General features: G+C 39.4%; 1 protein-coding gene and 1 long non-coding RNA gene across 4 annotated transcripts; both read left to right on the top strand.

Moving 5' to 3' along the window:
* Positions 1 to 15,577: 15,577 nt before the first annotated feature.
* On the top strand, positions 15,578 to 51,969 carry SDHAF3 (succinate dehydrogenase complex assembly factor 3). Of its 3 annotated transcripts, none has more exons than XM_027684698.1 (3): positions 15,578 to 15,764; positions 47,428 to 48,044; positions 51,011 to 51,969. In XM_027684698.1, the coding sequence occupies exons 1-2, from the start codon at positions 15,597 to 15,599 to the stop codon at positions 47,629 to 47,631; spliced, it is 372 nt and encodes a 123-aa protein (XP_027540499.1). In that variant the 5' UTR covers positions 15,578 to 15,596; the 3' UTR covers positions 47,632 to 48,044; positions 51,011 to 51,969. The 3 variants fall into 3 exon arrangements, 1 of the variants encoding a protein (XP_027540499.1); XR_003534465.1 differs by lacking the exons at positions 15,578 to 15,764; positions 51,011 to 51,969 and adding exons at positions 15,867 to 16,004; positions 35,990 to 36,114 and having other exon boundaries at positions 47,428 to 47,538; XR_003534466.1 differs by lacking the exons at positions 15,578 to 15,764; positions 51,011 to 51,969 and adding exons at positions 33,418 to 33,477; positions 35,990 to 36,114 and having other exon boundaries at positions 47,428 to 47,538.
* Positions 51,970 to 58,239: 6,270 nt separating this feature from the next.
* LOC113968354 lies at positions 58,240 to 59,471 on the top strand. The gene is made up of 3 exons (XR_003534486.1): positions 58,240 to 58,314; positions 58,659 to 58,798; positions 59,415 to 59,471. It is a non-coding gene; the product is annotated as an uncharacterized LOC113968354 (long non-coding RNA).
* Positions 59,472 to 72,089: the final 12,618 nt, after the last annotated feature.

Consider the following 72,089-nt stretch of genomic DNA (forward strand, 5'->3'; position numbering starts at 1 on the left):
AGACTTGCTGGAGTCCAGATTAAAGTCAGCAATTTGGGCTCCCACATTCACCTCACCAGTGTACATGCCACTGTCTCCACTTCTGTGTGGATATCCTCAGGCAGATAGTAAAATAGGGCTCTATTTTTTTCTCTATATCTCGCGTATGTTTGACACCTTCACGCTGCAATGACGTTGTAGGTTGCCTGGAAATAATGTGCACTGAAAGTAGAAAAATTCATTATGTGCTTTTAGTCAGCAAAATCCTCAGATAAATGTGCCAGCAAGCCCTGGCTGCATGGGACGGGGAGCAGGAGTGAGAGGAATCAGATGAGGAAGCAGTGAGCTGGGAATACAGCTATTCGAGACAGTGCCACAGGTTTCTTATTTGATATTTATGGATCAGCTGATGTAGATCAAAAAAGTTACCTGGGGGAAAGTTCTAAATTATCTTATTCGAATGGGAAATCCCAGGTAAATGTGAAAGTCTGGAGGCACAGCACTGGGAGCTCAGCAGCCTGAGACCAGTCTCAGTTGCATAATGCAGAGTTTCCTTCACATGCTTTGGAGAGCGAGGAATCATGGCATGTATGGCACGAGTGTGGAATGGTGTGTAGGAAATGGGTATGTCACCTATAGCCTGACCCATGAATATTATTAGGCTTATGTTTTGCCACGACATGTTTTTTTACAAGAGGTGACATTGGAATGTTAATAAAGAAGTTCTGCACTGTGGGTGGCTCCTGTAATTGGAGGTGAGTTTATCTGTAAGACAGCAGGTGACACAGCTGTGATCCTTAAACATGTCCCATATACCGTTCAGCCCAGAGGACACTGCTGTAGTACCTGTGGGCCATCACTGGACATCTTTCTGCTCATCCAAGTGCAAGGATTTGGTGGCCTAGACAGTCCAAGGGGTCATCAGTTACAAGGTCTCTGTATGTATATCATATACCTCATATCCAAACTTGGAAACAGCCACAGTTCCCATCCACAGTTGTGGATGTCCCATCATTGGCAGTGTTCAAGTTCAAGTCAGATGGGGCTTTGAGCAAACTTGGTCTAGTGAAAGATGCCCCAGCCCACAGCAGGGGGTTGTATGTGATGATCTTTAAAGCTCTTTCTCAACCCAAACCAGTCACCAGACTGTGATTCCTCCCTGCGCAAAAGTCTCCCAGTCCAGAAAGGGTTTTAGATGTTTCCACGAGCAAGCAAGAGGACAAGCCACTCTCCTCATAGCTCCCGAAGGCATTGCAAGGGAAGAACATTGTTTATCTTGCGCCATCTCAGGTTATTGCTGAGCCTGAGCAGAGACTCATGAAATGAAGCTTGTCCTTTCAAATCCAAGTCTGCGCCTTTCAGCTGCCTCACCCCAAGACAGATGTTCTGTGCCCAGCCTCCAGAAAACCTGATTCATGGCTTCATCCACAGCCATTGCCAACAAGCAAAAGATTTCCATTGACTTCACTCAGTTTTGTGACTGGCCCCTGGGACTCAGAATACATTGCAAAAGGCCAGTTCTCTGCTGAATCTGTCAAGGGTCTCCTGTGTTGTTAGAGCCAGCAGAGCCTCACTGGTTGCTGCCAGCAGGGAATTTGGCCCTGTGTGCCATTTCCAGCATGGATGTTGCAAGCTGACTGCATCCTCTGTTCATCTTGTGCCTCATCTTTAGCTTGGGAAATGAGCTGTAATTGGGAATGTAGTTTTATAGATATCAGAGCCTGTTTACATTCATTAGGTTTATGAAGTTATGGTTAAAAATAAAACTTAAAATGATGTCTCTTGAGTTTTTGCTGATAAAAAATATGTCAGACTTTCTGGAAAACCCTACCACTGGGACTGCTGCCAAAAGTTTGCTTCTCTATTCCTACCATATTTTGACTTCAAATGGAACTTTCTAGTTACATCACAAATATTATATCATTCAAGTTAGGAAGCTATTAACATAGTCCAGAATAAAATAGCTGAAAAATAACAAACTACAGCCTCTTTTCATTACACTCTGAAGGTCTAAAAAGTTCTGAAATATAAATTCTCAGTCCTGTCTGAGTACTGAAGAACAGCTGACCTCACAGCAAAACAGGCTGGTTGCTTAAAGAAGCTGGTTAGTCCATGAAACATTATTTCTGTCTTCTTCTTCTGTTGGCATCTTTTGTAATAGTTTATTAACAATGATTTGTATCCTGTTGAGTAAGCTGTGTTTGTATAACACCATTGGCACTATATTAGCTGAAACCAAGGGTATTCTGGCTAGTTAGTCACAGCTATCAAATGCTTGGAACTTAATTTTCACTCTCTTCTGGCTAAGCATTTTTAACAAATATTTTGCTGCAGGGTAGAAAACGTCCTAAATAGTCAACAGCATTGTTTGTAGGACTGGACAGGGATTTGCAGCCAGATGAATATGTTCGGTGTGCTTTTGTGGTGGAAACACAATGACATCTACTGGCTGATGCAGCTGGCTGTCAGAGTGTCTGCTGGAGGATTGTATGCAGAAAACAGCCCAGATTCGGCTCTGCGAGGAAAGGGAATGACATCCTTCTGAGAGGCAGGATGATAAATCAGAGCATCCGCAGATATCTCAAGGAATACAACAGAGATTGAAAAAACCCCCAAAAATATAAGGTATTTCACTTTTGTACCACTTGTTTATTGTTAGTTGAAAAACAAACGAATCACAAAACATTGGTCAAATCCTCTGATGGTGCAAAGTTTCTCTGTTGTCTTCGGTAGTGGCTGTCAGTTGAAAAAAGAGTTAAAGCAAGTTACACTGGGTGTAACCAGTTGAAACTCACAAAAAAGTTCCAAAATGCACAAATGCACCTCCTCTGCTCTTGAAAAAAGAGAGATGTGTAAGGAGGGCTTTCTCATATCCTAAAATGACACAGTCCTGATTTCTGCACTGCACTGCTATTAGTGCATTTTTCACTTGATGCAATCTCTAGAAGTCTTGTGCAGAAAATTATACCTAATCAACCCCAAATGCACAGTGCTACAGCAGTAAGGTATTTCTCTTGCAAATAGTGTTATTAAAAATAAATAAAGAAGGCAATCAAAACATGTCTGTTTCTGAAACTGTGAATGCTAAGGATAGCAAAGAGGATAAATTTCCTACCAGCTCACATTTCTTATGTTCAAAGTGTATAATTTTGAAATCCCTTGTCTTCCATCTGCTCTGCTCCTATAATTTTTAGTCGTGTTGTCTCAACAAGATGATGCAGTTCAGCAGAACAGCACCTCTGAAAATCATCATACTTGCTTTCTACAATGGCTAGACTGTGCAATTTACTCAGTGAGCAGCACTGGGTTGGAAATGTTATACAGCTAGAGTATAAGCGTAGCATCCAGGAGAGGAACATACTGTGTGGAAAAGAAGGCTTTGGCTTCAGTTCATGGAAGCAAATCAATCCAGAACTAAGGCATACAGCATGGACTAGATCCAGTCCACAGTTGTACAGGCTTCTAGGTGGTGACAAAAAAATCTAGGCTGTCCAAAATAGTGAATATTGTGCATGGAAGCAAGAGCAGCAAGTATGAGAAGTGCATTGACATAAAGCTCTGCATTAAAGTTCTGCAGTCACCCTAATCCATGGAAACTTGAGTACTGTTCCATATTGGATGTAGCAGGAGTCAAGAATGTGCTTGCACTGGAGCAGGATCTTGTATAACATAAGCAAATGCTCCAAAGCTCTGTATAGTTTTGTATGTCACTGCCTCACTTAGATTTCAACCCCTTACAGAGAAGAAGAGGGAATGTGATGAAGAGATTTGACCCTAATGTCCCAACTCCACTGCTCAACAATAGGCTTTTCACAGTGCTGTTTGCAAGGAAGAAAAGGGGAGAGGGAGGAGACAGAAGGAGAGAAGGCAAAACACAGAAAATTAAAAAATGGTAAGGTGTTACTTGTTCAGTCTGTGATAATAAAGATTTAAAAATTGTCTTCCTCATAGCAACTAAACACAAATCTGTGGTAAAAGTGATCTGACAAAATATTGCAGAAAGTTCTTACTAGACCACATACAGAAGATGTATCCTTCTGTCCATCAGATTTAGACAATCCCTGCAGGGGATGCAGGGATGCTAGCAATGGGATGACTGTGGGCAGAATTTCTCTCCTCGGATAATTTCAGAGTGTCAGAATTGGTGTTTGATTCCTGACTGGCAGCATTCAGAATGCAGGACAAGACAGGAATGTGTGTATCTGCAAAGCTTGTTTGGATATGTCATACTGGATTTGGTTCTGAATGGCTACATTGTATTGAGACAAAAAAAAAAATTAAGCAAGAGCAAGAAAATGTCTTCCATATTTTTTGGATATGTGTAACTTTTTTAAACAGAGCTCTTATGGGATGTGAATTGTCATGTTAACCATAGTGACATCCAATAATGAGTAAAATAGAAATTAGATGCAGATTTCGGGATGCTGTTCTATGTTACCAGACCATCCATGACTTTTGCAAGTGGTCATGTATGTTAGTGGTTTTCACACTGCAGTAACCAACTGAGATGCAGCCTGAAAACAGTAAGTCTGTGTCCCTGTTGAGTGCTAATAAAAACTTTCTGCCTTTTATGATAGCGAGTGCACGTCTATACGTCAATGAGTGCATTCCAGAATAATTCTGGGAAATAATCAAACATTCTGTGGAGTTCCCCTAGTTATTCACTTCTGTAGTTTGACTTTTACTTACATTTTCCATGAACTTAGTTACATAGAATTATTAAGAAAAAATATTTGGTGTGAGTTGTTTTTTTTTTTTATCCAACCCCCAAAAATCTGCTGAATCTCTTGACCAGCAAGAAGACTTTCAGTGGTAACTTTCACTCCCCTTCCAAAAAGCATTACACTGCCTGGGTTATTTGTTTAAAGAGATACTGTGATGTCAAACTGGGACCTAAACTTAGTAATTTTAAACATAATTTTTTTAACAACCCGAAGACTTGTGGAGATATTTCTATGTTTATTATTTTCAGTGGATTCAGGGGATTTTGTTGTATCCTTATTACAAATAAACATATTTCACTCAGCCAATGCACCCCAGACAGTGTAGCCTCATGCTTGTGCATGGAAGTCAGGGAGAGAAAATGATGAGAAATTCATTACTTGAACCTGAAATAAATCAACTCATTTTGTTTGCTCAAGTTGGAAGAATAGGGAAATATAGAGAAGTAGTTAAATACTTGAAAAATATTCATAAAGTCTTAGAAAATAAAGATGAGAGTATTAAGGATCCTGGTTAAAAACACAGATGGAAGAACATTTGCCCTCAGGTGTGCTAGATCGCTGCTATTTCTAGTTAAACTAGGTGGGGAGGAGCCCTTTACATAATTTTCTGCATTCTTGTCTTCAATACAGAGGTCAGTTTTCATACTGGATGCAAAAATATACATCTTCACATACCTATGCAGAGATGAACCAGAGAGCTTTGTATGCTTGGAGCTGCAGTCTCCACCTGGACACACTTCAGGAGTGAGCTGCATCATTCACCTTTGTATCTTTACTTTGAGACGTCATGGAAGAACCTGCTTTTTTGGAGAACAGAGCCTGTGCCATCCTTAGGACGCTTAATTCAGACTCTAGAAGCAGTGAATACTCTGTTTCCAAAGCCTTAGAGCATCATCTGTCAAGCCTAAAGACAGAACTCCTCTGGGACATGCAAAACTGGACCCAGGAACTCCCCAAGAGAGGGAGGTGAGGGTGCTGAGGGAGGTGAGGGTGCTGATGTTTAGGCTGCTATCATGTTGCCCTGACCTCTTGCTGGCCCTAGCTAAATCTCTTAATTTTCTTTAGCAAGGAGACACTTACCCACTGAGGAAGGGATGATTACTAGGTAGTGAAGAGCAAACTGTGGAATGGCTAAACAACACAGCCATGCTAATTATGCTTGGGAGTTTTACTCCTCATCTCCTGTTAAACATGGTTTTTCATCCTGTGGCAACACTCAGCTGCCTTCCTCTGGTCCTGCACTGGCACTGTGCTGAGATTTGACTTACTACCATCTGGAGATGAGATGGATAGAATACAAAACTTCTTTTTTGCTCAATGATCAAACACAAAGAGTTGTCATTTACCACTTCCCAACCTTCTCCACCCTGAAAAGACCAACCAGAGAATGGAACAGGATGTATATAAAATATCCTTAAACTTCTGAGCATCTCCTGGTAGTTTGCGTTCATATGACTCTTGAATGTTTCAGCGTATCTGTAGTTCTCTTTGATTCTTTTGATATTATATGGGTGGTTACTGGCAGAATTATACAAATACAGTTTTCACAGCTCAGCAATCCTTGGATCCAGATTTGGAGCTCAATGTGGGTGGCATAGGAGTACATGCCAACAAGAAGGCTAGGACAGTGTTGTTACTTTCAGAAACTAAATGACTCAGTGCAGAGCCTTTGCAAGTGGCAATTAAAGAGACAGAAGAATGTTTTGTAACTTCTGAAGTGTAAGAAGGAAACCTCTTTTTTTTGTAATGCTCTTTTATTTTTGCTCTTTAATGAATGTTTTAATCTTGCCTTAAGACATATTTCTCTTACAGAATGTCAGCTAGAGAGAATTGGTATCTTTCAAGTCTTTTGCTGCTAGGGGCATTTCCAGCTTTGCTGTGGGAACACCTTTCAGTTCATTTTAGGGTTAAGGCTTCAGATCTCAATAGTTGCATCTTCCTTTTGTTGAGAGAACCTCTACACTGTATATAGGAAGAGTTTACCAAACTCCCCATAGATTTAACATTGATATTGTACAGGTAACTTATCATGTGATAAGGTCGAGGTATTGTCCAAAAAGTTTCAAATAAAAGCTGTCACACTGACACAGTGTAGAATAATACAAAGTTGTGCAAACCTCAAAGACATTATCAGCTATTGGATAAAGCGCTGAATGGACAGGAAAGTCCTTAAGTTGTTGTACCATCTCTGCCACTGTCTTACTGAATGCTAGGTTTGCAGGACATCTCTGCCTCTCAAGTTTCCCATCTGTTGAATGGGGATGTGGTACTGACAGGCAGTCTTGATGTACCTGAAGGCACATCAGCTGAAGAACTGAGCTTAGGATCAGGCTGTAATATACACATAGTTCACGGGATTCATACCCTCAGATTTCTCTGAGCTGTTAATAAAAAAAACCCCAAACCACAACCCCCCCCCCCCAAAAAAAACCCCACAACCCCCCCCCAAACCCACAAGAATAAAAAATGGCTATATGGAGTTCCACAGGGAGGGAGGAATTACTCCAAATTTACACTGTGAAATGCCCCACAATCCATGTCACAACTAAGTTTTCAAGACAGCCATCATACCCCAGTGGATTTCAGAGCATATAAAATGCAGTCCTCCTGGGAAAGTTGAAAAGAAGTTTTATCTGAAGGGTATTATCTGAAGACCTGCTAGACCAACTGACTTCAGTCCTGCATGTATAATGTTGCCTCTGGCTCTGGTAAGGTGCAACAATTTTCAAAACATGTCGGAGATGCCTGTGGATTTGAGAACACTTTGAAATCCAGGTCTTAAATGAAAAGTTTTGCTCCCAGGGCATAACTTTGAAAACAGAATGCAGGAAGACAGTAAATGAGTCCCAGTAAAGCCCTCTGGAAGCTGTGAAGAGTGCAATTTTGATATATGAAGCTTAACAACAGAAGGGGTACAATTCTTGTTCTTTCAAAAAATTTCTGAAGTATTGATTCCCTGAAGTACAGCCCATGGTATGCTTGTGGTCCTCCATGCATAAAAAAATAACCCTTGAACTCAGTAAGACTAGTTAGATATTAATGCTGGGATATTTCGTAAAGGTGGCCTTCATTTTTGATATCCATTTCTTAAACAACCTAACATTTGAAATCCAGACTGTATCCTAGACCTGGATGGGATTCTCCAATTTCTCAAGATGTCAAAGCAATTATATGAATTTTAGAGCTCACAGAAGAATTATCTGTCCTACAGAATTTTGTTTTCACCATAGGCTCCAGAAGTACATCGCTGCACCATTAGTTTGCTTTCAAGACTCATTTCAAGGATTTTTAAATATACATTATTTTTTATACCCTATTAATGAATATAAAATGTTATAATTCCTATATGATGGGAAAAAAATAACAAAATAGGAGACTAAACAATGCTAAGGCACTTTTAGTTGCTATCTCCCATCAGTGAAAAGTCTCCAACTTTTTTCTTTTGAAGAGATTGTGACCATCCTAATATCTAACACATTAGACTGAAACAGTTGAAATTTTTTCTCTACATATTGCTTTGTGCTTTCTATAGCACCTGGAGCTGCAATTCCTCTATAGCTTACAAAAACAAATTATCTTTCAACATCTCAGTTTAAAATCAAATCTCAAAGAAGTAAAAAACCAAATGCCACTTTCACAAATCAGCAAGGAGTTTGTGATCACTAACTTACTTGTTTTTCAGTTGAAAAATTATTCCTGTGGCACCTTGCAAATAACTTTTGTTTTGGTTTAGGAGAAGTGCAAAGCCATAATTCACAAAGCAACAGCAATAAGCTCATTATTATAAACCATATTTCACAGAGGTGGTCATTTCAATAGTAAGACATGTTGCATGTCTTTTGATCACTACTGATCCTGCCTTCAGGTGGTTTGGGGAGGGGGCGGAGGGAGGAATTGATGAACACTGATAGTGATGTTGGATAAAAAGGGTTTAGGGAACCTCAAGTATTTATTTTAAAGATGCCTTTTTTTTCATGTGGTATCCTATAGCTCCATCCTGAATATCAACCATTAACATGTGATAGTATATCAAGAAACCACAAAGGAAAATCCTATCAAGAAATGTAATCCCAAATATTACCACATCCAGTGAATAATAAACCTTGGATGAGTAGCCATCCAGATACACCTCCAACCTGCAGTGTGGTGCTGAATTTCAGGGCAGGGAACACAACAAACAGACACACAATTTCAGAGCTACACAGTTTCATGTCGGATTTGTTTTCCTGATTGATTACATCATCAGAAACTGGATAGAGACAAGAGATGCCTATCCAGTGCTTCACATCAAAGGTGACGCCAAGTGTTTTAATGTGAGGCCAGTTAAGTATTCCAGAACTTGGCCTGCATGTTAAACTGTGCTGGACAGACTGGATGCATTCAGAGGGCTATTAAAAGCCTAGAGGCCTGAGATGGGACATGTACTTTGCTGATAGCACATTATTTATGCCAAAATAATGAATGATGTTGGATTATGCATGTTTCATTTTAAACAGCAGACAACAATCTGGATTTGTGAAGCACTAACAGCCTTGAGCCTGAAAATCTGTAGCCTCTGAGGATGGTAAAAAGAGAAATCCAAACACTTTCAAAGGCTGTCAAAATTCATGTTTGCCTTCAAATTTTGTGGTTCAGCCCTGCTTTTTGCTCTGAAGTGTGCCTGGGTGCTTGCAGCTCTCTCAGTGGGAGGGTATGGGCTCCCAGATTGGTATGATCCAGAGGGCTCATGCTTTATTTGCAATATATAGTCTGACATCTATATATCTTAAAAAAGGAGAAAGGATATCCAATTGATCTGTGATTACTTGGTGGATGGAGGGAGAAAGAGAAAGCATAGTCTTCTTTCCAGTCTCCTTTGCCTCAGTACTATGGCCAAAACTGAAGCAGCCACACAGAGAGATGAGGAAACTTAAAAAACTTAATTAGGGAAGAAAGCAAACAAAATAATACTATGGTGTGTTTACTTAGAGCTGCAATGCTGCCAGAGAAACCACACAGCTTGCATTTGTAAGCTATGCTTTTAATATAAAACACATTTAATTAAAACAGGAGACATGACAATAAGCTTTCTTCTAACTTCATTTAAACACATGTTTATGCTGTGCTTTAAATTCCCCTTGGGTTAATGTGAAGCTGGACTAAAAGCTTAGAAGTGATGTAGCCTAGCTGGTTTTATTCCCTTAGTTTAGACTTTGGGGCTTGATGGCACATCATGTGGAGCTTCCAGGAGCCATGCACGCCATTGTTTGGAAGGGGATCACTTGTGTTCTGCTCCTGATGCTCCAAGGCTGGGCTATGCTTTTGCATTCACACATATATGGTCTTTTCTGCAGCTTTTCAAAATACTAATTTACTTAGTTTGGGCATCTTCTCCCTTGTTCTGTTTCTCCCCTCTGTTAAAAGCATCAACATAACAATTTCTGTGCTCTTTTTGTGTTGTTCTGGAAGGAATTTTAATGGATTTGTGGAAGCATCTTTGCATGAGTTTAAGCTTTACAATTACTTACTAAGTAGACCAAGAACACAAAGCTTTACCCAATATACTCTTTATATTATATTTGAAATAACAAAATGTATGCTTTCAAACTGTATTTATTTCATCAGCAACATTCTGCTGTTAATCAACTTACTGTGTGAATTAACAGCAGAATACTGCATCTTTACAGAATTTTAAAGCAGTTGAACAGAACAGCACATGTGGCAGATTAATCAAGTGAACTAGTACTGTATTTACCAAAAGGATTGTTCATAAAAGGAGAAGACACATGATTCTAAATACTGACATTCTCAAATTACGTTTGAATTTTCAAAAGTAGAAAAACTGTTTTGTAATATAGGCAATCTTTTGGGTGTTTTCTTTGAATGTTGAAAACACTAATAGCTTAAGGACAAAAAAAGATTTCTAGTTCACAGTCTGATTTGGCACCATCTATAAAGGAAGGTGTAGGATTTTCCCCCTAAAACCATCTTGCCTGCCATTACATTGAGTTTTGATGCTCTTTAATCATTCTACCCAAAATTTTAATTTTGGATCAGTTCACTGAGTTGAACTTTTACAAAATTTCTGCTGAATAATAGATGTTTCTGAAATGAGATTAGAGAAAACTCGTACAGGTTCATACAATCCTCTCTTTCTTTCAGAACACTTCCGTGCGACATGCTGGTGCCTGTATGCTTTGAAATCTGGCACTGGACTACGGACAAGAGATGAAAGTGGGGAGATGGTGACTGAGAGGGTCCCCGCATGAGCCTGCCACTCCTCTGGGGTGATGTTGCTTACACTTGACTCCCTGCAAAGCTCTGCTCACACATATTCAATCAGAAACTTGATAAAGTTGGTAGCTAAACTCTCTGAAGATTTCTAACACACTTGGCATCTTTCAAGTCTGAAAGAGGCAAGCAGAACTTTCTCAGAAACTGTAAAAAAAATTTGGTTTGGATGATACAGATTTCGTGCTTCTGATGAAAGAACAAAAGTCCTGCAATGAATGAGCAGCTCAAGGAGAAGCTGAACCAAAGCAGAACTTCTTTTAATGTCCAAAATCTATCAGTGCACCAAGCATGCAATTGACTGAAGTCCAGAAACAGTTGTCTGTCTCTTCCTTCCAAAATTGTCATGTACTGTATTTATTTCATAAGAAATACACTCTATTATTTGGTTTCATCTTACTATGAGATGCATACATGAGTACCTGAAGCCATCCTGATGAGTTACACAAAACAGCATTTATTATGGCATCTTTTTTTCCTCACAGAAATTGAGCTTTTGAAAGAAAACCATCTGTCCTGCTCTCACTATTTTACCCTGCTAACTGTGTGAAGAATGCTGGTTTTACCTGGACCAGACACAAACAGGCAATTGCCTCTGCAGCCAACAGCAAACATGACTGGTATCTTCATCAGCCTATGAAAGAGCTGGTCCCTTTTTAACAGCATCTATGTATAGTAGTTTGCATGTCCAACTTTCAGGTGGGTTTTGAAGCAGCCTATCCCATGCTAGGACTGATTTTTTTTTTCTATTGAATCAAGGACAAAGCTCTACTCTACTTTGACAGAGGCAGAAGCACCCTGCGAATCTCTAATTATCCATGGCTTTTTCTAAGTCATTTATGAAACTATTAATTTTGCAGTTGTTTCCCACAAAGCAGGGATAATTCCATGTCTTTTTAGTTTACAAGGCACACTGGAAGATGCCGCAGAATGTTTAGTAGGCAATTTGTGCTGTCATAACAGATCTTTGGCTTGGTTTTTGAATCAGAAAAGTCTGCCTTGGTATGGAATAGTATGCAAAAAGAAACTGTCTTGAATCTATTCAAATACGTAGAGAGTTTATTAAAAACTCCATAATTCTGAAGTAAGGGATGCAATTTTGTTGTGATCTGCACAGTGCAAAAACAGGAAATATAATATGGGACAGAGCTATATGCTCTTTTTTTTTTAATAGCAGGAAATTGGACTGTATTTTAATATTTACCCACAGTTTAGAGAAGAAGATTGCATATTCTGGTTTTTTAAAATATGACAATACAATTTAGTTTCATCAGGACTACCAACAGATCTAGAAAGAAATATCACATCATTGCATTCTATATTTAATCATTTATTTTGATTCACAAAAAGAACGTCTCTCAGGATGCTCTTGATAATTAAAAAAATTACAGCAATTACAGCTCAATAAATACTTCAGCTTCATCTTCTTTAGTCAACACATTACTGATAAAAGGAAAAAATAAACAGGGAAGTGTTCCTCCAGTCTTTCTACATTTGGAATTAGGACTGTAGCAAACAACATGGCCACTCCGGCAGATTCACAGGGTCAAAAGCTCAGAAGGATGGATAAATAACTAGAGCACTTTGCATCCATTCTTTACCACAAATTTCTCACATATCCTTGGGAAAAGGCTGAGATGCTACCTCACAGAGTCCTAGCCATGTAAATAAAGATTTAGTATATTGCCTGAGTCACTCTGCCTGCCTTTATGCTGCCCTATGGCAGAGCAGATACTGCTTCCCCAGATCCAAAGGCATTACGGAGATCCAACGGCACAGAGACACTTCAGTATCTTTGTAGCTTTCACACCAGTTTCAGCACAACTGACACTGAGCCAGTGTGCTAAAGCTGAGTTGGATACAGAAGTATTCTTTATGGGCTACTAAATCACATATACCACATCCTTCTATCGACATCTGAAAGGAAGTAGGGATTAATTTCCTCCACTTGCCCAAAAAGGGGTGGGATAAATCCCTCTTCTGAGGTGCTGCTTTCTTTGGTGCAAGCTAAGAAGTTTTCCCAGGCTGTCGAGCACTGGGAGCAGCAGCACGGATGGCACAGTGCCCTGCACAGAAGCAGTGCTGCCTGGAAGCAGAGGCAGGCAGCTGCAAGTAACAAGCTAAGGAGTTATATTCATGAATGTTAGCTAAAACTGTGTCTGGAGTCAAGCTGTGGCACAGATATTTTGTGTACTGATGATTGAGAGGTCATTATATGAAAATAATACCTCTAATATCATGTTATGTCTTAACGAGTTCTGATGGTGAGTCCTTTTGTGCCCATACACAAGGGATGTGACGTTCAACTGCATCTGCTGCCTCTCCACATTCCCTGATAGTGCAGAGACCTTCAAGGACTTTGGGATATAAAAATTGTTAATAGACAAAGACTGACAACTTAGACTGTTATCAGCAGCTTGATAAGCGTACAATTCTATCTTCTGCTCCATGGGGAATTTACTGGCAAATTCCTCACTTCTCCAGCAGCGTCTAGGGAAGGTGCAAGGAGGAAGCTCAAGAGCTGCAGCTGAAGCAGCCTGGAGGTGCACAGATGCTGAAGGAATTCTCCTCTTCTCCTGGGCAGGAACCACCTGCCCCAGAGGATGGGTGTGGTGGATAGACCTTGGCTGGGTGTCAGGTGGCCACTAATCTGCTCTATCATTCCCCTTCCCAGCCAGACAGGGGAGAGAGAATAAGATGGAAAACGACTTGTAGGTTGAGATAAGGCAATTCACTAAAGCAAAAGTGAAAGTTTGTGTGTGCACAAGCAATGAGGAAAAAAAAGCTTTACTGTCTACTTCCTATCAGCAAGTGGTCTTCAGCCACTTCCCAGGAAGCAGGGCTTCAGCACACATAGCAGTTGCTCTGGAAGGCGAACACTAGGTGACTGCTACGTCAAGGAGGAATTCCTTCCTCCTCCTTTCCTTAGCTTTTATATCTGAGCTGATGTCATATGGTGTGAAATATGGGTCAGCTGGCATAGCTGTGTTCCCTCCCAAGATCTTGCCCACCCCCAGCCTACTGATGGGTGGAATGTTGGAGAGAGTGCTGGTGCTGTGCCAGCACTGCTCAGCAGTAGCCAAAACACTGATATGTTATCACCACGTTTCTAGCTACCAGTGCAAAGCACAGCACTGTGGGGACTGCTACGGGGAGATGAACGCCATCTCAGCCAGACCCAATACAAAAATGGCTTTTGGTCTCTCTGGACAGAAAGAAAAGGTGTAGAAACAGTCACAGATCTGACTGAGTTGATATTTGAGCCTCAAAGTGAGTGCCCAGCAGAGGGCTTAAGCAGGCCACTAAAGGAAAGGACTCTTAAAAAACACACAGGGTGGATATAGCAAGGAGAAAGCTCTAAACGTGCACCATGAGTATGGTGGTCAATATACAATAAAATATTTAAATAATTTCTGTAAATGAATGCACGTTGAGATGACTCAGTGGAATTGCAAATAAACTGATAAAGCAAATCAGTTTTTTAACCTCAATCTTTTTAAACTGTGAACATATTGAAGGGTACAGGGTAGACAAAATGCATTAAGTCCAGAAATTCTTCCTGAAATAAATGTCTGTAGAAAATACAGTTTGAAAATATAGCAAGACCAATAAATTTGAGGATCAGGCGTCCTCTGCCAGGGCCCAGCTGCTCACTCTGAAAGCATCACAGGCATGAAGAAGACTGGAAATTGACAGTGATAGAAAGTGAAACTATAACAATTTTGTTTTACTTCAGTAACTTAGTGTTACTAGGAACTTTAGTTTTCCATCACTAAAGTGCTTAAAAGAATAAATAAACATCAAGAAATTGTAGCCAGCAAAATAGTCTGTACTTTGCCCTTTCCTCTCTTGCTCTCACTTAAAGACTTGGGCTTTTGATGAGGCAGTACATTTTTATGACATTTCCTAGTATCCAGGGAAAGCTTAATGCTACCTGGGCCTATAGAAATATTTCCTTTCTGTTTTGAAGCACCAGTCATTTGACTGGATGGAAGGAGCTTAACACATACCCGTGATGAGGCAGGAATTTTGCCACTGCGGCCACTGCCTGACTCTGCTTCTTCCAAAATATCTACGATTGTTGATTTTGATGAAGATTTTTTTCACGTGGGCGAGTTGGATGTGATGTTAAGCTGCTGAAAAAACCTCATGGAGAGCTGGGGTGTTGGAGTTCGGGCTGTAAGAGGGAGGAAAGAGAAAGGAGGAGCTTGGTAGTGACAACAAGTTGGCACAAAGTTGCGAGCAGGCCCACAGAGGCAGGAAGGTTTCTTTCTATGTCTTCTCTCGTCTCTCACCTATGCTTGGAAATGAAGATAAAACAAATTTAAGCACATGAAGCTTGTGCTCAGTGGACTAACTCACTTGTGCCACGTTCTATCCTGGTATAAAGGGCATAGTTTGTTCATATGGTGGTGAAGACAGTACTATTTGCAACTGCATTTCTTGGTAATGTTTTAAAAATTATCTGCAAAACGCAGGCTCTCAGCGTATCGGCAGCATTTTCTAACAGCGTTGTGTTCAGCCGGGCGCTCACAGAGGCGGCCCAGCGCCGCCCGGCCCCTCGCCCCGCCCCGGCGCGGCTGCTCCGGGGCCCGGCCGGGCCGCGCTGCCGCCGCCATCGCCATGGCCGCGCCGGGCGCCGCGCGGCGCCTCTACCGCCGCATCCTGCAGCTGCACCGGGCGCTGCCGCCCGCCCTGCGGGACCTGGGCGACCGCTACGTCAAGGAGGAGTTCCGTAGGCACAGGGCGGCCGGGCCCGCCGAGGCCCAGCGCTTCCTGCGGGAATGGGAGGCAAGTGCCCGCCGCCCCGCGGGGGAAGGACGGGGCACCCCCGGGCCGGGAGCGGCGGGGCCCGGCGGGGCGCAGGGAAGGCCCCACAAGGTCAGGGGCACCGGGCTGTGCAGAGGTTGGAATCGATGATCGCAAAGGTCTTTTCCAACCTGGTTGATTCTGTCTCCTCGGGCACGCTCCCTTGAAGGGCAAACTCCTTACAGAGCTACAGAATTCCTTGAATTCCACGTTTCTGGGCAGGTTATCTTTTACAGTTTGTATTTCCTTGCCTCGGATGCGTGTGATCACAGCTATGCACACACAAGTATCTGTAACAGAATGACAACAATTATATAATGAACTGTATATTAAAATACATACCTTTATTGTTTATAATAATATATTATATAGATGCATATATATTTATAACTACATACATAGCTAATTGTATAGTTATTATTAGCTAAATACATAGGTGTAAATAGCTTCCCCATGATCTTGTATTTTATTTCTGAGTGACATTTTTTCAGTGTTTCCTAACAAAACAAGTCTTATGTGAGCATTGCTTCTCTGCTGAATGCCCCTTCCCCTGAACTTAGTGCCTGGTTTCACCAAGGATGGAAAAGCAGATCACTCTGAAGTGATGAGGTTGTAACAAGTTTCACAAGCAGCAGAGGAGGGAGACCCATAAGGTGCTTTCCCCACATGCCTGAAGTCCAGCAGATGCTAGAGTATTAATAGACACCAAAAAACCCACACGGCAGACAAATGTATAGACACTTCACAGAGGAGAAACTTAGATAAAAACAAGAACTCAACTGCAAGAGATGGATCTGTAGACAAGCTTCCCATTAATTTTCATGCTCATTGAACTACTGGTTTGGGAGCATTTTTGAATCTCAAAACTGTTTTCCTTTCTGTGAAAAAAAAAATTATATTCTGCTTTGCCATAGAAGATGGTTAGCATAGGTAGCATCCATTGCCTCTCAGTTTACCAAGTGAAGGATAGTGAGGGGAGAACTGGCCCATCCCTTCTACCTGCTGTAGCTGAAATCTTGTGGAGTAAAGCAACTTGGGCCAGGGCATCAGGAACCAGCAGGGAGAATGCTGCCTGGTATTCTCTTCATAGGAGAGGAATAAGTGTATTTTAATTGCCTCTTGCCAACTGATAGATCCTCAAATCAGAGAAATTTGTATCTATCTCTCAAATGCCTGATGCTATTGTAGTTCTCAATTGCCGTTTACTTGATATTGCTGAAATGTTTCCGCATCGTTGCTTCCAGTTTTAACATGAGCTAAGAAGACAAGTTACAGGTTACTATTTTCAGTGCTAAAATCTTCCTTAAAATAATTTTAGAAAAGGAAGTAAGTGTTTACATTTAAATACCTTTAACCGTTTCTGTGAAGTAAACAGTGAAAATATTTCTCAGTTTTAAAATGTTTCAAAAGTAGATTATAGGGAAAACTGTGACAAAAATTAGACTACAAGGAACAGAAGTTGAATTTTGAAACCTGACATTTAGTGCTATTAGGTATGATATGTTCAAGGAAAGGAAACTAATTTAATAACTGTTTTGAGTGTATGAGTATAAAGAACTTTGCAAATATGTCTGTCTTTTAACAAGATGCTGGGAGATATTAGCACATAGTTAACATGTCTCTTCTCATCTTTAATTTTTGTTTTGTTCTGGGATTTTTTTCTCCCCCAAATGATAATCTGTTTCAAGGGTGGAATTTAAATCAGACTTTGACATTTTTGGTCTGTGAGACTTTCTTTGCATCTTATGCTATGCTGTGGTTCCCAGCCCCTTGAAGACTTGAAATGGATAATTGAGGAAGGTGGACTGTAGACAACTTGGATTAGGTAACTGTAGACTCTAATTAGGCTCTAATTCATATTGGAGTCCTCTGTCCTGGTTTTGGCTGGGATAGAGTTAATCTTCTCAGTAGTTTGTATATGCTGTGTTTTGGATTTAATATGAGAATAATGTTGATCATGCACTGTTTTAGTTGTTCCTCAGTAGTGCTTACTCTAAATCAAGGACTTTCCAGATTCCCGTGCTCTGCCAGTGAGGAGGTCCACAGGAAGCTGGGAGGGAGAATAGCCAGGACAGCTGACCTGAACTGTCCAGAGGGATATTCCATACCATGGAACATCATGTTCAGTATATAAACTGGGGGGAGTTGGCCGGGTGGGGCCATTTGCTGCTTGGGGATGGTTTGGGCATCAGTCAGCGGGTGGTGAACACTTGTATTGTGCATCACTTGCTTCTGTTGGGTTTTATTCTTTGCCCCCTTCCTGGGCAGCAGGACACACTTTTGACCAGAAATAGGCTAGAAGCTCTAGGACAGTTCTTGCAGAGCCAGGGTACCTGCAAAGCATCCAGTTCTTGAAGGGCATAAGAGTTGCAGTTAGTGGTGAATGAATCAGTGATATGCTAGTTCTTCACGTATATGAACCATAACTGTACTCCTTGCCTTCTTATCTATGTTTATTAAACAAAACAAAAAACAAACCAAACAAAAAAATCCACCTAAACAAATCACTACAACATTAATACAAAATGATTTTTTTGAATTTCCTGTTAAGATTATTTAAGAAAGAAATGAAGTGAAGTTACAGCTCTGTTAACAGTATTTTTACATGTTGCATGTCAAGCGCTTTTCTTCCTAATTTACTGGTTCATTAGGCTGAGCATATACCTTGCTGTATGCACTTTAGTGTTGTCAATATTCAACTTGCATCTGGAAATGTTCTTTCCTCATGTCTTCTATTGCGTGCAGGGCATCTGGTACAGAGTAGCTTGATGTCTCATGTTACAGAAAATTAGTACTCATAATTTTATATTAAAATAGTGTATCTTAATGTATATTCATCAGAGGATAAAGATTATGGATATGATGATTGCATCGATGTTTGTTGACTGTGAATGAGGACTTCAGTATGAAATGTAATCTTAATAAGCCATCCCAAATGCTTTTTGAATGACAATTTTCAAGGATGTCTTATTTTAACATGAAACTACTTGACTATTGTTAAAACCCTTCAGGATTTTTTTGGGTAGTCAGACCTGGGCGTGCTTGAATATACTAGTTCATAGCCTGTGGTGTGCTTTCTTGTCCTCCAATTTGATTCATATTTGCTAGTTGTTTAGAAAACAGGCCTGGTATTCTAATCATATTATGGTTGCCTCAAATGATTTTTTTTGCTCCCTTGGTATTTAAATCATCCTGATTCAAGGGAACTGGGCACGTTGATTTGAGGTTGTGGCAAGGTGGGGGTCGGTCTCTTCCCCTGGGCAGCTAGTGACAGGACGAGAGAACGTAGCCTCAGGCTGTACCAGGGGATGTTCAGATTGGACATCAGGAAGAATTTTGTCACAGAAAGGGTTGTTAAATATTGGAATGGACTTCCCAGGAAGGTGGTGGTTTCACTGTCCCTGGAAGTGTCCAAGAAATTACTGGACCTAGCACTTAGTGCCATGATCTAGTTGATAAGGTGTTGTTTGGTCAAAGGTTGGATTTGATGATTTTGGAAGTCTTTTCCAATTCAAATGATTCTGTGATTGTTTCTCACAAGCTGAGCAACTTTCCTTTATTTCCTGTGAAACGTGGTGAAGAATCTGGAGGGAGATTTCTAGATTAGCTTTAAAAAGAAAGGGGGAAAAAAGAGGTAAAAAGCTTCCAAATGATACTGCCTTAGTATGTGAATGATTCATGTAATTTTCCTGTAAAGGAGATGAGAAGGGATTCGCTTGTTTAGAATACACAGGAATTGAGGGCTTTAGTGTTAGAACCCAACCACATAGATGGTTAATGTAGTTTTATAGGAAACCTAAACTGACCTGTTTGCATTTACAAAATAGGGAAACTATCACTTGAATATTCTTGGAAGAGTTCTTAAGTGAATACGACTAATAATAGACTGCAAGCCCATATACACTTATATAAAAGTAGAACAATATAAATAGGACTTTTTTCATTGGTATTAGATCGATGTCTTGAAACCTGATGGAAAATATTAAAGTGGGATACAAAGAAAGTAAGCTTTGTTGTTCAGGAATTATGCTTGTTCAGATAGATTAAAATTAAGTATATAAATTATTAATATATGTTCCGATCTATTTTCTAAATATTTAATATTTTAATTAAAATAATTGGTACTCATTTACAGGAGACTGCTGATATAATTAGATTGATAGTGATTATTACTTTAGAATGCGATTGAATTAATGTTGACAGGTATGATAAGTCAATTAGTCCAACAGTCTTCTAAATCGTGGTAGCTGATGAGAATGCTTACCTAAGATAGGCAATATTAAGATAGTATTGATCACTTCATTCCAGGTTACAATAAGTAGAACATTCAGCTAAGTAATTTTAATAACCATTTGTTTCACATTTAAGCTAATTCCTCTTTTAATTTTGAAAATGACCATTTCATACTTGGCTTTTTTATAAAGCCTGACCTGTAGATGAGAAGGCCTGGACTATTTGAAGATGAGCAGAATCATTCTGCAGAGCTACGTGGCATCTTCTCATACCTAACAGATTGAGTAAATTGCCTTTGAAATGCTTTGGCCACTCTTGACTCTGAAAGCCTTTTTATAAGCTTTCAAATCTGAGACTGATTTGAGAGCTGGCATCTGCTGTTGTATACTCCGAAGAAAGATGACATTTCATTCCTCATAACAAATCTAGGCATTATATTGGTAAAATTAAGATAGAACAGTATCTCTCTGTCTGGGGAACCTGGTCACGTAGCCTCTCAAGAATGACTAATTTTTTTGAATCAGTATAATATTCAGTGCAATACAAATAATAGTCTTTCATCAAATTTGTTTTCACTTACCCAGGTCCCTTGCAGTACTTAGTTTGCTGGGATGATTGCGGAATGCTGCCGTGATGTTTCTCAGGACACAGTGTCCTGATGTATCTTTTTCTGCTTGTAAGTGGATACCCTTACAGAACTTTTTGCCTCTCAATTCTTTGGGCTAGTATGATCTTCCCTCCCCTTTATTTTTAAGCTTCTGACACTGAAAAATATGTCAAAATATTGACAGGGGAGTTTGAAGAGCAAATAATCAAAGAGCATGGAAGAAGAAGCTGTGGCCAGTACTGGAGTCAGACTGAGATGGGAATGGGATGTGTGGGTTGCTTTTTGTGCTGTCTTTCGCCAAATAATATAGGTTGCAAAAGTCTAAAGCTGCTGCTGACTTTGTGTATTATGCTCTCAATTTCAGTGAAGTAGATTATATAAGTGATGTTTTCTTTACCTGACAAAGGAATACATTTTTTTGAAGTATAATATGTCTTTAAGTTTTTTGCCATTTTATAACTATAATAAAAGTTGTGAAATGGGATTTAAGAGTAGTATTTCATTTTAACATTCCTGGGTACCAGAATTTGCTTTTAGTGATTTTTATGGCTATCTGAATCAAAACCTTCTTATTAAAAGTAAATTCCTACCGAGCCTTATGTATTTAGGCCCCACTTAGGGTGTTCACTGGTTAGTGATTTGTAAGAAAGAAATTAGAGACAGTTTCCTCTATTTTCTTTGATATTTATCAAAAGGCAGGAAAGAATTTCACACTTTTCTGAGAGCCGTGTAGTGGTGGCTGATAAATTGAAGAGCATGTAGAATTTGGGTATGACTGGCCACAAGAAAGCAGCCTGCTGCTCTGACCTAGCGTTCCTAGTGGCCTGCTTTGCTGTAAGATTTGAAGTCTGCCTTTGTGTAAGATGCAATTTTGTCACAGTGACCCGTGATTTGGAGAGTTTCCTGAACCAGTGTTCATGTGCAATTGTCCTTTTGACCAAAGAAATAAAAGCAAAGGTTGACCACATGGATCCCTATTGCAAAGTTTCACAGTAATAACATCTTTTTCATATTATGGCATTACTTCCATCCTTTCAGTGCTCTTTCAAATTTGGATTTAGAAGGAGGAGCTGGTGTTTGCTTCTCTTCCATGGAGAATCCAGGCAGTCTGGGAGCTTTCTCATGTGGTGGATACCTTCTGGCTTGTGCGTGGTGCACGCCTGTCACAGGGAGGGGCATTTGGTACTTCTCACCTGGAAAACGGTGTCATTCTCTTTCAGGTTCAACTCCCTATTGCTAAGGTCAGTGATTTCTTGGTAGGTTGTTTTTTTTTCTGTGTACATACTGGGTTTAGACCTTTACTGTATTTTCCAAATTCAAAATCTTATATGATGTGGCATCAATACTCTCAGTGCTTCTGTCATGTTACTGTGCCAATTATCTCTGTGTTATCGTATCTATGTCGCTAGTCAGATGGCTGTCTTATTAACTGTGCTTGTCTGCCAGTTGAAGTCTTTATTTACAATTGTTTGGACACAGCAGGAAATAATATCTGAGTCATAGGAGTCACATCAGGCAGTAATGCCAGTCACTTGTATGTGCCAGTCACCTCAGTTACATTGCATAGTAAACTCCATCAAAGTGATGAAACTTTGTATAAATACGTGATGTGAAAATAGGTTTATATATTTCAGATCATTTGGTAACGTGCCTTTGATGTTATTAATATGATGTGTTATTAAGTGAATCCCTACTGAAATTTCTTGTCAGACTACAGCAATTCTTACTAGTTGTAACTTAGATTGAGAAGTTTAAATTGCTGTAGAAGTGGGGTAAATCTCTAATGTGTGCAACAGGCTATTCCTTACATTGAGTACACTGACCTGGGAACTGAGCAGGGCATATTTCTGTTAATGCTCTCAGAGTTGAAGATACTGTAGAAGTTTTGTGTATGTCTGCTCCATGGATACCTTCCTAATGAGTACAGGTTAGTGACAGCCAGTGCGTGATTAGATCTCTAAATGAGAAAATAGCCAGACACAGTAGAAGGAGAGCCAGTAATGGAGCATTTACAGAATTGTCAGTTTAAAAGGTAATTCAGGTTTCCATCTAGTGGTGGTATAAAATTCTGTCCAAGCCATATGAGACAGTATGTGCATAACCACGCTGGGTAACATTCTGTTGTACTTGTGTATGTGTTTGAAACTTAGGGAATCAAAAGCCTTTATTATGTATAAATTGTATACGTAATGTCACATAATTCTCAAGACCTTTGGATTTTTGCAAGTTAGAGCTGCGATGATCAGAAATCTGTTATTTTGTGCATTCAAATCCCTGAGTACTCTTTGAATTTCACAGTTTATCATATTTGCTGCAAATTAGCATGCTTCCTCTTTTTCAGTATTGCTTGACAGCCATTTCAAAAACTTTAACTTGAGACAGGTTACAGAAAGAAAATGGGTGTCTTAAAAAGTTGTCTATAAGTTGTATGGGTGCAAGTATGGGTCTTGTTAGATTTGTTGCTTCCTCTTACATGTAAACACAAAAAAATAGAAAGAGTAGAAGATGGATATTCTGATTGTTTTGCCCACAGTGTTACAGCTTAGTCTATTTTTAGTATTTAAAGTACTATATAGTAGAATTGAGAGAACCTTATAAGGCTAGGTTTTCAGATGAAGATATCAAGGTTTGAATTTTGTTGCATTTTATGACAATGTAGTGGGTCAAACAGACAAACTGAATACGAATTGAAATTGCAAATTTGTAAGGATTTCTGCTTGTTTGTATTTTATTGACACCTTCCTTCTAGCATTTGTTTGCTACTTGTGTGAATATTGTCAGCATGTAGTGTTTTGTAAGCATGGTAGGTTTTACTATGTTGTCAGTGCGTTTCCAGTATCAACACTATAAACACTGCCAACTTTCTACAAGTGCTGTCAAGTACCACATTTTGTAATTACTGCAATAATATTATGAGTGCTGTAATTGCGCGTACTGTATAGATGTACCTTTCTGTCCTGTGTAGACACAAAATTGATATTTTCTGCAAGTTAAAATGGCAGCTGGAGCACATCTGAATAATTGTTTGGAAACTGTTTTTTTTTTTCTTCTTTCGGCATAATGTGAGGTGTCTGAACAAGTAGAGTTATGCATATTGGAGGATTTTTAAAGCCCCAGATTTGTATATATACAGCTATACTTGGGGCATACTGACGTGTACACGTTGAGGGGTGAAAGGGTTTTTATTCAGTTCAATATTCAGTCGTTTAATCAGAGATCATTTTTTTGCAAGAAGTTGAGTCTCACATTTTGGCTTCATAATCTTGTATTTAGCAGCATCTTTATCAATCTTCATGTTGTTTTATCTGTCTTTTGTAATGCCGAGAGCTTTGGCTGTTTTAAGGCTGAAGCTGACTGTATTTACCACATAGATCTTCTAAGTGATATCCTGCTGTTTATGCAGCTCACTCCTGGCAATCCATCGAGGAGAAAATTTCTCCTGAAGTATTTTTTTGTTTCTGTGTCTCAATTTCAAGCTACATTTTTGAAGGATATAATTTGGAAAACATATTTAATCATAGTATCTGCTAAAATGTTTGAATTTATACCTTTTAAAGGTCAGTTCCAGAAGTAATGTTAAGTGATGAGGTATTCTCTAATGAACAAGTTAGAAGTGATACTAGAAGCAGTTACTGAGTGTAGGATTTTAGGCTTACTGATATGTGTGGAGTTTGAGTCCTGTTAATATGCTGCTTTTTGTTGTTTCAGGGATATTAATGAGAGGGAGTCTGAGGTGAATGAGAGCATGATGCACTTTTTTCCTCACTGCAGTAGCTAGCTATCTTGGTAGAATACGTTCTAAATTGATCTTGCACACATATTTCAAGACTAGCTAACAACACACCCTTAAAATGTAGATGCATCTTCCCTCGCTGTGTGGGAATTACTGAATGATGTAAAATTGATAAACCAGTTTTATGTGATTTCATAGTATTTTTTTTCTTCTTGCTGAACTATTCTATTTCCTAATTTATAGGAAATGAACCTTAGGTCACTGCAATGTTCTATTTTTTATTTCTTTTCTTTTTTTTTTTCCTTCCTGAACCATAGGAAACCTGGTGGAAGGGTTTAAGTCCCCATCACTACTGCTGTTTTGGAGATGTCATGGTTGAAGGTATTGATTTGTTTTGGTAGTTTTGATATCTGCATGGAATGAACCAGAGCAATTGGTTTATTTTTTGTGGGCCACCAAATACCATTTACTTACAATGAGTTTCTTGCTTCTTTTGATTACATAGTGGAAGTATGTGGTCTTCGTAATTGAATTGAGGTTATAATTACATTAGCAATCCTTGATACGTAATCACCTTCTGACTGAAGCCTGTAATGCCCTTGTGCGTACTCATAGCTGATTTTTGACTCGATAAAAGAGTATTGTTTGTGCATTTGCAGTTTTTGAAGTGTACACATGATGGCAGCAAATACTTAAATAGAGGAGTCTCATTGCTATACTAGAAACAAGTAGGATATTGAATTTCCTAATATAAACTGTAATTCTCACATTCAGTTATTGTCAAATTATTTATTGAAATACATATTGAGAATTGTTAACTTACTGCTGCAGATTTTGGGAATGGTTTTCAATTAAAAAACTTTACTGTGGTTTCCACCTGGTTTAGTCATAATGTTCTCATAATGTGTATTGTAGTTTGGATTTGCATTGGGGTAGTTTGCTGCCAAAGTAGTGAAACGCAGCAGCAGGTACCCCAATAGTCGGCAATGTTTGGCATGTCTACCCTTTGATTACCCTATCACAGGAAAAGGACACCTACAACACTATGTTATTCCTCAGAGGGTTGCCCTGGCACTTCTGGTTCCCCAGTAGTGCTGAAGTTTGATTTTCTGAAGCCTATTTTGTTTTTTCTCTATTGGGGAAATGTATCTGATCTCTCTTCAAAGAGGTGTTTTATAGTCTCTTTCATATTTCCTTTTTTAGAATGCTGATCTCTCATTTCGTAATGATTTTTACTCAAATTGCTTTTCACAATTGGGTTTGTAGATGAGTCAGACCTGCGATGGAGAACCAGCCCAAGATACATACCCTGCAGTAGCCTTCACATATTTAAATAATTAAAAAATATCATTATCACATTCTAGGAACTTTATAGACTGCTGGTGTGTGAAGGTTGTGGAGTCTCCCTTTCAGGAGACATTCAAAAGCCACCTGGGCGCATTCCTGTGTAACCTGCTCTAGGTGACCCTGCCTTGGAAGGGGCGTTGGATGAGCTGAACTACAGAGGTCCCTTACAACCCTAAGAATTCTGTGATTCTGTGAATCTGCATTTTTCAACAGATGTTGGCATGGTAAAAGTTCCCTTTTTCCTGCAGTTGGAAAGTTCTTGGAGTCCTTCAAAGTGTGTTTCTCATAATCTTGTGGTTAAATAGTCCAACATGATAGGTTTGCTTCATTTGCTCCTCTTCAGGCTTTTTTTCTGGCACATTATCACCTTAAATACTTTCTTCTTCCTGTACTTCTTAATAGATATATAGTTCTGACATACTTTATGGTATTCTGTTCTTTATTTTGCTCCATAGCAGTCTTTCTTTCCAAGTTCTTGTCTTTTAATCTAGGTCAGTGATGTAAATTTTCCAGGAAGTGTTCTTGGCCCAAGGAAATACCCTTCGTGCCTAGGCTATGGCTTGGACTCCACACTGCACGTACTGCAGCTCCTTGGTTTCCACCTGTAGGCTTCTAATGTTGTGGGGCTGAAAGGGAGTTGGGAAGTGCTGTGACCAGGTCCTCAGTGGAGTGATGAAAACACCAGGGCTGAGTCTTTATATGAGCATGACTTGTGTTTACTAACAGCAGACTCTTAATTTCTGAAAATCTAGCAATTGAATGATTGTTGGTGTTTCAATCAACATTGGATAATGGTAGTTGGATAACCAGATGTTCCCTTTAGGTGCAGATCTGATGTCAAATGTCATATATTATGACATACATGACATTAAAGCACACCTTTGGTTGCTGCTATGGTATCAAGAAGGGAAATCATTACCACAGTAGCTTTCTGCTCTGATTTCATCTGACTAACCTGACAGCTGAGGGGAGTCATTACAAAATTCTCATCAGCCACAATAGCCCCCAGGAGAGTACGCCCAGAGCAGATGAAGCCTTGGTATGTAAATACAAACCTCTCTTTTTTAAAATAGGTTTTTTTTTTCATAATGGATCTGTTGAGTTTTAAAGCGATTATATTTTTGGAAGTGTATATTGGGAAGGCCCAATATCCCTTTTTTTTTTCACCAAGTGAAAACCTATATTGTTAATAATGCCACATTTTAGATGCTATTGCAAAGTATCTTCATATAGCATGGTAGAGTAGGAAGTTTTCTTTGTAAGTGAAAATATAGTATAAAATATTATTTATTCCTGTTCTTGTTCTTGGTCATGGGTAAAACATTTAAACTGAGTCTCTGTTTTTTCTGTCCCTTTCAGAATGACATGTGTTAGCCATCCACCATGATATTTTAAACCAAAAAGTTATAGATTGCCACAGTTCCAGGAATAACACCTAATGGAAAGTGTAGGTCAGCTTTAGGCTGTAGTACAAGCAGGTTGCTCTAAAATTAAGGATATTTTGGTTCATGTTCAGTGACGTGTTCTGTGTATTTACTTCATTTACAGTAGTTTAAATTTCATTTAATGCTTCGAATTAATTTTAAGGCATACAACAAATCATGATATTCAGTTGTTTTCTGGGCCTTTTGAATTTTTAAACTCAGTTAATTGTTCTCAGTGAAGTACCCTAGCGAGCTATTTAGCACCCATTACAGTGAGTCATAGTAAGGATTTATTTAAGAGGTCCATGATGTGAATGGTTTTAATTAAATAACAAACATGTATTTTGTCCTTCACTTCTGTTGCCGATTGACTAGCGAAAAGAAAACTCACAGGCAGCACTAGCGATGTCATTCTGGTTCATGGGCAATTCAGTACCATCAGCATAATTGAAAGGAGTTACATTGTTGAGAAAAACATCATCAGCCTATCAGTCAGGATGGAAAGTTGTTCGGTGAATAATGTGAACTCTGATTTGTCTTTTTTTTTCCTTTTTACTTGTATCTGTGATTCTGATTTTTGTGGAATGCCTGTCTGCCAGCAGATGCCACTCCTCAGTAGCAGACTAGTTTCCCAGACTTGACCAGAGAGAGGAAAATAGTTGTGGTACACCTTTGTTTTTAGAAACATTGATGGCAGTTTGCCTGGGATTGTCTTTGTTCTCCTCAACAAGAACAACCTATGCTATAAACTATTAAATATTTATATTTTATAATGGAGCTGTTTAAAGGTTTGTTTCTTGCTGATGCATTAAACCTCAGGGCTGCAAAAATGCTAGTATTAAGGTAAGGTGCCTTTGTTCTTCAAAGTTTTGTGTAGAGCAGTATTTCAGTTGAATAGAGCATGACCCAGAAATCTTTTAGGACTCAGGGAGCTTTTTATTGGAAGGTGGAAAGGTGTCTATATTGGAATTGCTGAAAAGATGTAATGAAAAAGACTTAGAAGCTGAAATGTCAATGACTTGCAATAGGTCAAGTCCTTATAAAACTTTTACACATAGTGAAAAACAGATGACCTAGTTGTAAGTGCTAGAAGGAACTAAGAAGCTGTGTGGTGAGAATAGACAAGGGAATCCTGGTAAGGATATTCTGTTGTTTGTTTTTTCTAAATTTTGAAAAGACATTATCCGGTGGTTAGGTGTCCTGGGGCTATTTCCAAACTTTAAACAGTCATCTTTTTAGCATCTGGTGTCATGTATATGAGCAAGACCTGTCTTGGCCTCTGTAGATATCTGCAGTAGAAGACTATTTTGATAATTGGTAAATATGATTAGACCAGCAGACCCTGGACTGAGGTGATGGATGTCACCTTTTCAGCCCTGACACATTTCATCTGTGTGAATCCAGTGTGCCAGTAATATTCTTGATATGACTAATGAGTTGTTGATTTTTCACAGGCAACCACTTGTGTGTGTTGTTCTAAAGGGTTTAGTTTTACGTTCCTGGTGATAGAAGATCTGTTATATATATATCTGTATGTGTATAGATATATCTATCTATCTATCTATACACACACACATACATATTCCACCTCCTCAACTTTAAAAATAACGCAGACTAGTTTCTTGTGGCTGGTGGGAAACCTGTGAAAATCTGGGGATGCCATTTAAGCCCTGGAGGATTAACTGTGAAAAAAGCCATCTGTGCCAGTGTCTGTGCATTCCTGCATGTTTCCTGGGAGAGTCCTTCTTTAAATTGTATTTGGGTTCTGTAGTTTGGATTTCATCAGCTCTTCCTAGGAAATTTTGTATTCTAAATTTTGTTTTATTTGCATCATTTTCAGGAAGAAGTGTTTCTGTCATCATTTGGCATTACAACAAACTAGCTTCTCTTAAGGACGTTTTCTGTAGCATTGATTAGTATTGACTATCCAGTGTTAACAGATGTTTCACAAACTTAATTTTCTAGATGTTAACTACTTCCAACCCACTGAAATTGTTTTTTTTCTGTATTCATGTGTCTATAGGTGTGCAGCATACATGTATGGTGTATTTCAGGGGTTTGGCACCATCTACTTCATTGAGTGTTTAATGCCCCTGCAGCAAAGCATGGTAAAATGATATGGTGATTTCAGTGGGTTCTTCTGAAACTGCAAGTGTGCTGGACAGCATTCTCAGGGGACAGCAGCTGTAGGTGAAGTCCAAGTTCCTTTCAGCTTTTTTACTGAAGTGTGAAGGTAAAGTCATTCATGTGTCAAGAGTATTTGGTTAAGAGAAAGGAGTCTGAATTTTGCAGTTGAAGAATGTAACTATTTATCTGTTTGCATTGAAGCAAACCTTTGTATTAATTCTGCTTGACAACATATTGATAAATCCCACCCCTTTCAAATAGTGTACTGTGCCACCTGGAGTCTTCATAGACTGTGTGATAAGGTTTTGGAAAAAATTATCCCAATACAAAAACTACACATGACAGAGGAGATACTAAGCCAAAAGCAAGCAGTGTATGAAATGAGGATTTGGCTTGGGAATACACTTCTTGCAGAGCATGCTGAATCAGATGTGCCTGGGGCTTCTTTGCAACTGGCAGCGGAACAACCCATTTCCGTATTGTTACATTCTTATGCTCCAAAGCAGAGTGGCCACATCCAAACTGCCTGCTGGGAGAAGTCCCTGATCTGTGCCAGCTCACCGGCAGAACCTGCAAGTTGTTTCGCAGAAAGATGGTTATCCTTGATCAAAGCCTGTGCCAGAGACCATGGCACCAAGTTCCCAGGGTGGGTTTGAGATGTGGTACCTTCTCAAAACATTCCCTGACACTGCTTTAAGTCGTTACTGCAGACAGAGCTCTGACTCCTCTGCTGTCAAGTGCAAGTGCTGCTTTTGTTCTGGCTTCTTTCTCACATGCATTATCAGATTCTCATCAACCGTTAGATTTGTTGAACTTTCTCCAAATTGAGAGTCATCATCTCTGGAACCCGTGTGGAGGTTGAGCTCTTCTAAGAAACAAACTCTCTAGTGCTGTTCTGTTGGTTGTGTCTGGTAAAATAAGGGAAGACTCTCTAGGCCTTAATGAAATTGCATGTTACAGATTGGTGCCATGTCTGTACAACAGCAACTGTGAATGTTCTCCTCTGAGGAGGTGGAAAACACATTCCTGGAAGGAAAATAAAATTAAAAACCCCACCCTTGCTGTCTTTCTAAACAGGAGGGATTGTCAGATGTGTCTTGTTGCTCTGTATCATAGGTCTGGAAATTTGAATACTAACATTTCTGATTCAATTCAAAGAGAGCATTTACTGCTATTAGCCCTTTCAGTGTCCTGTTAAAAACATAGTTCAGCTGTTGATCATACTCGTGCTTTGCATTGATAAGATAAGCACACTTTCTCATCATTCCCTTTTAATGACCCACTTCTGAAATGCCATAGGCCAAGTTGAAAGTCTTGTGGGCCACAGCAGACGAGACTGACATTGGGAAGTTTGTTGTGTGTGGTGTCTCTGAGAGGGTGTTGTGTGGGTGAAGAAAAGCATGAAGAAGCCTGGTTAAACTTGCTTGGGTGATGATGGATGTTGAGGAACTCCTGAGTTCCCTGGAAAAACTAGAGCTACTGTCATCTTACACAATACCTCAAGGACAAGCAGACAGAAAATATACTTTGTTTTTCTTTGACTTAATGCCAGTTTGTGTATTAGAGTATTTCTAATTTATGCTTTGTTGTTGATGAGCCTAATTTGGTGAACCATTAAGATGTATTGCTTGTCAATTTTGATCAGATATTTTTTGGGGTACTGTTGCATAATGTGTATTGTGTTTGAAGTGGAAAGGAGGTTCTGTTCTTCTTTTCACTTGCATATGGTATGAGTAAAGATTCAATGACTTTGATTTAGTGAGGAAAATTATAAATACAGTCTGTTTCTTTTCTGAGAAATAGTTGCCAATGAAGTTTTGTGTTTGTTATGAAAGAATAGCATAGAAACCAGCTCATGCATGTGTTCTGTAAAAACTCAGGTTCCAATACAATATAAATAAATCAGCTGATTATTGGATGGTGACAATATTCTACTACTAACCTTGTAAGGATGTGAACTTGTCTGTCTTAGTGAACTTTGTAGTTGGTTTAATTATTTTTAAACAATTACTTTGGAGGGAAAACTCTTTAATATAATACAATATATTCAGTAGTGGAACATTTGAAAAATCTTAAATCTGGTAATCCTCAAAATATAGTGTCAAGTCTTATCAATAACCTGATATTTGTATTTTAAATGTTTTTAACTTGGGAGTAGTCATTAAAATGTAATGTGGACTAATCTTTGCTTTTTAATGAGTAAAGTAATAAAGCAGAGATGGCCTGGAAGACCGTGACTGGAAGGGGCCTCTTAAGTCCCCTACTCACAGCAGGACCATTTTAGATCAGTTGTTTATGGCCTCATCTAGTCACAAACCCTTTTGATTTTTGCTGTTTTGTGTTAGAGAATGTGGAGAAAAGATTTGACTTAAAGTAAAATTTGCACGTTAGCTGAGAAGATTCCCAAAGTTTCTCATGTTCAAGCAAAACTAATTACAATTCTGAAAGTCAGTTGTAACCTAAATCATCATTCACAGCTAAATGGTACTGAAGTACAAGTGCTAACTCAGCACTCTGAAAGGACATCATCACTGACACAGGTTGGTGTCCTAAGGCAGTACATCTGATCGCTTGCTTTCGGTCCAAGAGTACTGTGTCTCAAAAAATTGAAAACCATACTGTATTGGGTTTTGCCTAATAATTTGTTAAGTTTATGTATAAATCTAACTGTGTAGGTGTGATGTTGGTGGTGTGTTTATGTTTCAACAATATGTTTAGTACACTTTAGCTTGGTTTATCTGTTTTTATGTTGAGGCACAAGTCAGCCGTATAAATTGCATATGTGGTTGAAATGAGGATTAATGTTCTAGACAGTGTGGAGTGTAACTGGGATGGAAAAACTTTTACAGCAATTATCAAGAGCTTGGAAACCAGTGTGATGTGAATGCTGTCGACATCATTATTAATTTTTATTGTATTGTTTTTAATGGATCATTTGTGTACTTCTTTGCACAAATACACACTTTTAATGCACAGTAACAAGTGGGAATAAATTAAACATATGAGTTTGTGTGGATTTTTTCTTTCAAAATCAGTTCCATGGTATCCAAAAGACTTAGTTCCAGTCTTTCATGGCATTAAAATTTTAGGATGTAATAGCTAGATTGATTTCTAACAGTTTCACTTGAATTTATTTAGTAGTCTAGCAGAAAGCATGCAGCAGTGTGCAGTGGATTTAATTGCAGTGTGAATGAACACTTTGAATTTGTTTTATTTGACTTAGTCTTTTTTTTTTCACCTTCAGATGTTCAATTCTGTTGTGTCAGATGAAGTTCTCATGACCCCTTGTACTATTTAGCATATCCCATTTGTTGATTAAAGCTTTCGCTACAGTGATGTCACTGACATCTTGCCAAGTTACTTGCCAAAGGTTTCCTTTTTCCTGACTAGTGGGACTTTTTTTTGTTTATTTTCCTTTGTGATAAGATAGCTTGTAGGCAGCATTGTTGAAGGAAGATAGGTTCCAAAAAATATTTCAAATAGGTATGATAATTTTGACAGAAGTTGTGGCAGAACTTTCCCAAGGAAATTCTCCAACCACCTCATGAAATAAAGCATTACCAAGCTGGGTTCTGCAAAGGAAGGTGTTTTGCAAAGCTGTTATTTGTAAAATCACCGCTATAGTGAATATAGCAGAGTTCAGTGAAGATGAGATCTGTTGTATTTTTCTCATAAATAAATACAGTGGAGTACAAATGATCCCATCAGTTCTCACCATTGATGTATGGTCTTGTTTTCATCTTTCAAGAAATTAAAAATCAATGTTAAATTGTTATGTTTTGACATAAGAAGGTAAGTTACATTTTGTTCTGGTTTTCTAGGGCAGCAGTCAGTAGTAAAGACTAGTCCTGCACTATAGCAGCCAGTGGACTTTTTGGTTGAATTTACTGTAGTGCATTTGCCCGCAGATCAGAGATCCTCTGGGAAGACCAGCATGCTTGGGGCACCAAAGTAGTGCCTGGCCATGGCCCAGGGGCCAGCCTGTGCAGATGCTTTCAATGTCCAACCCATAGGGACAGTTCAGCAAGCAGCCCACAAGTGGGTTTTGGTGTAAAGAACTGTTTACTCTAGTCTTCCCATCTTTTCTGTGATAGGAATGATGCACATACTGAGATGGTAGAGGAACCCTCACAATCTGTTGCCTTCCTGTGCAAGGCCAGTGCTCAGAGCAATGACCTGCAGCATCTGCATGCTGTGCTCACCTGCTGCATCTTCATGATACAGGTGAGCGGGAGAAGTTTCCGCTGTATCACTGAACAGATTTAGTTGGGCTGGCCTAAGCTCTCCCCTGGACTGGTGACTTCACAAATTACTTCTTTCCAAAGGCATGTGAAACACTGTGCAGAACAGCAAAGCTTTCTAATATTCATCCCCCTTTCAAGACGAAAATAAACCCCTGGTCACAAAGATCCCATAATTTACCAATCAGTGTGATTCATGAGGTTCTGCCCTACTTGTGGGCAGATTTGCACAAGACTTTCTTTTCCATATTTTAATTGGCTAGCAAGCAAAATCCATTAAGATGTATAAACAACTCAAAAATAATTCAAGTTTTTATTGTTCATATAGTATTGCATTGCTTTAAGTAATTTTAAAGCCATGCAAATGTAAGTTGAGATAATTCTTTAGTGTTAAAAAATTCTGAAACACAAATGAAACCTCCTGCATAGTTTTAGTATTCTCTTGACTGGTAGAAACCTTATTTATTCACATCATCAGTAGATGGCAAGCAGAGATTTTTCTAGAACTTATTATATACTCAGTTTGAAAACTCTTCTCATATACAGTAGAAAAAGAATTTTTTTCTTAATGCGGTATAAACAGACAGTGCAGCGGTTTGACATTGACGCTAATGATAAAAGTATCATTATATTAGTGTGGAGAGAGCAGCTGAGCAGATGTGGATGTACCGTACCAAAATGATTAAATCATACCACTTAGAGTAGAGGTAGTTTATCTTGGGAGTTTTTGACACACAAGTAGAATTAGTATGTGACACTTCCCATTCATGATACCTTCTCTCCAGGCAGGTTGCTTCTGTTACAAATGTTAATGGTTTAACTCTAAGTGAAGACCATGGCACTTGGCTGTGGAAGCACCTGCAAGGCTGGCAGCCAGACCACAGAGCTAAATTGACTTGACCAATCTGAACGTGGTGCATCTGCATTTCTGAAAGGTTGCCCTGGTATTTTCCTGGCTCTGGTGTTTTCGCATTCTTTTCCTTTAAAGTGTTGAAGTAAATTAACTTCTATTCCAGTTCAACACGTATTTTTTTACTTGGGACCAGACAGCCTATGTTTGCACAGAGAAAAAGGAGAGGTTCTACGTGGGTGAGAATTTTTAGGAATAAGTAGACAATATGGATTTTTGCTGTGAAATCTTAGGGTTTTGTTAACTGAGTGTTCATTTCAAAGTGAGGTACATAAAGCTCTAAGCTCTTTGACTTATTTGATTTCCATCCCTGTATTTCTCCCCTGCCCTGTTTTCCCTGCCATTTGCTAATTCAAAGCAAGCCCCCTTTAACAACTGGAAAACCTCCAACAATAGCAGAAACAAAAAAGAAGGAATAGAGCAAGATTTAGGTGAGTTAATTTTGAAGTATCTGTTGTATAGAATTACAGTAGAATGTGTTCAGGCTTGAATTTGATACGTATATGATCTCCCTAAGAACAGTATAGAATATTTAATGGAATTTTTCAGAAGTGCTTTCAGATTAGCTGTCTCTACAGTACTTCATTGAATTTTGAAAGTTATTCAGCAGGTGACTGAATTTTCCATTTTCCTTTTGTGCTTAATCCCTCCAGTCTTCTGTGACAGCCCAGCTCTCACTTGCTGTATTGTGACAGACGCTATAAAAATCTTCTTAAATGTCAGAACCATTGGATAAAGGAATAAATAGTTACTTGCAGATGATTACAGAAGTTTTGGGGGTTTCAGATTTGATGGCTCTGATGTCAGTAAAAATGGATGCTCCTTTTTAGCAGCTCTTGGAATACTGATTACACATTTGTTTTCTTCAGTTAACTTCTGTGACTATTTCTGAATTAGTTCAGAGATTGTATAAAAATCTGCAAGTTAAAAACTCTTGGTAAGATACATAGATTCGTCAGCTTTAGGCACTTAAGAAAATGCCTAAGACACTTAGGCACTTAAGAAAGTGCCAAAAAAATATGCACAATTTCAGAATTATATTTGGAATGGAAACTTTTAATTTCTCTGACCCTTTTTGTCTGGAGTTACTCTGCAGTCCTCTGCAGTCCTCTGCAGTTCAGAGGACTTTGTGGCTCCATAGGTTATATCGCAATATTTTAGGAAAATAAACCAGAGTAAGGAACTTTCTGTTGTAATTTTGAGAGCAATAAAACTAAAGATGAAGGAAATGCTCTAACTTATTCTATTGCTTGGAGGACATGGAAGACTTTTTAAACTGTGTATGTCATTGATTTCATTTGACAGAGGTACTTTTATATGTGTATACGAAGCATATGTGTGGTCTAAAACTTGAACGTCATTTAACATATTTTGCTGTAGCAACAAGACCTTTAAAGATTTGCACTGGGTCTAGCACAGAGACTAGTGAGTTAATCTTTTTTTGCCTTTTATTAAGTACTGTGAAGTAGATGTGAATTGCAGTAACAAGCTCTCTCCATAAAGTGAGTTTACAAATATAAACCAGTATGTTGTTAGTTGTCTTAAGGAAAATGTCAGTTATATCAGTATGCATTTCTTTTCATAGGGATGTCCTATTGCTACTATTTAAAAGCAAGGACTGAATGATAACCAAATGATTGTGACCAAATACACTGAGTTATTTCTACAGAGTAGTGTTTTGAAAAGTTCCAGACTGAATGTCATACTCAGGTAAGTAATACCCTTATAAGAACTTGCCTGTGTTTCGCAGTGGCAATATTTTTTTACTTTTTAATCATGAGTCCACTAGTGTGTAGGCTTTCTTTTATTGATGGCCAGTCTCCTACTCTATAAAGAACTCACCTCGAAATGTTTGTGCCTTGTTGAAGAAGCAGGTGGATAAACTTCAATGACTCCTTGTTTGTCTCTTTTAAATGCCTCTACAAGCACTCATGTAGGGCTTGTATCTCTCCCCTATTACTGGAAGGATCATGGTAATACTGGCCAAGAAAATGAGCCTTTGACTCAGTGTTTTCTGTTGCCAAATTCCATGTATTGTATTGGAACAGGTAATGTAGAGTATGTTCATTTAAAAATGGAAAAGCTTCTGTCTGTTTATCCTAAGAGATGGATCTGACTTTTACACTAATGACCTTCTGATGCATTTATTAAATATTGCACATGACTTTTTACTTAATTCATTCAAGCACATATTTCTTCTACAGGCTCATTAAAGTAAAAAATTCCATGCACCCTCAGCAGAAAGGTTATTTGTGGTGTCATGGAAATCAATACAAGATGCCTATTAGTGGATTAATTTTTTGTTTATACTTGAGTTTTTCTTTGTTACTTTATTAGTTTAAGGTTTTGGCTCTATTGAGCATCTAAAAATATGAGTAATGGAAAAATAAGAATACTGAGTCTCTCTGGGGTATATATGTACACTTGAAATGCTTCATTAGGTATAAATTGAGTAGAAGAACATGCGTGGAAGTCTTTCAAGTGTCATCATCTGGGATATATAATCATTTGAATGTTCTTAGTATCTAACGGTCTGGAAACTAATGTGGTTGTCTTGGAAACAGGCTTTATTTTCCTTTTGTGAATATCTAGATATGAAATCATTGTCTTCCTTGACAATCTGGAAGTAATAATTCTGAAAAAAATAACTGCATATTTAAGATGCTTGTTCTCTATTTAAAGAATTGATACAGGAGTCTGTAAGAGATGTTTGCATTGTGAGCTTTAATTATAATTGTCTGATTATGTTGCTAAAACAGTCTTTAGGGTTTTTTAAGGTAAAATGCCTGTACTTAGTGTTGATATTTGTCTGGGAATTTTCTGCAGTGAAACACTTTGCCAAGATTTCCTAGCTTAATATTTAAATAGACATATTGCAGTATAACTGATGCATTGTGGAAGTTAAGTTCCTAAAAACAAACTGCTATTATCACTTCCAGTCTTTTCCTTTGCCTTGCTTTAAATTAACAGTATGTGGTAAATCCTTGAATATTTTATGAGATTATAACATAATATTTGCCAGACAAAACATCAGCTGTAGACAAAAGTGCACAGAATAGCTTTTTTATTAGCCAAAGAACTGCCATGCACAGCATAAAATGTCAAAGCAAAATAGAAACTGAGTCAAGAAATTACCATCTTTCAAATTGCTCAGGATTATTAGGATTTGTATGAAAATATGAAACAATGTTCTTGAAATTTAACTTCTCTGGTCTGTAGGTTATTTTTTCAGTCACAGCAGTCTTACAGTTTGATATTAGCAAACTGATATTAGTGTAATTTTATCATAATTTTTACAGATGAAGGTCCAGTCTGAATAATTTTCCATCTTTTATTCTTAAGTATAGTCTAGTGGGGTTTTTAATATACTTCTCTTCCAAGTCCTTTTGTCTTCAATACCAATTTAAAAGGTTTTCAAATACTGATATGTACTTCGGAGAAGAATATTTTTTTAATTCTTTCATAAAATAAGTCTTTTTATTTCAGCGGAGCTCACACTTTGAATGATACAACCTGTCCAAGGATAGAGAACCATGACGAGATCTTGTTGAGCCGTTGGAACCCCCTTGGGTGACCATTTCTTTCATTCTGCCCCCTGTATCATCCTCCTTTCCAGTGCTGCACCTACATTTCAGATTGATCTCTCTTTTCAGAACTTAATTGGCCATTTTATTTTTGTTTAAATGTTGTTTTTCTCTCAAGTATGTTCCAGTTTTTTTCCTTTATTATTCCTTAGAATAAGCTCAAACTTTTTATTTAAGGCCTGAGATGAAGCTTATTAACCTAAGTGGAGAGAATCTTAAAGACTATGGCTGTTACCAGATGAAGCAAAAAGCTTTTAGTGACCTATATTTTGGCCCTGATGTACAATACTGGTGTAGGTATTGTGCACCCAGAAAGAAAGAAATAATCACAGCTTGTTTTTCAACAAATGACAGTAGCCTCTGATGTACTCTAATGGTGGTGTGGTCCATTTTGGACTTAATAACATTTATATATGCTTACCTTGATGGTCAGGCCATAAACTTCCCACTTCCACCTCAAATTATGATCTCATAAGCCTTACCTTAAAACAGAACATTAAAATACCATGTTATTTAAGCTATAAACAAAGCTGAGTTAGTCCTTGAGCTTTTTTCACATTCCTCTAAATAAACGTCATTTCTTCCAGTTTAACAATATTAGTTAACTGTGTTCAAAAAAAAGCAGTCCATTTTATACCTTCCTGATCAAATAATAATTCTCCATGCTGATTACTAAGTATTACATAATTATATTCCCTGGCTCCGTTTTAGCCTAACAATTTTTCATTCTCTCCTCCCAAACTGAAAACGAGCAAGCAACAAAAAAAAAACCAAAACCCCTTATGGTAACAGTTCTGTATAGTTACACTGTGTGCATCATTGTGTTAGTGTGATCTGTTCCCTGAAATTTGGTTGATAATCACATACTCTAGCATCCTTGCTGAATATCCTGGGAAAACATGATACTGTTAAAGCTCTCCTGTTTTCCTTTCAGATTAACTTTTAGTAAGCTGAAGTTTTCTTGATCCAATGACGTTATTTGGATAAATCTGTTTTACCTTTGTGCATTGTTAGAAATGGTGACATGGTCTCTCATCCCCAGAAATTAAAATATACATAATGCATACTTATTTCTAAGGATAAAGAGGAAAACTACAGTTTTTGTTTTCATCATGTGTTTCACTTCAGGATGTTGCCGAGTCTGATTTTAGCAGTGTTAGGAAAAGATAAAACTCCAGGGGAGAGATTGTAGATTCGCTCAAGGAGAAATGGTATTTTTGTTGCCTTGTGTAATTAAAAAAGCACAAAACAAAATAACTAATGAACACTTTCCTTTTACCATAAGCAAGGAAGTTATTGAAGACAGTCATCTACAGCCAGGGACACAGAGACACGTAGTTGCTTTTGCAGTGATGAGAAGCGCATCTCTGGAGGACAGTGTATCCAGTCATCACATCATGTTTAAGACCAAAGTTCTCTCTCCAATGCTCAGCACAAAGACATCCTACATCTCTAGCTGCACTTAGACACATGACATTTAGACGTAGGCAGTCTGATTGCAAGTGCAAGACTATTCCCATGGCTTGAAGTGGCCTCTGCAAAGATGGCCCTTCCATCTAATAATGGACTGAAATACAAAAGAGCTTATCCAAGCTGCTCTTCACACAACATTTTTAGAGCCCCTTATTAATTACAATTGTGTATATTTTTTAGAAAAGAGAGGAATTTATTTCACCTATATTGTTTTTCGTTGCAGTTTGGAGATGTATCCTGTAGTGAAATGGGTTCTCCATACTAATAATCTTAAAGGATTCTTGAGGACCCAGTTTGGCAGCTGGCAAACAGTGTCATTTTTATACCTTCTTGCTCTGCATTTGCTTAAATGAACTCTGTGTGCTGCTCTGCTGTCCGTGTTTTTCCTTCCTTTTCTGGAGTACCACTGTAGTGGCTGCCTCAGCAGAGGGGCAGGGACAATGGCTGTGAGTTACCAACTCTGATTTAGTGGTATTTGGGGATTTTTTTTCCCTTTGGGGATTCCTCAACTGCCCTGCTCGAAAAGTAGAAGTGCACAGGCAACTCATATTGGCAGGTATGCAATTTTCACTATTGCTAGATTAGGAAAAGAATATTAAAAAAAATATTTTTCATGTAGTCTGAAATTCTCAAAATTTTATATGAAAATGTGCTTTCCTTTAATTTCTGAGAAGAGTGCTTTTTTTAAGTAAGCATGAGTAATGTTTCAGCATATCTTTCTGATACCCTTTCTGATTCTTATTTATAGGTGTTTTAAGTTTCTTCTTAGTCTTCTTATGGCTGCTCTTATGACTTAAGAGCTACCCAGTCTGGTTTTTAAGTGTTTTGGCTTCTGAATAAAATGTATACGAATAAAACAGACATTTAATATGTTGTATCCTAACTTCTGCTTAACAGAACCCTTCTGTTATTAATGGACAGTATCAAGGGTGGCTGAAGTTTGAAATGTAACAGAAATGACAGATTTTGTAGCTTGTTTAAGGCATCTTATTCTTTACATCTAAGAGCTGTCAGAAGGTGGTAAACAAATCTCAGAGCAGCAGCATCTAAAACCAGATTGCTCTCATGAGATGTAGCTAAATCATTCAGCAGGACAACTAATTACGTCTGTAGCCTATAGCATAGCCACTGGTATCTGTCCATTAGCCACCCCGGTGCTTCACTCAGGCCAAAGAGCTTGTGTTTACAGTATGTTTAATTTGAACAACAAAGGTTTGTGTGTGGATCTCAGGAGGACTGAAACTAAGCAATACCTCAGGATAAGCAGTGGTGAACACAGGATATGAAGAGCATTTGCTTGCTTACCTCTGTTGTTGCAGCCTTTGTGGGCTGCAGCACTGTCTCAGGACTCTGATTTGGCAGCCATGGCTACCTTACCCAAACTACCCTGCTGAAGGGCTGTTCCATGACTTTCTTTAACATATCTGTGCTGGGAAGACCTTTTTGGTTTTGAAACTGGAATGCTTTGTGTTACTTTGCACAGCTCTGCCACTCTTAGAATATCTACTCTTAGTAGATATTCAAGATGTTGTTGATGGAATGTGTGTGGTGATATTGTTGATGAAGGAGATGCTAGAACAAAACATGAGGAAAACCATTGGTTTCTATAATAAACAAGCTTGTCCCTATTTTTCCTTGTATCTGCCTGGTCTGCTGTTACACATATGATGGATGCTGAGGTCATTTAAATGCCAGAAGAGAAAGCTGTTTTTTCACCTTCTGTCAAAATGTGCAGTAGGAGCTGGACATCTTTATTCCCCACAGATCCTCTGCTGTGCTGGATACCTCAAAATGAAATTCCCATCTTCCTTCTATTGCCCTTTTCCCAGCAATTGCTATTTTAGTTTTCCAAAAAAGAAACTGTGATAATGCTGCCATATGTCATTACCTGGTATCATTGAGATACCACTTGATGGATATCTTAAAAAGCAGGGGAAGGCTTACTCAGCACTCTTTATAGTACATTCACTTTTTTTTAAGTGAATATGCTGTGTTCTTTACAAAACTAAAAGTAGTTTGAAATTTCAGTTTTGAAATTGATAGTACATTGTTCCTGTTAGAGGATACATAGCTGTTTATTTACACCAGTTAATTTATTTGGCAGTAATTGTATTTTATGCAATTTTTAAAATGTTTATGGGCTATTTTAAGTGGTCTTATAGGGTGAAATGTTGGTTGCTGTGGCTTAATAGGTACTTGAGTGTATGAAAATATTCACTGTAGTGGTGTATTAAGCTCAGCTTGTGTGGTAGAATTTTCCTGGTTTTTTTATCGCATTTCTAACTAACAGCTTCAGATAAAATGTATGAAGAAGCTCTGGAATTTCATGGGGCATAGCTTTCATTTAAAAATCACTTCTATAATATTTTATCTTTTGCTGATGCTCAATTAGTTTAACATCAAAACAGTCTTCCAGTAATACATATAATAAATAACTTGCAGAATTCTGTCTGAATAAATATGAAATAATTAATTCAAAATATCTCTGCACAATAATAAGGTTGCAGCTTGCTGTGCTGTTCATTCACAGCTGTTTCTTCATGCTACCATCCTGGCAGCATGTTTGATTTTGCTCTGAGTAGCAGCAGAAGAATTTGAAATACTGCAATGGGAAGTTAACCTCCAGGGAGCAATGAGGGTGGCCTGCCAGGCCATGCTAATTTTTTTTTAATGTCACCTTGAGAAAAATAAATTTCAAATAATCTGATAGCATTTTTCTAGGTGCCTGACTTTGCCCTGATTGTTCAACATGTCTCAGAGCAGCGTTTTCTGATCTGGCCCCAGTACTGTTGTTTATCAGTGCTATGGCTGCAAGTGGATATAGTTGTTCTGGAATGTGTGAATTCTTCAGCTTTATACTTCAGATGCTCAAGGGAGATAAAAATTTTAGACCTTTTTTTAAAGAGAAAATCTGGCAAGAAAGTGAATTGTATGGGTAGTTACTGTGAACAGACATATCTGTTCTGACTTTTTCTATCTAAATCAATCTTACAGAGATTTTTGGAGTAGTTTTCTAAAATGTAGAATTGTACATGTTGAGGGGGATGCACTGTTCTTTCCAGTGAAAATGGCCAAAATGGGCTCTTAACTCATTTAATCTTATGATTAAATCATAAGTGTCTATCTGCATTTTTTTATTTGCATATGAGATAAACATCTGTCAAAGTGAACTGGACTAGGTAAGAGCGTATATATCTGGCAGTCAGGGAGTGGGGCTTTTGGTTGTGTGATTTTTGCTTATATTTTTCTATTTAATCCTTTGAAAACTTTGAAAACAACAAGGCTGATGCCCTTTCTGTAATGTAAGATATTTTAAAACCTCAAATGTCACTCATCCTCTTGTCCTTTTAATGAATTTGTGCATTCTGTGAGCGCTTACGAATCGGACAGCAGAGACATAGTGTGTATTCACTTCAGTTAGTGAATTTAAACAAAAACCCCTGTGGTTATTGATTACAGCAAATACTTGCCTTATTTTTGTTTGTGTAAATCACTTAAAGGTTCAAGTATTTTGTCACATCATAGGATTTTAAGAGAGCCTAATGGTTGGATTCAGCTTGCATGCTGTAGATGCCATTGTGATCTGTGGCAGAACAAGCATCTCTAAGGAGACCATCCAGGTGAAGGATCTGACTGTGCATTGGTTGATACGGAGAATTTTGGGGTATATCTGTGGTTACACATACTGATGGCAGTGCAGGGACATGGCCAGTCTACACCTCACACTGTTACCTTGGACCTCCTTTAAGATGGAGAGTGTGTCTGTGACATGGATGGCCAGCATGCTGGGATTTAGTACTGGATCTTTTGATGGTAAATGGTCAGGAGAGGTTGTCTTAACTTCAATTTGATTCTGATCTTCTGAGTTTCTGGTGGCAGTCATATACAAGGGGCAAAGACTTTTACCATTCTGATGGTGGGGGCTTTGTTGTTTGTTTTTTTTCATGTGGGTGCTCAGAAAGTCTACAGCTGGTGCACGCAGAGGATCACTGCAGTGAGAGCTACTTACAAAGAGACAACCAACCAACCTAAAAAACCCCTAAGATGCAGAAGTTGTCCCTGACTGACCTACCGTATTTGACCCTCCGTGCAAAGGAGGAGAGCGCCTGTGTCCCTCTGCCGTCCTTGTGTATGCTGAGCCTGGCTCTGTGAGGGTGCAGGTTTACTTGTGTTCCATTTTGTGTCTCCTGTCTCTGGTTTTGTGAGCACAGTGTGAACCATAATGGGAATAAGATGCCCTTGAAAAATCTGCCCAGGATTTGTGTCGTGATTGACAAAGGTGTTATATTTGGAAGATGCAGTTATATGTAACATAAAGTGAAAGACAGAAGGGAAATAATTTTCCTTGTTTGGAAAAGCTAGGCAAGTGTTTGTTGCAGTTCTACTGGTAGGGAAGATGACACTGGAAAATACTTAAGTTCTCTAACTATGAAGTTCCAGTGAAAACTAGACCATACATGAACATGCTGCTCCTTATTACCCGAGAGGGACTGTGGTCATCATATTTTGTGACCAGTTATATTATTGGAAGTAAAAATGTTAGCTTCCCCCCACTCTTTTTTCATTATGCTTTTAAACCTATTACAGAACTTTGGAGTTCAGCATATTAAAGTTCACGTGTGGTTAGCAAAGTGGCACATTTTCTGTATATACCCCAAATCTTAAATTTACCGTGTATCGTCAAATCATGTAGTAGCTTTCCACAAATCACTGATCACATAATAACAATATGAATTTCTGAGGTAGCAGTAAAGTGTTAAAGAGTTAAATATTCCAGGCTTTGTTTGTTCCTCATCTGGAAACACAGAGAGAGAAAATGAGATATGCCATATAGCTGATCTTTTTTCAGGACTTCCGTAAAGGCTGAAACATATTTTCTTTGGTGCATCACTGACTTTTGGTAAAGTGAGGTGAGAAAGTTCCATTTTCTGTCATGAGCCAACCAAAACCCAGCATGTTTCCAGGGTCCAATTTTAAATTTCTGTTCACATTGCAAATTGATGTGAAACTGCAACTATTGAGATTTTCTGCCACATACAAAACAGTTGTTCAGCTAGAAAATGAGTAGGGGAAAAGAGCCAGCGGTGACAGTTGGATGGGAGCACTTTGGAGTGCTGAGAGGTGGAACACCTGGCATCAGGGAATGGGGGAGGTATAGTCCATTGCTCTGTATCTGGATGCAGAGCATCTGTGAGAGTGGGCGTTGCAGCTTTGTTGAGGACTGCCACTTTCAAGAGCTGGATTCTTTAACACTGGTGCTCTGTGAAGTGTGATGCTTTGATGTTAGATGAAAAAAAAATAAATTACAGACTCTTTGCCAGTAATTAATTTGATATTTTTGTCAAAGATGATCTTGTCAACAAAGTTTGTAAAATTATAACCACTCTTTAAATGGACTTCAGTTATTTCTGGGTACCATAGCCCATGCCTGTAGCAGTAGCCCCAGGCTGCTCCTGAGTGTTGTTCATTAGCGGTGGGAAGGACTTTTCTCTTGCCGTGGAACCTGCACAGGACATCACATGGAGGGGTTCTCGGGGTTTCTGCGTTTAGTCAGATCTGTTGATAAGATGTGAAGAACTTCACATTGCTTGCTTTCATTATAGTTTATTATATGCTATGAATGTTGTTGTTTGGTATAATGAGAGTGTGGTTTGTTTTTTCTTTTCTTTTTTTTTGGAGTCCAGAGTCAGTACTGACTGGATTGTTCTGTGCAGAAATGTGAAGACAGAATGAGCTGGAATAGTTGATGTGTCACCATTGGTGTGTTTCTGGTCTGCAGATAGCTTCACAGATCACATTTGTCCATCTGCCTTGATAAGAAATTCTGTAAATCACAAAGTTGAAGACTTACCCCATTATAATTTTTTATCTTGTTGTTACTACTTTATTGTTCAATCATCAGGAAAAAAACTGTTTAGTTCCTTCTAAACCATACACCAACTCTACCATGAGGTAATACCTCTGAAGTGTAGGTTTACTGTGGGGATTAACTGCAGTGTTACTGTTCCTGAATGCATATTTAGTGTAAAAGCAGGAGAGGTAATGTTGGGAAGAACCTCAAAGAATCACATTAGTTCAGAGTCCCTATTAATAAAAATGTACTTTTGTTTGCCCTGGTTTGTTTTAGCTGTCTATTTTCTTTAAATAGCCATGAATTATGTTTTGCAGCAGGAGTGATAAGATCCTGCTGACTTCAGTGAGGCTTGACATGGTTCACTAACAATGTAGTGTATTTATGTTAGTAAATGGTGTCATTTTGAAATTTATCACATGCTCACAAATATCATTCTTCCTTCTCACCCACTTCTCTGGAATTACTAGACAGACAGTTGAAGTAGTGGCTTCAGTTACTCTGCTGGTAATTGGATTAACAATTCAGTATGCAGTAATGAGTTTTCTCTTAGCTGAAGATTGGGAATTCAAATAATGCTTATATCTCATTGCTATAACGCTGTGCTTTGAATACTCCTGATATTTAATCCTTTCTTTAAAAAAAGGTGTTGCCATGTAACAGTCCTCATTCTTAGTATTTTTTAGTTCAGCTTCTTATACTTTATTCAGAGTTATGCTTGAAACTTTAAAAGTGCTTTAAAGGATACCTTACTGAAGTAGGATAGAAGCCTGTATTTTTTCCAATTAAAAATTAACTTTTGAAATGAATTTCTTAATTTTGGAGCTTGTTTTTAAGTTCTTCTTAAGAAAAATGGACGTTTAGGCTCCCTTCCAACCCAGTGGTTAAATGTGTACTTAGCTTTTAAACATCTGAGTAGGTTCACTGACTTCTGTAAGTACACACACCATGAGGCTTTTGACGAATTCACTCACTACAACTTCTTTGAGAGCTGCTGCAGCGGGGCTGGTGCTGGGCAGAGGGAGCTGGGAAGCTCACAGCATCCATGCTGATGGGCCTTGGACACAGCGGTGTCAGTGGGAGCACCACCAGCTGAATTAAATTTGCAGAACTGCTGTCCTTGCAGAACCTCGAGTGTTGTAATTTAGAAAAATCGTAATGGTCAAAGATTGCTCTGAAGTGGTGAGAAAGCAATTTTCCAACTATGCCCACATTACTGGTGTGATCCCTTGGCCACTTCTGTTTCTGCTCTTGAGAAAGTTTTGATTTTTTTAATGGTCCTCAGTCCGGTGTTGATGTAACACACTGACCATGTTGCCTGTCCACTGACATAAGTACTGTTATCTAAGTAAACATGGTCCAAATGCTTTCTGTTACAACAGGATTGTAAGTAAGTCTGAACAAACTTACATATATTCAAAACCCTGCAGAAAGGGGGGTTATCTTTTTCTTTTTTTCCTTTGGGGAGTGAGCATGCAATACAGACGTGTCTTTAAGCTCCTTCTTATTCTCACCCAACTATAAATTTTTTAAATTAATTTCTTCTAAAAACTGGCAGAATGACAGAAGTCTCATAGTTACTGAATTCCTGCTGCCTTTGGAGCAGTCCAGGGCTGGATGTGACCTTATCAGTTCTGAGAAAAGCAGAGAGTGGTTAGGCAAAAAGGCTTCAGGACATTTGTCTAATTATAGATTGCTTTTTCTAATACATTTCAAGAATAATACTTTTCCAGATGTATCAGTTTACAAAGTGAGTCCAACTGATATCCTGCTAGATAGAAAACGCTATTTTACTAGTTATATTTGATCTATAATTAAATTGTGTTTTGTTTTCAGAAGTAGTATATGATAGGACATAATGAAATTAATCTGTACATATATAATATGCATTTTAAACTAGTTACATAAAATTGATGGTAGATGTTTTAATGTAGAAATGTTTTAATAACTTTTCTTTCTCATAAAAAGTGTAATTTTTTGTCATTTGGTGTTGATTAATAGACTGTTGTAGGAGGTGGTGTAAGAGTATGTTATTACAGTAAAATGCTTTTGAAAAAAGTTGACATGAATCCTGCATTTGTCAGTTTTGTAACCTTCATGTTCCTTCCTCATTAGAACTATGCAGCATTGATACAGCAACAAATCGATGAGGACAAACAAAACTTGAGAGAAAAGACTGTATATGGACTCCAGCTCACAGAAGAAAAACTTAATGACTTCCGTGATGAACAGATTGGGCAGCTGAAGGAACTGATGGACGAGGCTACCAAACCTAATAAAAAAATCACCATTTCTGAAGACTCAAAATACAAAAACTAAAAGATTTTGAAAATTGTTTTATTACATATGGAAGCATTTTGAAACTTCCTTTTCCCATTGGAGTTGAATGTGGTTTCTGTGAAATAATGGGCGCTGCTGATGCCATAACTTCTCTGGCTATTTGGCTTTTTGTGCAAGAATAAATATAAAATGGAATAATCACAACACTTCTGTTTTAATTGCAGTATTTTTTCTCCTTTATTTTTTTCTCCTAATGGAAGGTGAAGACTGAAAGATTTCAGTAAAAGTAAAGTGACATTTTTAAAATATAAAGTTGTTAGTTTTGTTTTGTTTTGTTTTTTTAATTTTGGCACCTGTAGGACAAAACATCTTCCTCTTTGTGTATCATCCTCTTCCTTAATGGAAAAGATGCAGTTATCATTTATTTTCTGCCTTGGGTTCAGTAGACAAAGGTATGGTACTAGAATCAGTTTGTTTTGATGGAAAGAAATGAGCAGTATTAGGAAAACATACTGCTGGGGAAATTGGTTTTCTTCTTGAGCTTTATTGTGAAATGTGCTTAAAAGTAAAAGATGGAGCTCTCTGTTAAATTAATCTTGAAGGAATCACTGTCTTAGGAAGAAAATTCTGCATTTTTTTCAAAGGTAGACTCAGATCATTGTTAATATCTAAAATTTTTAAAAACCTTTTATGAGTGGGTTGTGCTGTAGTTAGAATTTAAAGGTTTTCTAAAAGCTCGGTATCCCATATTATCCAGTATTTGGTATAGACAAGAATTTGTAAATACCTTCAGTTTCAATCACAGAAATTATCCTGTTGATAATACTGCATGACAAACATTAGTAATTTATTTCTAATAGGTTAAGTCTTCAGTAGGACAATGCTTATCTGTTGTAACATATACTGTTGGGACTAAAGAAAGATTTTTATCTGTTAAGAAAAAACACATCCTTTTCTCTGCAAAAGACAGCTTCCAAACCTAGTTTTATGTTATTAGTTTTGTTCTATTTCTGGACCTTTCCCTGTCTGTTACCCACAGCGTGTTCAAGACAACATAATTTCTTTGCTCTTGAGGGATAACAGCTTTGACAAGTAACCACATTTCCATCTGTCTCGGTTTGTAACAACATGCTGTTTGCCAAAGCTGTGCCCCTGGATCCTAATGGGGTGGGGGAGCAGCCCGTTTGGGGAGCAGCCTTTTTCTTTCTCCCTTATCTCTCTTCCCAATTCTTTGATGGGATTGTAGGTTGCAGGTTGCTCATTTCTATTAAAAGTTCAATTGCAAGACTCCTGTGTGAGAAACACTTATGCTTGCTTTCCTGCATCTTCCTCTGGTACCCCCAGCCTTTGTTGCTTGTGCTGCAGGAACATCCCTTAGCCTCAAGCACCTAATCCAAACAGGACTGAAGGGCAGAGATGACACCCGGACTGAAGGGCAGAGATGACACCCAGACTGCAAGGCTGAGGTTCACGAGTCCTGATTCTTGGTGCTTCAGGTGCACGGTTGGAGAGAATGGCAGCTCCCTTCTGGCCTGCTCTGTACCTAGGTCCTGCCACAGCATCCAAGTGGGAAGCAGATGGGACATGCATGCAGGAAGCTTGAAGTAGTATCAGTCTCTGATACTGCCATTTACACATTGCTTAAGGTTTCTTCTTTTTGAAGTTCAAAGTCTGTACAAATCTAGTCCAAGTCTGGAGTTGAGGACATAAGGATGTATTCTGTTGACTTCCATCAGATGTACAGTAATCAGTAATTGCATCACTAAATCTATTCGGTTTTCATACCAAAAACGATTTTTGGGTGTTGACAACAGTTTGTTTCCCTCCTTGACTGCTAGTACACGTCTGCTTTCCAGTCAACAACCAAGTTGCTTCAAATTTACTTCAAATGCTGCAATTTAAAGCACAGTTACTTTTATCAACACATTTGATGAAACTTGTTAGTTCAATGAAACTAGTTAGAGTACTTGTTTTGCATCTGTCTACTCATGTATGCACCTAGATAATGCACATTTTTAGAGCCTAAATTAATAATGGAAAATTGCTATTTGGTATGAAAAACTTAAGCATATAATGAGACTTAAAGGGAGTTGGAGACATCTTAACATCTGCAGTCCCTTTTCTAGTAAATCCAACAGCTTTTTTCTTTCATTCCCCATGGTGGTTTGTATTTTGTACGATTTTTGTGCCTTGTTTAAAACAACTCTTACAAAAGCCAAAATTTCATAATAGGAATGAAGCATCTTTAAAGGTTGTTGGTTTTAAGACAGCCAGTGCTAATAGTAAGGCATGCTCTGATCTGAGTAGGGGTTATGCAAGTGGTCGGCACAAATGGCCCCAAAGAAGCTTTGTGATGCCAACACTGCTGTGCTTAGTGAAATTCTTTGATTTACAGGAGTGGTTAATGACAAGTTAAAGAAGGTGAAGAAGACAATGGGCTTTTTGTCTTGGCCACAGAAAGACGGAATGGCACAGATTCTGTTTCTTTACTTTTGAGTTATAGGATACTTTCTGTAGAGAATTTTACCCTGGGATTGAAGGACAATGAACAGAGGAAAGCATCCATCAAAAATACTTCAAAACTACAAGCAACATGCTATTTCAAATGGCAAAAGAGTTGTTTAGGAAAAAAAAGATGCTACTCACCTTAAAATGAAAAATGGCTCTGATCACTTTAGAAATGAGTATAGAGTTTTGTGTTCTCTGTGTGTTGGATGGATTGCTGTTATACAACTCACCACTGAAAAGCTCCTACCACCCTAAAAAGCCTTCTCTCCATTCAGTTTATCCATTAAGAAAGATTCTTTATATTTTGTTGATCTTAAATCCATTTGGCTCTTATAGAACTAAAAGAGAGTGATAAAATTCACTGCTTGATTTGGCTGAACCTTATCTGTGGTAACATTTTATATAATCGCCTGGCAGCTGGTAGGAGTTGGAGGGAGCAGAAGTTTTAGGTAGCTGGAAAAGGCATGAGCTGAAGTCTTAGCAACATGTAAAGAATTTTCAGAAATCTGTCTTATTAAAAAATTACCTGATATGCAAATACAAAGTTATGCATCTTAAAAAAAAACAACTAAAAATGTCATTGTTCCAGTGTTTTATTACTCTTTTTTTAACTGTCCATCCAGCAAGAGCTATCAGGACATACTTCTTCCTTAAAAATAAATTAATAATGTAACATATTGAAAGTAGGATTTATGAAGAAATTACTCAGCTATTTGGACTTTAATCTTTTTTATTTATTAGTGGACATTCTATTTCTTCTTCTTGGATACGTATTTATGAGATGCTGGCTATTCACTGAGTCAGTGGCCAAATTTTAACTGGCTTCTAGGTAAAAATATTGAACAATTAAATGAAGGAAACATGCCTTTCCCTGCATGTTATAATTTATTTTAATTTTTACTTTTTCTAGCTAAACTAATAGCAGAGGGAAGGTTGAATTTCTCAGCAGACTGATTTACTCCAAGTACGACCACGGAGGATCGATGTACCTTTGATGTAGGGTGAAAGCTGAAACACTTTAAAAACCAGCTCACATTCTAGGGCAGAAGATGTCTCTAATGCTGTCCTGCTTAACTGTTGATTTTCACACCTCTTGGAGAGGGTTTCAAGGTAAATGCTTCCTGCTGGAGGGTGTAGATGCAGCAGTAGAGGTTTTGCAGGGCTTGTTTGGTGAACAAACTGCCTGAGCCACCTCCTGCTGCACCATGTCCTGGTGCGGGACCAGGCTTGGTGTGCCAGTATTTGAGACCTTTACACTGAGCAATGGTGATGCAGAGAGGTCTTCCCCACTGAACCGCATCAGGAATTTTACTGCCAAGATTGGCACAAATCAAATGGTTGGTGTTAGAAGTGATAACATTTGCAGCTGTAAATGGTCTGCTCTTGTTCACGGAGGTTACGTATCTGATGCAAAACCACTGGCTTTGGTAGGAACTTTTTCAGCGGTTTCAGTGTCCACAGCTCTGCTCTGGGAACAGCCTTGACAGTGCTGAGTCCTTCCAGCTTTTCCAGTGGTTTCTGTCTGCCAATTACAGCACATGAAGATCACAAAATTTAATTTCATTTGGATGCAGCCATTACATAAGTATAATACAAAGTATTTTCTGTTCAATGAAATTGAGAGCGATAAGTCAGTGTGTAAATTCAGTGTATAAATGACTAAGAACTGAATGGTTTTGCCACTTGTAGCAGTGTGTTATGAGTAAATGTCAGGTGTTTCAACTAGCTCATTTACGTGGTGTATGATCCTGCACAACCGATACGTGTGGCTGGGGAGTTCAGTGTTTAACTGCTCTCTAACAATTTCAAAGCTAGAACTTGAGACTATATAACAAGTATCTTCATTTAATAAAATGACCTTTAGTTACCAAATATTTGTCAACTTGTTATAAATGCTGAGGAACATAGAGACAACTGTGTATTGCCACTGTAAAACCCTAAGAAGTAGTTTGTGGAAATACCACCATTTGCAACACCATTTCCAGCACAGATGAGCCTTCTGTTTTATGCCAATTACATTCCTTGAGGGCTGAAGTGAAATTTCAATCATGTGTTAAGTGAGCTAACATATTTACCATTTTTCCCCAAAGGATCCTATTTCTAGTTGTGACTGGAGAAACTACTACTACAGAATCTGAAGTAGTGGTATGTGTTTATCCTGAGAGATTAACAGCAAAACCAATAAAACATGTAGAGGACTGTAAGCTGGCAATACACAGTTGGGGTTGTAACAAAGGCAGGATTTCACTTAGCTTTACTGTAGTGGAATATTGTACAGAATCTGTAGCATAGAAAGTCTGCCAGAGCAATGGAAACTGGCCGTGCTCTTCCTTTGTACAAGGGACCCACATAAAAAATAGCATGGTGATGTCAGGAATTGGTAAATAGCCCAAGGGGATGACAGGCCAATGTTCCAACAGGCTTTGCCAACCAGACTGGGGTTTAAACTGCATGTGGCCATCTGGGAAAGCCTTCTCTTCCATGGTGAAGGAGGCTGACCAGGGATGGCACAAGGCAAGACAGTGGCACGTGCAGCAGGATGCTCAGAGAGCAGCTGTACCAAAAGCTTCTTCACACCCTCTGCAGCCTCTTATATCTGTATATCCCCACCCCTGACCATGCCCTCCAAAGGCGATTCCTGTGCCTGCCACCTCTCCACCTGCTGAGCAGATGAGCTTTTTATGCAGCAGATGTTGCTGCATACTTGGTACTTGTTGGCACAGGGAGTGAGAATCATTAAAAAAAAATAAAAATTTTTGGGGCTTGTTGCCAATGTTCATTAAAAAGTTCATTTTTTTATTTAAAGATGTGGCATTTTAAGGCCATACTCTTTAAAATATTGGTGTTACAGGCACTGTGCAGTGCCCAGAGGCTGAAAAACGCAACATCTAAGCAGCCTATTCACACCAAAGAATCTGAGTAGTTTCCAGAAAGGCTCACTTGCAGTCCAGGACAGATGGTACAAAGGTTCCCTCCTAATCCTCTCTGTGGTATGTTAAAAATAATTCAGAAAAGCCACACAGATCCCTCGGAGTGATGACAGAAGCCTCTGCTCATTTGCAAAGAGGAGACCTTTAGTGCAGAGGCCAGTGCAGTGGGTCCTGAGCTTCCCAAAGCTTCTGACATTGCAGTAAAATAGCATCAATTTTAATAATCTTAACCAGGTTTGCAAACCGTAAGCAGGTTTTCTTATCTGCAAAGGGGAAGAGCTAAGGACTGTCTTTTTTCCAAGCCAGTTCCATTTTCTCAGCTGAAAAGCAAACAGTTCTGGTAAAGAAATGCCACCTTGGGACTGGAAAAACCAGTCAGAACAAACACATTTGGGAACAGATTTTGTTTGATGCAATGTTCAGTTTCTTCCATTTTGTTTCCCCCCAAGGGAAGGGAAAAGGCTAGCTGTGGACACACCCCTGCACTCAGGAGATGCTTTGCTGGTATGTTACATGTGGAAGAAATGAACCCTTTGCAGTCCAAACCTCGGCCTGCTGAGGACAATGGGCATGGAAACATCAGGATTTCCCTCTGGCTTGCTGTGCCATGCCAGAAGTGCCCTTCCTCACCATGCAGAGGATGGAGATGGCTGCCCTGAGCCCCCTGAAGCTGGTCACACTGCCTGGGGAGGAGCCAGGAGTGGGGACCATGGGGAAGGGCCCTGGGGACAGGTACCCCCTTTCCATAGGAGGACATTCCCTGGCTCCCACCAGCACATGTACTCCTTTGGACCCCAGAGGATGCTGCAAGAATGCAACACCCAGTGATACTTGATTTAGAGGGAAGCCAAATGAAAGACAGAAAGTGTGGTTTAGCTTAATCACAGCTATGCATCATGCCTTGTATTCCCAAAACATCCATGCTACAGCAATATCCTGTTAAGCATTGCAGCTATTGGAAAATAGCAATTTAATCCCACAGGTAGCGTTGATATTTCATGTTTATAGCTCTCTCCAGCTCCCTCTAGGCAGGGAACAAAATTTTGCTCTTACAAATGATGGTACCATCACTAATTACATAGTTATCAGTTTATTTTAATAGAAGGGTTATGTGGTAATAATGGGACCCAGAAGTGATTATAAATCATACATAAGGTTCATGTGATGCAAAGAGCTGCGCAAGTATCTCACTAAATATATTATGTTCTGGAGTAATAAATAACTATTAATTTTCTGAGCCTTTTTGTTTGTTGATTTTTGTGGCATATAGCCCAGGCATTTTCAAATTTCTGAAGTCTTAGTTACTTATAGGAACTTTTTTGTAGGGGCCTAAAGAACCCTTACCATCACCTGAACTTGAAAAGAAATAGCTAGAATTTTTAGCTCATCGAGTAGTTCTTATGGTAATAAAGAGATGAATTAAGTGGAGTGAAATGCAGAACAAATCACAGAATTATTTACAGTTGGAAAAGATCTCCAAGATCATCGAGTCCAACTGTTAACCTAACACCACTAAATCATGTCCCTAAGCACTACATCTACATGTTTTTTGAACACTTGCAGGAACAGTGATTCCACCACTTCCCTGGGCAGCCTCTTCCAATGCCTGACCACCTTCAGTGAAGAAATTTTTCCTAATATCCAATCTAATCTATGAAGAACAGCAAAGCTGATCACCTGTACTCCACACCAGGAGATAATATCAACTTTGTAGAATTAAATGAAACCACCACCCCAACCTGATAGAAATAACCAAGAACACAAGCTGGGTCAAGATGAACTTACTTACCTCCAAATTCATTCCACAGCTTAACTATCACTGTTCAAATAAATTTAGGAAAGTTTCATCCTGCAAAGTTTGGGATTTTCTCTCAGAAGACATCTGAGTCCCTGGTCACCCATGAGATACAAAGACTTGTTGCAGGAAGAGCAGAAGAGACAGCAGTTCCAGCATTTGTGTGACCTGCTCTGCCTGGTCCGCACGACAGAGGAAAAGCACCGTACTTCCCAGTGACAAGCCAAGAACTGACTTTGAGCCAGCATCAATTTCTTAATTTACACTTAGCATTTGAAGACACTCTGGAATTTAAATGATATCCCACATTCCCCTTCCAGTTCTCTAGAAGTTGTCTCAGATGCTGCTTTAGTCTCCCTTTGAGACTGATTTTTACATGGACTTTTAGAGTTCATCCTATTTTTGAGATGGGTGGAATTATATTTTGGCCTATAAACTTACTGAAAATTGGTTTCAAAATAGCTATACACTTTGTAGGATGTCAATAACATCTAAATAGCTTTTACAGAATTGCCTCTAACTCCAAGTACCCCCTTGGCTCTCCAGGTTGATATTCCTTGCTTGTTTTGTCTCACTTGTAGTAAGCTTCTGTTGTGATATGCAGTAAAATTCCTATAACAGTTCAACATTAAGGATCAAAGTAGTAAATTCCTGTAACATGTCCCCTGTCATCTCATTTCTTGCTTTTGTTTTCTTTTTTTTTTACTCTCAAAGCCATTAGCCACTCTTAAATGACTGTCAGTTAGCACACAAGTCCATACGCCCTCAACTGTGGCTGCTCTTAAAAAGAGGCTATGTAGATGTTAAAGAAACAGCCATTAGAGTGCCTCTTGTTTTGGGAGCCAGGTGCAGCTTTGCAGAGCCCATGTGAACAGTGAAAAAGAAGAGAAAATAGAGGAGCAAATTCCATCTGATTTACTTGTCCTGGAGCATCTCCGCTTGGTGGGCTGCTGTTTCTGGACCAGCACACAGAATCACAGAATCACCGAATATGCTGAGTTGGAAGGGACCCACAAGAATCATTGAGTCCAATTCCTGGCCCTGCACAGGACCATCCCTAAGAGTCTCACCATGTGTCCAAAAGTATCACCCAAATGCTTCTTGAACTCTGGCAGGCTTGATGCTGAGACCACTTCCCTGGGGAGCCTGTTCCAGTGCCCAAACACCCTCTGAGTGAAGAATCTTTTCCTATATCCAACCTAAACCTCCCCTGACATGATTTGAGGCTATTCCCTCAGGTCCTGTCACTGGTTACCACAGAGAAGGGATCAGTGCCTCCTGCCCCTCCTCTTCCCCTCATGAGGAAGTTGTAACTGCAATGAGGTCTCCCCTCAGTTTCCTCTTCTCCAGGGTGAACAGATCAGGTGACCTCAGCCGCTCCTCATATGGCTTCCACTCAAGGCCGTTCACCATCTTCGCTGCCCTCCTTTGGACACTCTCCAATAGCTTAATATCTTTCTTATATATGCATTGCTGTGGAAAAGCACAGGGATTCAGTTATGTCCTGAATCCTGAAAACCAGGAGAGGCTGCTCATGGATCTGAATGGCCAGGGATGGGGTAACATGGCCACCTTCTTTGCTCCTTCAGCACAGAACTTTAATGATCATAAACCAAAAGACATATTTTTCCACAATGCTCTGAAACCTGTCTGACCACTGTCTTAGGGATACCTCGTCCCTCCACTCCAAGGCTTAAATTCTGTGACATCAAAATAACTTTAGTCTGTCAGAGTCTCACTTTCTGGTATGGATATGTAGGGGTTTTTTTAAGGGCAATCTATTATGCTTAAGATGTGTCATTTTTTGAAACTTCAGAGCTGATTTCAAATACTGCAAATAATCTATTTACTGTAGCAATGTGATCAGACACGCTTCATGCTTTGGTCTGCAATAGAGCCTGGTAGAGATTTCGTGTACTGTCATTATACCCATGCTGATCATGTGCCCACAAGGAACAGGTACTTCCTTACTACACTGCCATACAGTTCCTGCAGCAGATTTTCCTTCAGGTAATGGGCTAGCAAGGGAAGACATCATACACAGCCGTTTAGGAGAAGGTAAAGTCCCAGTTTCCATATTCCTATTGTCCAATGACGCATATTACAGATAAAATGTGGGTAGGCCTTATTGTTAAAAAATGTTATGCTATTCTCTGAGCATCTGACTGTGACCAGAGTGCATGAGCTGTGCAGCTGGAGCAGTGGCTCTGGACAGAGAACACTGGATGACCCAAAGAATCTGCAACTGATGGTTGCTCTTGTGTCCACTGTGGCCCTAGTTCCTTTTCTAGTCTCTTCCTAGTTCCTTTTCTAACCTCTTCCTAGTTCCTTTTCTGCAGAAAGATACTGTCGTGACACACAAAGACTTTTTTCTCCCTATTCCTGTAATCTTTGTTTTCTTTTGCAACACTGCTGAGAGGTCATTCAAATTGTATTCTCATGTCCCAGAGGTTTTGTCCATGATATTTTTGCAGGTTTTTCTTTTTTTTTTTTTTTTGGCCCAAGATCAAGGAGATAAAAAACAGAACAAGTCATTGCTACATAAACTCCAGTCTCCATAGCAACAATGATAAATGTTTCCCTTACTCAGTTTTACAATTCCAATTCTATAGTCTCACCTGAGGCTTGCGTGAACAGCAAGAGGTTAAAACATCTCATAACTTACTTGCTCATTGTAGTTTTAAAAGCAGGCTGCTGGGGTAAGTAGCATGGGCCAAATGAGACCCAAAAAACTTTCCTGACCTCTGGGAGGTGAGACACAGGCTTGGGAACAGCAGGTAGGAAATAGCACATTTACTTCTCTAGGACTTAATACTATACAGTGCCAGTCTTCCTTAGATTGACCATCCCACTACTGTGGGATCAGGAAGGCAACACTGTACTAAGTCCCCTGAAAATACGGGGCTGCGTTGCTGTATTTGCACCAAAATCAAAGCAATTGTCCCACGTTACTGCCATGAACCTGCCACAGGTATGCAGAGTGCACACTGCACACAGGCAATGCTGCGCTCCTGAGCACAGGGGAGCTCAGATCCATCAATGACCGCTGCCTCCTGAGGTAGACAAATGGAATTTCCCAGGACAGACTGAGGAACCTTGAGCCTGAGGAAGACTGGACCCCACAGTCCGAACCAATGTCTCCCTTACATCCTGGGAGCAATGTATAATACCATTTTGAGCTCAAGTTTTCCAGTGGAAAGATTTTGGTAAGATTTGGACAAAGATGCTAAGAAACTATCATTTTAAGATACTTAGGAGAGGTCCATTTTCCCACCACCCAGTGGCATGTGCTCACATTCTAAAATTAAATAGAATGAAGTTCTCAAATCAGTTCTAACTGGGCATTTGATTGACAGGAGATGTTCTTCAGCTTTGCAAAGTTCTTTTAACTTATTGGATCATAATCAAAGATGACTTCACCAATAACAGCATGACATTGTTAATATGTGCTCGAATAGCAGAGGGAACATCTTAAGAGGGAATCCCTCTGTGAGTAGGAAACAGGGACTTTGATCAGCTGAATTGGCCCGCAGCTCTTTACTGCCTCTCCACAGCTCACAAAAAGGGAAAATTAAAACCCTTTTAGCATCCCTTTTCAGCCCCAGCCAAGCTACACGCCTAGGACTGGATGCAGGCAGACAGCATGTCTGGGGTTCCCAGGAATGGGGCTTGTCGCTAGACTCAGTCTCTGCCATAGATAATGCTTCTCTTTCCATGACATTTTGCCCAGGTTGCATGGCATGAAAATTGAGAGCTGTCATAGAGCCTTGGCATGCTGGTGAATACCTTGCCTGAACAAGGTTTTTAATATATTTTCTTCTCCTTGCCAACAGATGGGACAAGCAGCTCTTCCTAGGCTTTGGACCACAGGCCTTCCAATGCCTTTGATGTACATCATGCTTCCGTCGTGTTGGGAGCTGCTGTATGAAACAATTTATAGTACTTGGCATCTTTCTATGAAATATTTATAGAGGTACTAAATGCCAGTGAGTTGTACTGCTGGCTCATGCAATTCAGATGACAAAATTGCCCTTTCTAATCCACGGAAAATAAACCCATCAGCACTGTAGAAATAAGATTTGCAACTGGCACCGTCATCCACTAACTGGAACCAAGGACAAGGGCAAGCGTCATTCCTCCAATAAACCCCACATATAGGGGAGAAGGTGGCAAAGTTCACCTGCACCCACAGAGCCAGGCCTCTGCTGCTTATGTTACTGAAGGAGAGGTGTCAGCACCTTGGCCTGAGAACCAACCTGGGCTTCCAGTGAAAGCAGCACAGGTCATGGCCAAGGAGCAGCATCACTCATTGCTTGCCCTTACAGAGTTTGTGTAGAAAAAAACCAAAGCTGCAGACAAATTCACAGTCTCAGGCTCCTCCGCTGGAAGATAGAAATTGCAATGATCCATAATGTCTGTCTAGAGGCAAGAACAATATTTCATTTGGTTAAAGGGAACCTTCCCAATCCCAGAGCACATGCATAAATGCTGGTGCAGGAAAAAAATGCCATGAATGAATTTTCATCAAAAGCAGAAATGAGTTATGAAATTGTGTTCAATATAGTGGTGATTTTCTCTTTTCACTGCAGGACAGACTCCAAGGGATGCAAGACAAAAAAGCTTGAAATTAAAGTCTTCCCTTTCCATGAAGATTTTATTTTAATTCTTCCTCTGTGCCTTATTTTCCTTTCTTGAAAGTAAGTTGTCTCTCCAGAGCCTCTGGCCCTCCCCTGGCAGCCCCACTCCACAAGAAAAGGAGGTGGTGATGGGTCAGTCTCCTTCTTGCTGCTCAGCCCTGCCATGCCCTGCTCCCAGGCCACAATTCTGGGGCAGATCGGACTTTGTGGGAGATACCAGCTGCAGCCCCAGCCATCCCCACATCGTTCTGTGGGGTGGGGAGTGCACTGCCTCCCTTCCGATGTGACATCCTGGGGGACCTTGCGGGGATGCTGTGGTTGGTGATCCTCCAGTGAAAACTACCCCTGGGAGCAGAGGATGTTAGTGCTTCTTCCTCAGTACTCGATCAGAAGCAGAACAAGATCTTTGGAGATTTGCTGGGTTTAAAGATTTTTTAAAATATTTGTATGCAAACCGAAGATAAATCTGGTACTTGTACAATCACTCAAACCCCAAGTTTAGCCAGTCTCTGATATAATTATTCAGATTAGAAAACAACCATCAACTGGAGGGCATGGGTGAGCCCAGCTCTGTCCATAGAGATCTCTCAGTGGGGATTTTAGGCAAGGGGTTGGCAGACGAGGATGAGTTTGGGGACTTTGGTGGGAAGCTCTGTGTACTAGTAAGGCAGCACATGGTGTGGGATGGAGGTGGTTTCCTGTTGTTAATGTTAACCAGGCTGTTCTTCTGCTGCAGGCCATGCACCATGACCTGTGGGTGTCACTGAGGGGCTACAGGTCCTGAATCCTCCCAGGAGGGCTCTCTGAGTCCTCCCTTGCTTAAGTGCTACAAGGACCCCTGCCAGTCTAGGGAGGTGACAGAGCAAGGGCAGGCCGTGGGAAGGGTTCAAAGCCCCTCCTAAACACCATTAATGGGGAGAAAGTGGTAGCTAAATGTGAGACAGAAATGTCACAATTTTGAGCAGACAGACAGACAGACAGGCTAGGATACTAATCAGAAACAGGATTTTTATCTCAACCTGTGGGGTCTCCCCGGCATTGTGGCTTGTGCATCATGGGGTTGGCTGATGCTTCAAGTCCCCTGGACTGGATCTTTGGTCTCACAGTGGCCCTGCCCGTGGCCATGGGCCATGTCATGCCAATGGTCTCTAGGCAGGAAAAACCAAACTGGAGTTAGAGAGACAAGAGTGGCAAGCATTAGTTTAATTTGTTTTATATTTTCTGCTTTTTTCAGAGTTTTTTATGTCAGGGCAAAAGTGGATAAAGGGAGTAGATAAGGAGAAGCTGAATGAAGATGGCTTGGATCAATAGTGATGAAAGAAAAAAGGACTGAAAAAACAAAACACAAGCTTTGTCAGAGGACTTCCCTTCCATACCCACTTTGAGGGCAGCAGGCTGCTAGATCCACCAGAGACCATGATACTCCAGGCAGCTGGTTATCAGGGAGTAAAGCTGTCTTCTTTTTGCAGGAAAGCCACCTCCTGTGTTGCAGTTGTCCTGCTTCAGGGTACAAGTTCAGCCTTGGTGAAACCAAACACTTTCAATGGCTGAACTGGTTTTCTGCACCTCAAACTTATATGGTTCTGAGATCCTGGAAAACATCACCATTTCCTCCTCTCCATGCTCATCTGAGTTTTCTCAGCTGTTAGCAGGACTAAGTCCTAAGTGACATTTCTGGTAAGAAGGCTGTTTAGAAACAGATGTGCAATAATTTTAGTATCATCCTTATTTTAAGGATGTATAGCCTTACATGAATTTGCCTTCAAATCCTTTGGATGGCTAATTCCTCATTGCACGTGGTGATTCATCATTAAAATAATAATCACCTTACTGACTGCTTACAGTTTAATCTTTCAGCAAATAAAGAAGTGATTGAAACTTCCTCTTATCAAACCAGAACAAGCTTGTTCAGAAGAAAAAATAATTCTGTTATTTTTGTACAAATTGGCATAATGAGCTGTCTCTGCGCTATTATCTCTGAGCATTAACAGGCTCTATTATGCAGGATAATACTCAGAATAATTATTACTTATCTGCATGTACATACATTGAATAATAAAATAATTAGACCTTTTAAAACAGAGGATAGAAAAGATTCCATTGATTGTAATTCTGACTTTTTGATTATAAGGTTGTAATAAAAATTGTGATACTTTATTGGTGTGTCAAGCCACTGAATGCCAGGTTTGTGGATATCAGTGCAGGCTGTGCATAAGGTATGTATTTTGTCAGTCTAGACTGAGCAGAGATTTACATAAGGATGTGAAGGATCTGGGCTGTTGAAATTCAGAGGTGGATGAAGCCTGCTGAGCACAGCCTGCTGTTTCTAAGAACAGTGCTCCTGCTGTGTGCAACTGCTGTGGGGCAGGGGCCTGCAGTGCTTGTCCCATGAGAACCTGCACATCTGGAGAGCAGGAGGTGCTGGGGTCCTGCAGCTCTGGAGGCCCATCTCTTCTCTGGGTGAAGGCTGGTCCTTTCCCTCCCAGCTGGTCAAATTCTTCATGCAGTGGAGCAAGCACAGTCTACCAGGCATCTCGGGCTGATGTCTCAGCCAGAGCTGACCCGGCCATTGCCTGTCAGAAAAGTTGTCTGGGCTCTTGGTCAGCATGAGCACCCTGGAATCTCCTGAAATAATGTGTTTCTGTGGAAGATGGTTCCCTAGGGAGTCTCCATGTGCTTAGAATTTGGCCTCTGCCAGAGTCTCCCATCTGTCTGATGGGGCAGCTTCTGCTTCACATGAATGCTGGAAAGAGGAAAGTGATAATAATGTTAAAAATGGTGATATCTCAGAGTACAAAATGTAAAATGCTCCAGGTCTGGTATTTTTTTGGCCATGTCTGAAAAACACATGGTGTCTCCTTCAGACATGGAATCACAGAATCAGAGAATAGTTTAGGTTGGAAAAGACCATTAAGATCATTGTGTCCAACTGTTAACTCAGCACTGCCAACTAACACACCACTAAACCATGTCTCTAAGTGCTACATCTGCACATCTTTTAAATACCTCCAGGAATGGTGACTCCACCACTTCCCTGGGCAGTCTGTTCCAGTGCTTAACAACCCTTTCTGTGAATAAGTTTTTTGTAATATCTGATTTAAACCTCCTCTGGTGCAATCTAAGCCCATTTTGTCTCATCCTGTCACTTGTTATTTGGGAGAAGAGACTGACCACCACCTCACTCCAACCTCCTTTCAAGTAATTGTAGAGAGCTGCAAGGTGTCCCCAAGGACATCCCTGCTCTGCACAGGAGAGGGGTGGGGAGGCTGGAGGTAATTCCCGTGGCTGTCAGCTCGGGAGCAGGACCTGTGGCATAAGGCAGACCCCTCCTGCCTCAAAAGGCTCTTCAGAGCCAGGAATCAATCACACATATGGGTTAGGGATTGTCTTTTAATGTAATCTCAAAAGCAGATAGATCCCAGGGATCATGAAAACCTCCTTATTGTACTGGTCTAAATGAAATGGAATCAATGGGAGATGGCTGCTGCAGAGAACAGTATTAAAATGTCGTAGTGGGGAGATGAGTGGCACTTTGTGCTTCATATTTTTGGATGTTTCTCATTATTTTCAAAAATTGCATTTCTGTATGTCATATACCCAGTTCTCTTGCTTTAACTCATATTCCTTTATGAGTAGGCTGACTTGAGCCATGCTGGTCATGTGTTTATTCTTGACCTGGGATTGATTTTGCTTCATTTCCCATCTCAAGAGCATGACCTTGTGACTTGCATATATGCTGCACAATGGTCCTGTGGAATGGGTGTTATCCATTTCTTGATGGATAATTATTTTAAGGGGGGATTTGCTTGGCTGCCTGTTTTGTTAGGACACCTCAGGAATAACTGAACTATCTCAGATAATGAAGAGAAACCAATTCATCTCATACTCTCTTGCAAATCCCAGACACCGGGTTAATCACACAAATGATTAGGAATTCGAAGCAGACTGGTGGAACATTTTAATTCTGTTTGTTGAGAGCTGTAAACATAATTGATTTACATTTCTCTCCAATAAGTTAATTTGAGAGAGTGTTCCCATTGTGAATAATATCAGATTCAAGGCTGTATGGCTTACAATTCTCAGTGGTTCCACTGGAGAAAATACAGATCACTCCTTACTGCAAAAGGATGAAAAGGATAAAGACTAATGATGGGTAAATGTTGGCTTCCTGTAAACAGAAAATTACCAAATCTGATAAATGCAATACATTAGCACTGTAACACAAGAAGCAACATGCTCTCCATTATCCCTGATAAGTTAATGGATGAATGCTGAAATTAAAAAAAAAAATTAAAATCTTGAATGGATGCAAAGTCTCCAGGTTGATTCAGAATAGTTTTGGATTTAAAAAACCTTTGTTTCCTGGAAATATTACATTTAACTGAAGGTTTGATATATGAAACATTTTTCCATCATAAAATGTAGATTGGCTAAAGATGAAGATCCCTACAGAAGGACATCCCTTGAGAAAAAATCTTTTGCTTTAATTGTGGTGAGGTCAGAGAGAGGGAGGGAGAGGTCTGAGGACTGAAATGTAGCAGATTCAGATTCAAACTCCTGCTAATGCTGCTTCACTGGCCACTGGCTTGTCTAAGCACTCCCTAATGTGTCTTTTTTTGTCTTTATATTTTCTTTTTTTTTCTTTCCAGAAAAATCTCTTTATCATTTCTGCATGGAACCAGACCTCAAGTGTTTTTGTTTGGTTGGTGTTTTAGTTTTTTGGTGGGGTTTGTTTGTTTGTTTTTGTTTTGTTTTGTCTGTGTGAAATAGAATTCTTGTTTTCTGGAGAGCCATGTGGTCCCCCCAAGAAGGCAGGGGAAATGCAGACACTGTGAAAGATTCCTTGTATGCCATTGTTACCTCCTGTTTCTACAGCACAAGAAAACAATTCAGAGACTGGAAAGGCTCAGTACTCTGTTTAATTAAAAAAAAATTAAAAATTCCATAACTAGCAAAAAAACCCCACCCAAGCCCCCAAGCAACTGGGGAACAAAAGCCCCCGTATCAGGATGATGCCGGCAATTGGGTGAAAAGAGCAAGAGAGAGGGCCTTATTCATAGTGAAATGAAGTTCAGTTAAATAGTACTTTAAAGCGTTTCGGTAAATATTAACAATTGCCAACATAGAAAAGGTTTCCTTCTGACACAGCCTAATCACAGCGACAGGCAAAATAATTCCCCTTCTTAATGTGATTAAAGCAGGTCAGGGTTTGCCATCTGTTTTTGCAAGCATGGCTTGCATTAATCACATGGATGTTGCAAGTGTCTCTGCCCTTGCCAACAGTCGTTTTCATAGCTCCCTTGTTGTTGGCACAGCTTCCCCAGCAGCATGAGGCAGCCAGGCTGGAGCACTCACACGTCCAGGTGAACTCCTTCGCTTCGGGAGGCTTGGGGTTCCAAGCCCATCTTCTTAGGGAAGAAACTTTGTCATCATCTATTGGTAAAAACATATGAGGAAGGCTCTTTCTAGCAGCAAAATTCAAAAATATTTGTAATTACATTTGATATCAGCTAGTAGGTACTGCTGCAAAAGCAGCTCACCCGCATAGTACCTTTTATATATCTTTAGTAAACTCAACACTTTAAGAGTTCAAATTTACATACAAATCCCTTTGTTAGTAACTGAACTGTAAAATAAATTTTTAATGAGATTATTATGAAAGCACAATTAGCTACCACTGTAAACCTGAGTCTTTCTGGTCTTTGGAAAGAAAGAAAACAGTTTTCAAATGGATCTAAAAATTCTGCTGCATCACTAGAAAAGACAGGCCCCATCCAGTGAATTTTAGGGATGCCACTGGGATGCTTCTGTGCCGTTAGGATGTGCGGGACAGAAGCTGTGTGGATGGTGCTGGGATAGATGCTTGAAGGGTGGGCAGGTGATCTTACCTCCTTCTCCTCTGCCAAAGCTGAAGTGTGAAGGATGCTAAGTTCTCCAAACTTCCATCTTTCCAGACATGGAAAACACTAATTACTTCTTAGCTCAAGGATCTTGGCCAGGACACCCAGAAACAAAAGAGTATGGGCTGTCATGAGAAGTGGACGAATATTAGAAGTTTGCTGGGAAATGCAGTTAACATTAATGAAGTGCTAACATTTTGTTAAGTCACAAAAGAAATAGATGAGGACCTTGTGCTGCGAAATTGTACCCAAAGTCAGTAGTGACTGACTGTTAATTACAGAGTTAGATGAGGTGCAGGTGTTAAAGGCAACAACTTGTCCAACATTGCTGTCCTGAGACAGAATCAGGCTGATCCTCTTCCATTTTTTAGTAATCTCCACTGATTTCTGTCTAAACCTGAGTTTACCAGAGAGATGAGAATGACTGCCCCAACCTATTGTAGATTCAAAGGATCTAGTCCGCCTCAAATTAGTTAGAGAATGTTCTCCATAAGTGCAGCCATGAGCAGGTTGTGTTTCATCCCATTTTTCTTGCTATGAGTTTAGTGGCACATGAGCTATATGAAACATTCCCCAGTCTTTAAAAGCATCATGTTTTCCCTGTTTCAATCTAATTTTCCAAATCTTTTTAATGTATAATAATAATACATTAATACATTAATACATTTAAATGTATGACAATGGCATATATGTTCTAAGTAGATTCTTGGTAACCTCTGCTTAAGATGAGGAACATGGATCTGACCTAATTTCCATTGTGAAACCTTGTCATGCTCTTAGAAAATATGATCCTGATTTTGTATTGATTAGCTCATTTAGAAACAGGTTTACAGCCCTTTGCTTTGTTTTATAGCCCAAAGCTCCCATTGTTTTTTCATATATGAGCAAATTTTTGTTGCATCTGATGATTCTGATGGCTCTGGGAGCACACTGCACAGGGATCTGATGACTCAGCTCTTCTAAAACCATGCCAGCCAGAGGCTGCTCTGCATGCCTGTCTGGATTAAAGTGCTTCAGAAATGCTCAGGTTCATGGATGGGCTTGCTAAGCCTCACGCTGTGTTCCCTGGGAATAGGCAGATTCATCTTTCTGCAGAGATGGATCATATCCACAATAACTCATTCATCAGTGCTTTCTGACGGGACAATATTTCATTGACAGAAATGAAAAACATTTTTTAGAATGGTCCTTCACAGGATGAGCTGTTGCCCCAGGCTATTCATCACTGTGATTCATTGCAATTTCATTTCTTTTGGGAAGTACTCTCACTGCTGCTCTAGACCACTGTGTACCAGTATCTGTCAGGTTGGGTGGGCTGGCTTGCTCCACAGGGAACCTGGTGTCAGTTGGATACTGAGATGTATAAAAATGTGGAATTATTGATTACTTTCCTCCCCAGATTTCAGATGAGTTTGTTCAGAGAAATGAATGCACATGGTGTGTTTTTTTAATCAGTTTCTTATAAATGTTCTAGTTTTTCAAGGCTGAAACCACTGTGTTGACTCATGCTTGGTCCAAGAGCAGCTCTGAAGGATGCTTGCTCTCATAACACTTTGATTTTCAACCTGTGCTTCAGAAACTCTGGAAATTTGCTAGTTAAGTAGCTGTAGCTCTTCAATATCGATCAACATATGTCCTCTCTTAACAAGCTGTAAATCCCACAAAGGACTTGGAAGAAAAAGCCAAAATACCTGTCCTGTCATTCCCTTATCTATCTTTCATCATTTGATTACTCAGTGTAACCTCACCCTTGAAGTTCAGCTCATATGGAGAAGTGCTGAGGGTCCATGTTCCAGGACAAAAGGTGTGCTGGCAAAGCTGCTGGGAGCGCCAGTGTGGATACCCAGAGCTGGGAGGGAACCCTGGAGAGATGGAAGAAGCCCCATCTCCAAGTGCACCACATCACTGTTTCTGTGGCTCATCCTGCTCCTCTGCGTGGTGCCTGGGAGGGGGTGTGGGGAGCCCTTGCACACTGGAGCTTTTACTGCTCAAAGTCATTTATTTTCCCACTGCAGCACAGACATTCCCTGATGCAATGCAGCAGTTTATGCCTTGTATTTAGCTGTGGTCTATAAACTGATTTTTGTTTTGAACTGATGTCTGTGTTTTGAACACCTACATAAGAAGATAAAGCTGTGTGGAAAGGCCAAAGTACTGCCCAGTGCTATTTGAATTTCCTATAGAAAAAAGACTCCATCTACTTTTCTGATGGTTTGCTTGCACAGCAGCTCCTTTAAAGGAACAATTATTTAAAGCTTGCTTTGTCTAATTAATTTTGGTGATTTCTCAGATAAATAAAACATATTCAGTCTTTCATTCCATAATTTAATTAACTTATATTTAAGGTAGTCCTTCTTGAGTATTAAACAAGCCATTTCATTTTGGGGTCAAACAAAATAGCTGGATATCAGATTACCATAAACTTGTTTGCTTGTGTTTTTTGCATTTCAGACAGGACAGGACATACTGGAGTTGTTTAACAAGCTTTACCAATCCTGACTGTTTCTGGTAATGACAGATGACATAAATGCTTGCAGACTACATCTCTAATGTCTGATTTTAATTATTATATTTTATGGCAAGTCTGTTTTAACTTATCCAAGGGACACAAGGCAATAGCAATTCGGATGATTATACAAAATCATGTGGTTTACTCCTAGTAGCTGTGCTCATGCAGCAAGCAGTGTGTCCTCCACGCTGAATACAGCATTTCAAGTGAGACGGATTGTGTTATCAGTTCATAAAAACAAACACAGAACTTAATTTCAAATTAACCAATCCATAAAATAATATTTCACAGGTAATTTAGCACTACATAGGGACAGTAGCATCCCAGATATGTCAAAAAGTACAATTAGAAATAAATCTAGAAATAAATCTAGCTAATAGATTACATGGCTAATTAAACTAAACTAATCACTTTTGACCGGCTACCTTAACTGTGTGTCCAAAGAAGGACAACAAATCTGGTGAAAGGGCTTATGAGGACCAGCTGAGGGAGCTGGGGTTCTTCAGCCTGGAGAAAAGGAGGCTTGGGGGAGACCTTACTGTTCTCTACCTAGGAGATTATAGTGGGGTGGGGGTTTATCTCTTCTCCCAAATAACAAGCGATAAGACAAGAAGAAATGGCCTCATGCAGGTTTAGATTGGATACTAGGAAAAATTTCTTCATGGAAAGGGTTTTCAAGCACGGGAATAAGCTGCCCAGGGAAGTGGTGGAGTCACCATCCCTGGGGGTACTTAAAAGAGGTATAGATGTGGCACTTAGGAACATGGTTTAATGGTGGACTTGGCAATGTTAGAGTAATCATTGGACTCAATGATCTTAAAGGTCTTTTCCAACCTCAGTGATTCTATGATTTGATGATTCTATTTGAAAAATGGGGCACTTTTCTTACACCATCAGATAACAAAAAATATGGCATTCAAATGCTTAGCTATTCTCTCATATATAAATACATTTTTACTTAGTTTGTTTCATCTTGGTGTGGAAGTCTAGAATACCTTTATGAACAAGACATTAAATAGTGTGCAAAGCTGTTTCTTGTTTCTGACTTTTTCCGAGCATGTGGGAATTTTGCACTTTTTATGTATTGAATGATGTTTCATGCCAGATAGTATCAGAATAGATGAGAATCCAATAACTTAATCCTAGGTATTCCCGTGGCAGTTATGATGAAGTCTTCTGAATGTGTAGTTACACATGGCTATTGCTGGATAACTTCATGTGTGGACATTTTTTGTATCCAAATTGAAAATATCTTGTTGTCAGCTTAGCTCAATGCACTTTTAAGGATGGGAGAGGGGATTACCATTTGTTGCAAATCTCTAAGATGGAGAAGAAGGATATCAGGAAAATAATAGGAGAGCAGTAGACCCAATCCAGACTCATTCTAACTTTGAGGAGTGAGAGAGGGATTCCACCTGCAGAAGGTGACATGACAGCAAACCACGAGGATCAAAAGAAGTATTATCAAGCTTTTCTTAATGCAAGTACTGTTTGGATATTTTAGTACAGCTGTCACTATCTGATGCTCTAATTGTTAAGAGGTTATCTTAGGGTAGAAAACATTTATGCTAGATGTGTTATGTGTAAGTACATCTTATAAGTAGCACTGTTATCCCACAGTTGCATAAAAGCATCGTATGGACAGGTTTTTCTGGTGGGGAAGGTTACAAGTTTCACTTATACAAATAATCAAATATTCCTCAGATACTAGAAATTATATAGTCTAATTCCTTTTCTTGTTTATAACACAGAAGTTTGTTATTATTATAGATAGCCTGTAATCAAGTGATTATATATGCATGTGATAGACAGTAGGGCTAAGAAAAGAGCAAGGGACTGACCGTAATCTCAGTCCAGCCACTGAAAAATAGGTCAAGATTTGGATGCAAAAGTTAAGGATGTAATGTTAAGGTCTGAAAGTTTGCCATTTTTGCTTTTCTTATTGTCACTGATCTTGAAAGCAGTGACTTGTTGATCTATGACAAGCACTGGGAAGTGAAGGAGCCGCCTGGGCTGGCACTGATGCAGCTGAGGTGTGTGACTGCTGGGGCTGCAGAGAGCAGGGCGCCTGTCCAGCTGGCTCCCAGTGCCACTTGGAAATGCACTGAGGTGTTGAGGCCCTTCCCAGAGCTTGCAACTGTGGGTTTTTTTCAGCTGTGTTGTGGAAGAGTTAGGTGCTGAGGGATCTGAAGCCTAAATTTCGAAAGAACCTGTGCTTTTTGGGGGTGATATGCTGTGAAGGTTCATAGATGAAAGTATCTCCAGGGGGCAACAGAAGCATGGAACAGCACAGGCAGTGAAGGCCTTGCTCAACACAAGCAAGGAAGAGAAGAGACAAAAGTGTGCACACAAAATTGGGAGCAGGTAAAAGCTCAAGTACAGAGGGAACCAGATGCTTGGGATCAGCAAACAACTCTGTGTCTCTCACTGAATTTCTCAAAGAAATCCCCAGCCTCTGTCTGCACCAGAAGATGGGAAATAAGTGGAGGATAAGGGGGAGTGTAGACAGCATTAAGAAACAGAAACCGTAGTGCTTGCAGCGTGTCTAACCTGGAGAATTGTTTGAAAAAGAGGGGTAAAGATTGAAATGTTATCTCAAGAAAAATAATTCTTGCAGCTCTGGAGGGCATGAAGCATAAGAAATGGAAAAGCCAAGGGGTGTAGATCTGGTTGTAGCAGTAGGGTTCAAGGGCAGGACCTCTCCCAGTGAGGCAGCACTGAGTGCACTCTGATCCCTCATGCCTGCAAGGGACTGCACCAATCCTGCAAAGATGACCTGCTGTCTGTTTTGGAGAATACCTTGTAATAGATTTGCCTTCTGTCGTGTGATGCAACTGTGTGGGTGAAAGATGAGTTCTGTACTGAGGAGCTTGACATATTTGCAGCTCAGGACAGCTTCTGTTGGCTGGAATGAAGGAGTAAAATGTACCATTGGATCTGCTTCGGTTGAAGGTACTTTAGTACAGGGCAGTACAAGAACCTGGGAGAAAAACACATTCCAGGCAAAATTCCAGCCTTTGGGATGCCAGTGGATGGAGAAGAGGTTACTTTCACCTCTCTAGTTTGTGGTTGTTGTATGCCAGGAACAGGCTCAAGCAACTTGTGTGGATGTGTTATTGTCATAACTAGTGACCATACAGGTCCTGAGAGGGGTGTGCTATTCAGGTTGCAGGCACAGGTCTCTTTCCTGGTTAGGCAGAAAGCAGGATCAGACTGACTCTCATATGATGTCTGCAGAGTCCTTGTGACACTGCTGTTGTGCTTCTCTTCCTCTCCTTGACCTCACACACCAAGGCTCCAGGCTTGCCACACTGGATTTTATAGCTGTATATATAAATGAGCAAAAGGGGGAAGTCTAGTGAGCATTCAGGCTGATGCAGAGACAGGGAGGTGAGAGGTACTGTGGTGTATTTTGGTCTGGAGAGAAGGGGCATGGTTACTCTAAAATAAATAGCATGAAATAAAGCTGCAAGACAAAGGTACACAGTAGAACGTGCTCATAGCAAAGTGTGATATCAAGGGACCTCGTCTGCCTTTGATAAATGACTTCACTAAATTGAAGTTTTACAGAACAGTTATTTCAGGAAATTTATAACTGGTGTAAGAATGAAAAGCTTATCCCAATGAGGAAACTACTTGTAGCAGTTGCAGGCATATAATGATCCTTGAAAAACTGGTGTGCAGAGCCAGGCATCCGATACCAGAATACTGAGGCTTGAGAACTGCCTTGCTGTGATCTAGAGAGATTCGTCAGTTACCTACAGTCTTAAATATCAATCACTTAAGCAATATCTAAACAACCTTACTCAGTTTTTGTTGATTTTTTAATTACTTTTTTTTTTTAGTAGCATAAGAGTCCAAAAATACCAAAGCCACTCATGCCCACTGCCCCAAGCTGTACTTAGACAGTTTTAGCTACATTTGTCTACTTGCTTGAAGTTGGTAAGCGAGGTCAAGTCAGCTTTTAAGGTGATTATCTCTGGGCAATTCTGTTTTGAGGAACCTGAGGTTAATTCTGTTTTCCAGCACAATGACAATGGTTATATCCTCCAAAAATGGTATGTCTCTATCAATTTTTTTTGAAAGATAATTGCATTTCTCGCTAATCATGAGATGCAGTAAGTAACCTGCAGGATGCAAGCCATGCTGTATATTTAATAAAGTCTGAAGGAATAAATAATAAACCTTTTATGAAAGGTTACTCTAGAGTAGAGATAT

Source organism: Neopelma chrysocephalum, unplaced genomic scaffold (assembly GCF_003984885.1).
Source record: "Neopelma chrysocephalum unplaced genomic scaffold, ASM398488v2 Primary Assembly neopelma1_67, whole genome shotgun sequence".
NCBI lineage: Eukaryota > Metazoa > Chordata > Aves > Passeriformes > Pipridae > Neopelma > Neopelma chrysocephalum.

Excerpts from the sequence above, each read along its gene's own strand:
- SDHAF3 (XM_027684698.1), top strand. The coding sequence starts at position 15,597 with ATGGCCGCGCCGGGCGCCGCGCGGCGCCTCTACCGCCGCATCCTGCAG. Across the intron at positions 15,765-47,427 it reads GCTTCCTGCGGGAATGGGAG|AACTATGCAGCATTGATACA; the intron begins GCAAGTGCCCGC and ends CTTCCTCATTAG.